The following is a 72,089-nucleotide window of genomic DNA, read 5'->3' on the forward strand; positions in this document are numbered from 1 at the left end:
GCTCATCATTTCTTTTTTTTTCAAACTCCTCGGTTTTTTTTTTGTTTTTAATTTTTTTTCCATATGCTTTTGAGTTGAAAATTTTTTCTCCCTTTTTCTCCCCCCCCAAAAACGGTGCACAATCTGACATAGGCTTTACATTTGCATACCCATTAAACATATTTTCGCATTAGTGAAGTTGTAAGCAAAAATTAAAACCAATAGGAGGAACCATCAGAAAGATGAAACAAAACTCAACTGAAGGTAAAAATAAGTGAGAGCGATTCCACTTCCATAATTCTTTCTTTGGATGTGGACAGCATTTTCCATCCCGAGGCTTCTGGAGATGTCTTAGATCCTCGTTAATGCTGAGAAGGGTTCAGTTTAACAATATTAGTCATTGCATAACGTGGCTGCTATTGTATACGAAGTCCTCTTGGTTCTGCTCACTTCACTCAGCATCAGACTATATAAGTCTTCCCAGGTTTTTCTGAAGTCAGCCTGTTCATCATTTCTTATAGAACAATAGTATTCCATTACATTCGTATACCACAACTTGCTCAGCCATTCCCCAATTGATGGGCATCCTTTCAACTTCCAATTCTTTGCCACCACAAAAAGAGCTGCTGTGAATATTTTTGTAGATGTGGGTCCTTTTCCCATTTGTTTGATCTCTTTCGGATATAGCCCTAGAAGTGCTATCTTGCTCATCATTTCTTACAGCACAATAGTATTCCATCACATTCATATACCATGACTTGTTCATCCATTCTCCAATTGATGGGCATCCCCTCAATTTCCAATTCTCCGCCACCACAGAAAGATTTATCACGTTTTAATCCTGAGTTGTGGGTAATGTTGCCATAAGGACTCAAGTCCTTAGGGAAACAAGTAACTGTTGTTTTCTTGAATTCTGTCAGGGAGCTGAAGCTCAGGGACTCCTCTTTTGGTCCCCTAAGCCTCTGCCATGCTGTCCTAAAAATGTTTTTGCTCCCTGCACTCACCAGGTTTGTGCTCACTCCTCATCTCCCACAGTCATAGCTGGGGATAATGTCTGAGTGACAGTGCTAGGCTGGACTTCCAGAAACAACAGGGGGTCCTTCAATCTTCCCCGCTCAATCTCTGCTATCCTTTAGATAAAAGTTTGGGAGGTGAAAGTTCCTGAGTCTGCGAGGGAAAAAGCTCCTGAGGTGAAATTTCTTGAGGCCTATAGTCTGTGTCCCCCAGGGCCCACAGTTTGTTGATTCAGAGGAATTGGCCTGGAGATATTTACACTTCACTCAAACCAGTCTTTTCTGAGTTCTTCTCATGATGTCCTAGTTGCACAGCTGCTTTATCCCTTTATTCTTGCTGCTCTTCATTCATTCCATGGTGATTTTTCTGTTTCTTTGTGGAGGAAATCTGGAGAGCCTGGAAATTTCTGATCCATTCTGCCATCTTCCCAGAATCCCTTAACTTTCAAATTACTCGAGGCAGATGAATTTGTCTCTACATATAATTGTGACTGAATTTACCTAGAAATAAGGACATCCCTTAGATAACTTGGTGGCAATCCAGAATTCAGGAATAAAAATGAGGGAGGGTCCCTACCCAACTCCCACAGAGAATAGAGCAGGACATCATCTTAAAGTGGCAAGGATTTGATACGATTCCTTCTCCCAATTCAAGGAGCTTCTAGGAAAGGGGAGGTTCTAACTCCTGAACTGAGGAACACTTAGTGAGAGTGAATCCCGACTGAAGCTAATTAAAACAGCAAGAAAATAACTTTAAAGAACAGAAAATACTGGATTAAAGCATTTGTTTTCTTGAAAAGAAAGAGGGGTGAAAAGGGAGAAAGTAGTACTTCGGTTGCCTGAATTCTCAGGCAGGGGAAAATTCACTGAAGATCAGACTACTCCTCTCTCCCCCACCCACCCAGGCTCTAGTCATAGCTATCTTGTCTTCCTCAATGGATAAAGGAGCCAGCCACCCTTGATACAGCCTGGGCTCACTCACAAAGCATTTTCTTCATTCTCGGTGTCTTTGTTTTGCGGCTCTTCTCTCTTCTAACAAAAGTGGGATGGGGCAATTGTTTCTATGGCTTCAGTTCAAAAAACCCATGCCCTGTATTTCTTCCCCCACTGGAGTCCTCCAATTTCTTCCAGTGAGTGAATTAGACAGATTCCTTGAAAGTGATTCATAGAGGCAGCCTCTCCTGGCTTGTAGAGGTCTGTCTCAAAGTCTGCTACACATTGTGGAATTGTAAATCTGTGAAAACCTTTTATCACAAAATTTGGCAATATCAAGTAATATTACAAAATTGAGGATCCTATTTAATCTAGTAATCACATTACTAGGAATTCAATTTAAGGCTGATATTAAAAGGCAAAAAGACACATCCGTACCAAATTTTTTTTGCTGCTTTATTTACACAAGCAAATAATTCAAAGCAAACTACTTGTCCAGCAATTGAGAAATGGCCAATACATTTTAGTAATTTTTTATAATGAAATATTATTGTAAGATTAAAAATGATAAATTTGAAGATTAAAAAATGAATTTATCTATGAAGTGAAGCAGAACACAAAAATCAGGACTAAATTAACATACACTTAACCATAACTGTAAAAAAAATAAGTTATCTCCTCTGATGTTGATAAACAGGCTGGAGACCTCATTAGGAGAGCCTTAAAGTGACTTTTTGCTTTACCAAATGAAGTGTATTAACACATCAAAAAATAAACACAGTAGAATCGTATATTTTCTCCATATTTTATTAATTTCTATCATGGAAGACATGAAGTTTATTGCAGAATATCACTTATGAAAGTCATACTTTTCCTTATACTTTCATTGAACATTCCCACAATGCATGTGTTGTTTTTTCTCACAATCATGTTATTCACATGAAAAAACAGGCACTTAAGTCAATAGTTGATGATATTCTCTAGATCACCTTATTTTGAGGGGGTTGGGGAGGAGTGTATTAATAACGTTTGAGATATTTTCCATACCTTTGGAATCTTCTCATTCAGATACCTTGTGAATTCATCCCTCACTACTCTCATGGATCTATTTCCCCTATCATGGATCTCCTCTGTGTACTCTGAGCTGAATCACCTGCTTTTCCCATCTTTGTTCTGTTTGGTGCCTCTTCAGTAAGTTACACCGGTAACTGTGACGTTATGAACTAAGTTTGCTAGTCCTTCAGTCCTTTATTTGATAAAATAGCTTATTGTAAAATATTTGCAGATCTTTTACATTTTTCTTGTGTTTGTTGTCTTCCTTTAAGTTTTATTCTTCAGTGCTTTTAATATGACTGGTTAATTGTGCATCTTGCCAAGATTTAAGATTTTTTTTTCTTGGATGGGGGGGGTTGTTTTTGTTTTTAGCTTTTATTGTTTCTCTCTGTCTCATGAGGTGAAACTGCTAATAATCTTTCATTATCTTTCTCCATAATAATTTACAAATGAGATTAGATTATAAAAACCAGTGTCGCCTTTGGCTACCATCTTATTTTACTTGGAGTAAGTCAAGTGAATGCTCAATGCAAGAAGCCGTGCCTTGAGGTTGGCATAATAACAATCCTTTGCAGTCACCCTCTGTATGATCTCAGCCGCAACAAAATCTCAGAATTGTTTCATATAGTAATTGTGTTGCTTTAACTAGCACCAGGTGTTCTCGGAGCTGAGACAACCCGCACCTGATAGCCTCGCTATCAATCAAAAGCGTCACATTGTTGCTGTTATCCCTCATTGTCAGGGCTTATACTGTAAGTATTGAAATCTCCCCACACTGCCTTGGGTCCATCCCCTCTGCTCTTCCTCCCCTCCTACCCCGCCACTAGGGGCAGGGCTCTAGCCCATGTGTCTTTGCTTGCAAGCCATTTTCCTCCCTTTAAAAGAAAACTTCTTTTTGATTCTGAACTCTTTTGTTTCTAGTCAGCTCTGTTCCACTGTGGTCAGCCACAGGTTAGAGGCTGGCTCTATCCAGTTGACATCTCTAAGGCACTGTTTTATGTCCTTTGATCACTTTACTGCAGAAATTTATTTATAGTCACTAGATTGTGTGTGTGTGTGTGTGTGTGTGTGTGTGTGTGTGTGTGTGCCTTTTTGGTGGCGCAATTGGGGTTAAGTGACTTGTCCAGGGTCACACAGCTAGTAAGTGTTATGTGTCTGAGGTCACATTTGAACTCAGGTCCTCCTGACTCCAAGGCTGGAGTTCTATCCACTGTGCAACCTAGCTGCCCCTGTCACGAGACTTTTGAATAAAAAATTATGAGTTATCCTTTTCCTGTCCATTACTCATTGCTCTTATTACTAATCTGTTTGAATATATCAGGATCAACTTCTTTCAATTGTATGAAGGATCCTTTTCTCATTTTTATTCCTTATTTTAGTTTTGTGTTTTGATTTTTCCTATTGAGTCAGTTAGGTGACTGTGCCCACAGAGACTTGATTCAGAAATGACTGCCAAGTCAGTAATGAATAATTTTCTATCTGTTAAAGTATAATAAATTTAATCTTTATTATATGTAGTACTTATTGTGTCTAGCATCTACTGATTCTTTTCTGGAAAAGAATCATTCCCATCCCATATTTTCCAATATATTTCTTTCCTCCTCCCACTTATTTCTACTTTTGAATTGAGGTAATTGATGATCAACATGAATGCTGATTTAATTTGGAGGTGTTTCATGGTATTTTTCTATTCCTTTTTCCCCCAAAAGAGATTATTAGTAATTAAGCTGAAATTATTTTCATAGTCATCTCTTTGCAAATATATGTATATACCATGACCACTGCGATATTTAAAGACTAAATGTATCAAAAAATGATATTTCTATTTTGCCTTTAGTGCACAATAAAACCAACTTTGCCAGTTCCCTTTTTTTGTATCTCCAAAGAGGACTTGTGAGCCTGCCTAGCCCTACCTCCCAGCAACATAGATCTTCAATTTCCTCCTTTCTTTTGGTTTCTTTTATGGTGACATAGTCAGATTTGATATGATTTAATTATGCAACTAGTATATATTTTCGTTGGTCACTGGACAAAAAGCTCACATTGGGAATACTAACAACCAAATTAAAGTTTATAGTCAGTCTAAAACCTTTCTGATTCTAAGCACCCTTTGCCTCCTTTTCTACAGCTCTGTTGTCATCATAGAAAAGCAGAGGACACCACATAGTACTAAAGGCCATTTTTTTCTTATTTGTTTTATAGGTTTCAATAGCCAAAGAATTTATCAACAAAATTACCTCTCTGTAATTGGTGAGGCCGATCATTCAAAAACAGACTAAGTTTAGTTCCCAGATCTTACTGGATGGAAACTTTTTCCAGAATGGTGATGCCTTTCCATGCTTATATTCAGCTAGTACTTTTGAGAAACCAAGGTCACGTCAGTGTCATGATGAGCCTTTGAATTAGAACTTCATGGAGGTGAAAACAAATTAAAATATGGAAAAAAGGGAATTTTGAATGTTTTTGTTTTGGTTTTTAGCATTGATTATACATGTAAATATACTAGCAATGAAAGTTGTATATTTTCCATTCCTAGATCCACATGCACAAATACATATGTAAACATATATAAACATATAGTACACATATATGTAAATGCATTACCATTATATTGAACAGCTATTTTATTTACTTGGATTACTTAGCTGTGCCCCTACTTGAAGTCCAAATATAAGACAATCCCTTTAAGTCTTTTTCAGTGCTGTGATTCTAAGTGATTCTAGGATTCTATGATGTCAGAGTATGGTACTGACATTCTGGAGCACTTAGAAGGCTTACTCCTTTTTACCACGACCTGAGCCATGGATCAAGAAGTGCCTTGCCCCTAAGGGGATATTAAGGTAAGCACTTCAGGGAAGAAGATCCTTACTGCCTCTGCTCCAAAGATGAAATGGAGTTCAGAGTTTGAGTATGAAAGTTTTCTAGAATAGTATTTGGAAAAAATAAGAAGAACGCGGGAAGGAGCTGTGATTTCTGTAACAAGGAAACTCTCAGTGTGGGAAACTCCCTCCAGCAAGGATGATCACAGTCTTTTTGTATCTTAAAAATTCTAGTCTTATTAATATATTAGTCTGATGTGGCCAGAGGTAGTGACTTGCTCCATATTAACTGAACTAGTAAGGATTTGAGGTGGAATTTAAGCCAAGGTCCTCTTGATTACAAGTCTAACTATTTATCCACTATTCTATGTTTTCTTTGAAAAGTGATAATAATCTAAAAAGAGCAATATCTCATGCTCATTGTTAGGATAAATAGAAAGTTATGTTTTAGGATGCAGGTACCACCATGGGAGAGGAATAGATGTATTCTTTATGGGAAAAACTGGTCAATCTAAAGGTTGGACTGTAGGATGGAGAACAGGGTTGATCCTGTCAAAAAGAATAAAAATGATGTGTTATATTCAAAATCACTACTTTACTGCTTTCAGTATACAACAAATATTTATTATAGAACTTGTATTGCCTTGGAGGCTCATGCTGGAATTTAGTTGTTACAAAAAACTTGGTACTAATTTTTTTGAATGATATGTTTATAATTCTTAAATGAGTTTATACAACATGGGATAGGTATTTGATGCAAAATATATCATAGGAACTCATTAGCATATTGAAATCTAGAACCATTGCAACTTGGTTATTTGCATTGTTTTCACTTTTATGTCTCCAATCTTACTTCGTAAAAGAAACTGCATTTATCACAAAGGGCCCCCCAAAAGCTTTGGCTGTGTTGTTTTGTTGTTGTTTTTTGTTGTTGTTATTTCCCCAGCCACTATGCAGCCATAGATTATCTGACATAAATATTGGTTCTTTTGACTTAAGTATCATCCATTTTGATAACAAATACCTGGTTATTATTTAAAAGTTAGAATCTAGGTAGCACCAAAGGACTATGAAATGCTGCTGATGGTACATTAAAGAAGGGTAGTTAAAGACAGTGGCTGTTGCCTACAGATTTTAACTTACGTAGTAAACCAATATCATTTCATGACAAGTGTTGTCATTACAAATCAAATGAACCAACTGCCACAATAATATCATGTCTTTTTGACTATATGAGATAATTTTAGCAGAGGGTTATATTTTCTATTTATAGCTTAAAATAGATGATAATGTTATGAACTTTCAAAATAATCCCACCACTCCCGCCAAACAATTACGATCTTTATATTACATTGTAGGCTTCTTAAGCACAAGGGCTTTGTTTTTCCTCTTATTATATACCTAAAGCTTAGTTAACTCAGTGCTTGGAGGCATTTAGATGTTTTTGACTAACTATTGAGAGATCACATGGACTGTAGGAAAGGCTAATGAGTGGGTCTAGAATTCAAAGTGCATCCTCTTCATAAACCCCTCCAGTCCCTCTCATACATGTAAAATGGAACTCTTGTCTGGGTCCCCTGGCTGCAACATCAACTTTCCTAGCTACCCATCTGCATATATGGGAATAAATCATTTCTCATACCCTAGAAAGCAATCTAATTACAAGGAATTTAAAAATCATTTGCAAAGAAAGGATCAGTATAGTTGGAGTTGATGGGAATACAGTTGACAGGGAAAGATGTTTGCAGCAAACTTCCCTGCCAAAGGACTGATATCTAAGATGTAGGAAGATAGAAGATATAGGATACAAATATATCACAAAAAAAGTTATTCACCTATATATAAATGGCCAAGGGATATGTAAAACAGCTAATTTTCAAGAGAGGAGATATAAGCTATCACTAAGCATGTGAAAAATGCTCTAGATAACTGATAAAAAATAAAATACACATTAATGAAAGTTTGGGGTTCCACTTCTCATCCATTAGAAAAAAGAATGATATTTATTTGGGGGGGAGGTTCTAGTAAGATAAGCACTATTGGAGATTTGTAGATTGGTCCAACCATTCTGGAAAGCAGTTTGGAATTATGGTCAAGAAGTCTTTGAGCTATATAGATCCTTAGACAAAGAGATAGCACTAATAATCATGAAATCTAAGGAAGTAAAAGATAGAGGGAAAGGAGCTATATATACGAGGGTATTTATGGTGGAACTTTTTTCTTAGCAAAGAGCAAGAAAGAAAATTGGTGCCCATCAAGTAGTGAATGTCTAAACAAATTGTGTGTGACTATCATGAAATGTTATTGCACTAGCTGTAGAAAATAGACAAATTTAAAGAAATCTCAGAAGAGTTTTGCACTCAGGTACCGAATGAAGTGAGAAACACCAATTAGAAAAATGTATGTAATGACTACAATGTAAAGGAAAACAATTTCAAAAGGAGAGAACTTTGTTCAATGGAATGATGAATTATGACTTTGGAGAACTGATGATGGAAGATGCTTCCCACCTCTTGGTGTAGTTGATGGACATGAGAGGAAGAATGAGAAATATAAATAAACAGCCCATGTGGGAATTTGTTTTATTTGTGTTTATTTGTCACGATGGAGAGGTTTTATTTGTGTGTATTTGTCACAATGTTAGAGGTTCACAGTTTCATGTGCATTTCTGTTTTTCTGTTCTTTATATATTGCAATATTTATATTTGTTGGTATTTGTGATATTTTATGATAGGAAAGAGCATTGTAAATAAAAAGAAAAAAAAGAAAATGAATTAGTCCACATTCTCTGTTATCTCATTTGTTTCAGCATTGGAAATTAGGGGTTGGGGGGGTGGAGAGTAATGAGGTGAATTGGCCAACAGTGTTGATGGGTAGTGAGAGTGATGCAAAGAACTAAAAGGAGGAGAATAAAGAATAAAATGTTATAGGAAGGCAAGGAGGAGAGCAGAGACTGGTTCAAATGGGGATGAGGAAAGGGAAGGCAGTTTGTTTTGAATTTTTTAACATCATGTTAGACTTAATTTTCATTTTCTGAAAAAAATCAGAATATATATGTTAGAGGTTCACAGTTTCATGTGCATTTCTGTTTTTCTCTTCTTTATATATTGTAATGTTTATATTTGTTGGTATTTGTGATATTTTATGATAGGAAAGAGTATTGCAAACCAAAATAAAAAAGAAAATTAGTCCACATTCTCTGTTATCTCATTTGTTTTAGCATTGGAAATGTAAAACCTTTCATAATTTGTTTCTTTCTCCCCCATTTGGTATGGGCCTATAATTTCAACAGTCTAGCTAAGAAGTTTGCTGTTGAAGAAACTTTCATTAATGTATAACTGTTTTGCAACTTACAATTTTAGAAAATTGATTGGAGCACCGAAAGGTTCCATGGTGTTCCTGAGTTAAGCATATGTTGGAGGTATCATTTGAACCCATATTATCCTGATTCCAAGGCCAGCTCCCTACACACTATGCCATTCTGCCTTTCAACTATTTCATGGCTGTATCAAAACAGCTAAGCAACTATACCACCACTATTCTTATCTCCCTCCAAGCACCTAGTGGTTCAAAGAATTGCATGTTTACATTATAGAACAGAATTTTTAAAATGGAATAGGATGGGGAAAAATGAAAGATACAACATCAAAACTTCTAAATTGCTGGCAACCCATTGATTCTAGTGTGCTTCAAAATTTCAATTCCTCAGTAACTGTATCCACTTCTATTAAGATTTGAGTTCTAAGCTTCACTTTCTCCAAATGAACAGACACTCCCAGAGACCATCTGTAGAGAAATGCTACCTGGCATCTCTCCAATGTCAAAGTCACAAAGAGAAAAATGGATCAGACCTACCATGTAGTAAAAGTCAACCCACTACCTCCTTCTATCTTGTGGATATGTCAGCAGCTTCTGGGCTGATCCCCATCCGACAACTAGAGCATTGAGGTCGCTTGAAGGTCTCTCTTAGCTCTGATATGAACCGGTAGTGCATTTAGACTTGGGGCTCCAAAATTAATGACATCATGCTGAAATTTCATGATCCATGCTGATTCTTAGGTGTGCTTACTGTGGACTTCGGGCTTCCTCTGGCTTGTTTCCTTATAAAGCAGGTTGCTACCTTTAGTTTTCAAACTATAACATAATAAACAACTTTTTTGACAACTGGATTTACATTAAGCCACTCAGGCTACACAAATCTAATATACTTACTGTCTTATCATCATGGAAAAACAATTCAAGAGAATCCAAAAGAAAGAAAACTCAGAGCAACCCCAGCTATTAAAAATATGGGTTACACTATAATTTGGGGATAAAGTTACATAAATATTCCAGTTTATTTTTATTATATCTCACTCTACTCGTGTCATCCACTAAACTCGCATTATATAATATCAAATTCATTCATAAAGCAAACATTTTTTAGTTCCTCTCATATAATAAACAAAAGTGAAATAGACCTTGTCCTTAAGGAGCTTACATTCTATTGGGGAGTGGGGTGGAATTCATACATAGAAAATGAAATATAAAATATATACAAATTATTTTCTAAAGTCAAGACATTAGTAACTGGGGTGGTGCTGGATAAGAATAGGCCTCCTCTAGGAAGAAGTGCTTGAGCTAAGTTTCAAAGGAAGCTGTAGTTTCTAACAGACAATGTGAAAAGACAACTCATTCAAAGAGGACTGTGGACCAGCCTCGGCCAAAGCATGGAGACAGGAAATGGAATGTTATGTACTGGGGATAAGAAGCAGGGCAAATTGTCTAGAACACAGAATGTGTGTGGGGCTCTGGCCAAACTGAAGAGACTTAAAATCCAGATAGAGGACTTTAGGTACTTAATCTAGACACAGAAAACCATCAGCCTTTTTTGAGGAAGACAGTGATATGGCTCAACCATTGCTTTAGGAATATTAATTTGGCAGCTGTGTAGAGAATGTATTAGAAGGGAAGGGACTGAAAGCCACAAGATCAATTAGGATGTTACTGCTGGAGTCCAGATGAAAAGAGAAGAAAGCCTGATTATGTAAATGGAGAAAAACGCACAAATGTGCAGTCTGTTGTGGAGGCATGATCAACAAGATTTGTCAAATGATTGCATGTGAAAGGTAAAGGAGAAGGAAAAATTTAAAAGGTTGTAGATGTGGGTAATTGGAACTATACTGGTGTCTTCAACAGAAATAGGGAAAAAGGAAGAAGGGGAAGAATTTGGGGGAAAATAATGAGTTATGTTTTTAAAATGTTGACCTTGGTAGGAAATGATCAGATAAAGATTATAACCATTTTTTTTGATATGGTTGTTGTGGACTAAAAGTTTAGATAATGGAGATTGAGGTATTTTACAGCGTAGGAAGCAAGAGTATTTAAGGGACTCTCAACATGTCAATGGAAGTCTCCAAAGATAATGTAATGGGAAGGACAAGAAAGAACAAAATCATAAACCAAATACTAAACTCTCAGGAGAAAAAAAAAAGGGGGGGAAATGATTTGAGATGTAGTAGAAAACCATCATAAGGATCTTGATAGGATTACATAGGGTAAACAGGGCAAATCTCAAAGTAATAGAGATGCCTAACTAGTCAGGGGAGAATCTGGAAGAGGCAGTGAGAAAAAAGAATCATATTCTTGCTGACGCCGCATCTTTGGGAAGGGGGAGTTGTGTGATGAAGGGTCCATCTACTGTAGTAATGGAGAAGCTATACCCTTGTGCAGTTTCTTCAGGAGATAATCCAGGCTTAAATGATTTCATAGAGATCAGTAGAAACATGAAAGAAAAGGTACAATATGAAGGTCGGTTAATGGGCACTGCCTCAGTCAAAATGAGCTCTATTAAAGAGCTTAGCTTAGAAAGGCCAAGGTCCCCCCACTGCATTCTGGGTCATCACCAGTTGTCCTGATCTGTTATCTGACCACTAGACCCAGATGGCTCCAGAGGAGAAACTGAGTCTTAAGACTTTGCACAGACCTCCCTCACTTAAATCCGATTCACTTGCATGTCATGGCATCACCTCCCTGATATCATGGTCCTCTTTGAGAATGAAGAACAAACAGCAACCTTCCCTTATATTCTTCTTTTCACTGCCCTTAACTCTGTCCATTCTCTTTTTTTTTTTAATTTTTATTTTTTAATTTTTTTTTCCCATATGCTTTTGAGTTGAAAATTGTTTCTCCCTTTTCTCCCCTCCCCAAGATGGCGCACAATCTGACATAGGCTTTACATTTATATACCCATTAAACATACTTTCACATTAGTGAAGTTGTAAGTAAAAATTCAGAAAGATGAAACAAAACTCAACTGAAGGTAAAAATAAGTGAGAGCGATTCAACTTCCATAGTTCTTTCTTTGGATGTGGACAGCATTTTCCATCCAGGCCTCTGGAGATGTCTTAGATCCTTGTAATGCTGAGAAGGGTTCAGTTTAACATTTAGTCATTGCATAATGGCTGTTATTGTGTACAAAGTCCTCTTGGTTCTGCTCACTTCACTCAGCATCAGACCATATAAGTCTTTCCAGGTTTTTCTGAAGTCAGCCTGTTCATCATTTCTTATAGCACAATAGTATTCCATTACATTCATATACCACAACTTGCTCAGCCATTCCCCAATTGATGGGCATCCTCTCAATTTCCAATTCTTTGCCACCACAAAAAGAGCTGCTATGAATATTTTTGTACATGTGGGTCCTTTTCCCATTTGTTTGATCTCTTTGGGATATAGCCCTAGAAGTGCTATTGCTGGATCAAAGGGTATGCACATTTTTGTAGCCCTTTGGGCATAGTTCCAAATTGTTCTCCAAAATGGTTGGATCATTTCACAACTCCACCAACAATGTATTAGCGTTCCAATTTTCCCACATCCTCTCCAACATTTATCATTTTCCTGTTTTGTCATGTTGGCCAATCTGATAGGTGTGATGTGGTACCTCAGAGTTGTTTTGATTTGCATTTCTCTAATCAATAACGATTTAGAGCATTTTTTCATATGACTATAGATGGCTTTAATTTCTTCATCTGAGAACTGTCTGTTCATATCCTTTGACCATTTATCAATTGGGGAATGGCTTGTGTTCTTATAAATTTGTCTTAATTCTCTATATATTTTAGAAATGAGGCCTTTATCAGAGAGACTGGTTGTAAAAATTCTTTCCCAATTTTCTACCTTCCTTCTAATCTTAGTTGCATTGGCTTTGTTTGTGCAAAAACTTTTCAATTTAATGTAATCAAAATTATCCATTTTGCTTTTCATAATGTTCTCTATCTCCTGTTTGGTCATGAATTCTTCTGTTCTCCATAGATCTGATAGGTAAACTATTCCTTGTTCTCCCAGTTTACTTATGGTATCAGCCTTTATATCTAAGTCCTGAACCCATTTTGACTTTATTTTGGTATATGGTGTGAGATTTGGGTCTATGCCTAGTTTCTGCCATACTCTTTTCCAGTTTTCCCAGCAGTTTTTTTCAAAGAGTGGGTTCTTATCCCAGAAGCTGGGGTCTTTGGGTTTATCAAATAATAGATTACTATAGTCATTGACTACTGTGTCTTGCATATTTAACCTATTCCACTGATCCACCTCCCTATTTCTTAGCCAGTACCAAGCAGTTTTGATGATTGCTGCTTTATAATACAATTTAAGATCTGGAATTGCTAGGCCACCTTCCCCTGCATTTCTTTTCATTAGTTCCTTTGATATTCTGGACCTTTTGTTTTTCCAAATGAATCTTGTTATTATTTTTCTAACTCTATAAAATAATTTTTTGGTAGTTTGATTGGTATGGCACTGAATAAGTAAATTAGCTTAGGTAGGATTGTCATTTTTATTATATTAGCTCGGCCTACCCATGAGCAACTGATGTTTTTCCAATTATTTAGATCTGATTTTATTTGTGTGAAAAGTGTTTTGTAATTGTGTTCATAGAGTTCCTGGGTTTGTTTCGGGAGGTAGACTCCTAAATATTTTATAATGTCTACAGTAAGTTTAAATGGGATTTCTCTTTCTATCTCTTGCTGTTGGGCTTTGTTGGTAATATATAGAAATGCTGATGATTTATGTGGGTTTATTTTATAGCCTGCAACTTTGCTAAAGTTGTTTATTATTTCAAGTAGTTTTTTACTTGATTCTCTAGGATTCTCTAAGTATATCATCATGTCATCTGCAAAGAGTGATAGCTTTGTTTCTTCTTTGCCTATTCTAATGCCTTCAATTTCTTTTTCTTCTCTTATTGCTAAAGCTAATTTCCAGTACAATATTGAATAACAGTGGTGATAATGGACATCCTTGTTTCACCCCGATCTTATTGGAAATGCTTCTAGCCTGTCCCCATTACATATAATGCTTGCTGAAGGTTTTAGATAATGCTATTTATTATTTTAAGGAAGACTCCATTTATACCTATGCTTTCTAGTGTTTTTAATAGGAATGGGTGTATTTTATCAAAAAAGCTTTTTCTGCATCTATTGAGATGATCATGTGGTTTCTGTTGGTTTTGTTATTGATATGCTCAATGATGCTGATAGTTTTCCTAATATTGAACCAACCCTGCATTCCTGGTATAAATCCTACCTGGTCATAGTGTATTATTCTTGTGATAAGTTGCTGTAATCTACTTGCTAATATTTTGTTTAAAATTTTTGCATCTATATTCATTAGAGAAATTGGTCTATAATTTTCTTTCTCTATTTTGACTCTTCCTGGTTTAGGTATCAACACCATATTTGTATCATAAAAAGAATTTGGTAAGACTCCTTCTTCACCTATTTTCCCAAATAGTCTATATAGTATTGGAATTAATTGTTCTTTAAATGTTTGATAGAATTCGCATGTAAATCCATCTGGCCCTGGAGATTTTTTCCCTAGGGAGTTCATCAATGGCGTTTCAATTTCTTTTTCTGAGATGGGGTTATTTAAGTATTTTACTTCCTCTTCGGTTAATCTGGGCAATCTATATTTTTGTAGACATGTATCCATTTCACTAAGATTGTCAAATTTGTTGGCATATAGTTGGGCAAAATAATTCCTAATTATTGTTTTAATTTCCTCTTCCTTGGTGGTAGCTTCCCTTTTCATTCTTGATACTAGTAATTTGGTTTTCTTCTTTCTTTTTTTTAATTAAATTAACCAAAGGTTTATCTATTTTATTGTTTTTTCATAAAACCAGCTCTTAGTTTTATTTATTAGTTCAATAGTTTTCTTAATTTCAATTTTATTAATTTTTCCTTTGGTTTTCAATATTTCTAATTTGGTGTTTAGTTGAGGATTTTTAATTTGTTCTTTTTCTAGTTTTTTTAGTTGTATGCCCAATTCATTAATCTCCTCTTTTTCTATTTTATTTATGTAAGCATTTAGAGATATAAAACTTCCCCTAAGAACTGCTTTGCTGCATCCCATAGGTTTTGGTATGTTGTCTCATTATTGTCATTCTCTTGAATGAAATTATTGATTGTTTCTATGATTTGTTGTTTGACCCAATCATTTTTTAGGATTAGATTATTTAGTTTCCAATTATTTTTTAGTCTATCTTTCCATGGCCCTTTATTACATATAATTTTTATTGTCATGATCTGAAAAGGATGCATTTAATATTTCTGCCTTTCTGCATTGGATTGTGATTTTTATGCCCTAGTACATGGTCAATTTTTGTGTATGTGCCATGTACTGATGAGAAAAAAGTATATTCCTTTCTATCCCCATTCAGTTTTCTCCAGAGGTCTATCATACCTAACTTTTCTAATGTTCTATTCACCTCCTTAACTTCTTTCTTGTTTATTTTGTGGTTAGACTTATCTAGTGCCGAGAGGGGGAGGTTCAGGTCCCCCACTAGTATAGTTTTGCTGTCTATTTCTTCCTGTAACTCCCTGAACTTCTCCTGTAAGAATTTGGATGCTATACCATTTGGTGCATATATATTAGTAATGATATTACTTCATTGTCTATGGTGCCTTTTAGCAGGATGTAGTTTCCTTCCTTATCTCTTTTGATTAGATCTATTTTTGCTTTTGCTTTGTCTGAGATCAGGATTGCTACCCCTGCTTTTTTTACTTCAGCTGACGCATAATATATTCTGCTCCAGCCTTTTACCTTTACCCTGTATGTGTCACTCTTTTTCAAATGTGTTTCCTGTAAACAACATATTGTAGGATTATGGTTTTTAATCCATTCTGCAATGTTTCCGTTTTATGGGAGAGTTCATCCCATTCACATTCACAGTTATGATTACTATCTGTGTCTTTTTCTCCATCCTTTTCCCCCATTTATGCTTTTCTTTCTCCTTTTTCCTTTCTCCCCTTCACTAGTGTTTTGCTTTTGACCACCGCCTCCTTCAGTCCCTTCCCCTTTTATTATCCCTTTCCCTTTTCTTCCCCTTTAGTCTTACTGCTGCTTCCCTCCCTTCTTTCCCCCTCCCTTTTTTTCCCCCTCCCTTTTCTTTCCCCTTTTCCCTCCTACTGCCTATAGGGCAAGTTAGATTTCTATACCTAACTGATTATATTATGCCCTTCTTGAGCCTAATCTGATGAGAGTAAGGTTCAAACAATGCTCCCCCCCCTTTCCCTCTGCTGTAATAGGATTTTGTGTCTTTTCCTGTAATGTAATTTACCCTTGTCTGCCTCCTCCTTTCTCAGTACCTTTTCTAAGATTAGATTGATCCACTTATTTGGATCCATTTAACTTGATTAGATTTTTTTTTATCATTACATCAAAGTCAACTAATATCCACCCTCTTTATGTATACTCCTTTAACAAGGTGTAATAACAATACAGTTCTCAAGGGTTGCAAGTCTCATATTCCCTTGTAGGGGTTTAAACAGCCCCCCCCCTTATTAACAGCATATTGTATCCTTCTGTCCCATTTACCTTTTTAAGTCCTTCTTGAGTCCTGTACTTGAAGATCAAATTTTTTGTTGAGCTCTGGTCTTTTTATCAGGAAAGTTTGGAAGTCTCCTATTTCATTGAATATCCACCTCCTCCCTTGAAAAATGATGCTCATTTTTGCTGGGTAATTGATCCTTGGCTGCATTCCAAGCTCCTTTGCCTTTCGGAATATCATGTTCCATGCCCTGTGGTCTTTTAACGTAGAAGCTGCAAGGTCCTGTGTAATCCTGACTGTGGTTCCATGATATTTAAATTCTTTCTTTTTGGCTGCTTGCAGCACCTTCTCTTTCATCTGGTAATTTTGGAATTTTGCTATTATATTTCTTGGCATTGTCAATTTGGGATCTCTTTCAGGTGGTGATCTGTGGATTCTTTCTATGGTTATTTTCCCTTCTGGTTCTAGGACTTCTGGGCAGTTTTTCTTTATGATTTCCTGAAAGATACTGTCCAGGCTCTTTTTTTCATAATGATTTTCAGGTAGTCCAATAATTTTTAAATTGTCTCTCCTTAGTCGATTTTCCAGGTCGATTGTTTTACTGATGAGGTATTTTACATTTTCATTGATTTTTTCATTTTTTTGTTTCTTTTGACTTATTCTTGCTCTCTCATAGAGACATTAGTTTCCATTTGTCCAATTCTAGTTTTAACAGATTGTTTTCTTCTGTTAGTTTTTGTACTTCCTTCTTCAACTGGCCAATTGTGTTTTTTAGGGACTTGTTTCCTTCAGCATACTCTTCTGTTAGATTTTGTCCTTCCTTCTTCAACTGGCTAATTGTATTTTTTAGGGATTTGTTTTCTTCAATGTACTCTTCTGTTAGTTTTTGCCCTTCCTTCTTCAATTGGCCAATTGTGTTTTTTAGAGACTTTTCTTCAGTGTATTTTTTTTCCAACTGGCCAATTGTACTTTTCAAGGACTCTTTTATCTCTCTCATTTGACTATTAAAATCCTTCTTGAGCTCTTCTAAGAAGGCTTTTTGGGCTTCAGACCAGTTCATATTCCCTTTTGTTGTTGTAGATGTGGGTTTGTTCACAATGTTGTCCTTTTCAGAATTTCTGTCTTGATCTTCACTCTTCTCGTAATATGAGTCTATGGTACGTTTCTTTTTACTCATGGTGTTTCCTTATTCCCTGGCCTTTAGAGAGATTGAGCTCTCCTGCTGGGGAACAGGGGGTACTTACCCAGGCTTCTTGTGTTGGGAGCCTAGGTCTTGGTCACTGCCTTTGCGTGCTGGGGCCTCTTACACTGGGATTTGGAAGCTGTAGGTTTCTGGCAGCTTACCTTGTGTTGGGCTAGAATCAGCAAGGCTGGAACTTTGAGGCAATTCTAGGTTGCCTGCTTTTCCTTTCCTTTAGCTTTCTTCTGCTCCTTTTAGATGGCTGCTGCAGGATGTTTATCTGCCTGGGGCCCCCTGCGCTGTTGTCTCCCTCAGTTCTGCTAATGCAGCAGGAGATTCCTTTGTGGTGGAGACTCCTGGTGGTTTTCTGAGCTGGTTTCCACCGGTTCCCTGGCCCTCACTGAGGCACTCGGAGGTCCAGGTGTTGGTGTTTGCCTGCTCTACCACCTGGGCTTCAGGATTTCTTCACAATTAGAGGCTTCCTACTCACCTGGTGTTGGGTTGGAATCAGCAAGACCAGGGCTTTAGGAAGCCTTTAGGTTGTTTTCTTCACCTCCTTTCAGATGAATGCCGCAGGGTACTTATCTGCCTGGGGCCCCTTGTTTTTGCTGAGGCACTGAGAGATCCGTTTGCTGGGCTCCTGAACTGCTGCTCCTTGTCTTTCTTCTAGTTCAGGTGTTCCAGGGTTGGTTTTTTTTTTTCCTGGGCTGATATTTTCTGGGTTTGCAGAGGTTGATAGGGAAGAGTGAGAGCGACTACCTTTTCACTCCGCCATCTTGGCTCCTGGAAGCCAACTCTGTCCCCTCTCTTCTGCCATCTCCTCTTAGTAGTTTTGTGATCATTCTTTTTTCTGTCAGAGTTTCTCTCTCTCTCTCTCTCTCTCTCTCTCTCTCTCTCTCTTTTCAGAACTTTTTAGGACTGAATCAGTTATTTCACTGATATAAGGAGCTCCCAGTAAGAAAATTTTGTCTAACATTGTACGGTGCTCTGCAACATATGCTTTCCTAAGTTCTATGGTATCTCTCTCTCTTTTTCATTCTGAATATAGACAAGCAAAATAAAATACAAAAAGAGGATTCTCTATGAAATTATGAATCTCCTTTTTATACCAACCGCCCTGTATGTCGCATCTCCTTTCTGAACTTATTTCTATTTTTTTTCTTTTGCATTTAAAGAAAATGTTACAATTGCCCTCTTTTTTTGGTGGGGAAGACATATCACTACTGTTTATCCTTTTCTCAGCCCTAATTGGAGAGGGTGGCCTCGATTAAAAAGAGGGAGAAAGAAAGACAAACAAATAAGCATAGTTAAAATGAATCCATGATATAACTATGTCCCAAAATCCCCATTTCTTTCTCAACCTCTCTATCAGGATGTGAGCAACATGCTTCATCACAGGTCCTCTGGAGAGGTGGTTGGTCATCACAACAGAATTCTTAGACTCTTCAAAGTTGTTTGCTTTTCCAGTGTTGTTATCCTTTTTAAATTGCCCCAGTTTCTGCTCACTTCATATTCTGCATCAATTTATGTTGTCCAGGCAGGGGTATGCTGGTAAATGTTTGTCAACCGGTTCTCACTCTGCATTTTTTTCTGATCACTTTCTTATGTTTAGACAATAAAAACCCCGAGAAATCAAGTCTTAATTTTTAGCTTTTGCTAAATTTCCAAGGTATAAATGTTCAAAGTGAAAATTTAACAGTTTGGCTCTGGTACAAGCTGGCTCCAGCACAACTCTGTTAGGATTCTTTGAAATCATTTCTTTCATCATTTCTTGTGGTACAATCATATTTTATTTTTAATATCCATTTCATATCCCACAATATATTCAACTATTCCCCAGTTGTCTAAGAGGTGCAATCTAAGGCATACCCTCAGAATCTACTTCTTTCCTTCCCTTCTGCTTTTTTTAACTCCCTTTTAGGGTTGCTTGTAGATATTCCCCAGTTTATCCCCCTTTTTTCTCAATGTATACACCTCTTTATCACTTCTCTGGCAAAAAGTGAGTAGTGTGCATTATCTTTGGTCCTCTGGCATCATCATTATTGCATTCAGAGATTGAAAATCTTTTAAAGTTTTCTTTTTCCTTTATAATGTCATTGTACATTTTTTTAGTTTTGCTCCCTTCATTCTTCATCAGTTCAGAGAAGTCTTTCAAATTTTCTCTGAAACTGTTTACTTTGTCATTTCCCATGGTACATTATATTCATATACCATAATTTGTTTAGCCATTTCCCAAAAGGTGGTTATTGTCTTAGTTTCCAGAGGGTTTTTGTTGTTGTTGTTGTTGTTGTTACTATGAAAAGAACTTGTATGCATATTTTTGCATACAAGTGTTTCCCCCCACCATTATCTTTTCAAAGCTCTTTGAAGGTATATGCCTAGTAATTATATTATTGAATCAAAGTATGACTATTCTGTCTTGTCTTTCTTTGTCTTCCCTTTCTTCCTTCCCAATAACAACTTGTATCTCGGATGCCTGCTCTATATAAAGTCATTGTTTGCTATTTTGACAAAACTGATGTGCTATTTGTTCCATGTAACTTGTATATGAGTATGAGGCAGAACCTCAGAATTAGAGCATGGAGCCAAAAGTAAAAGGTTTGGGTCCTATATTTATTTCTCATTATCTGTGTGATCTTAGACAAGTCATTGAAACTTTCTGCTCCTCCTTTTCTACATTTATAAAGAGAAAAGGTTAGATTAAGCACTCTCAAAGTTCCATTCCATCTCTAAATCCTGTGCTATATGACCTATGATGGACAGATTCAAGACCTACAGAGCTATCTGGCTGGACCCAAAGTATATGATAATTGTGGTCCTTAGGAATGGCTCTGGACAAATTAAAAGAAGGTTCTAAACACAAGGGGAGGGCAAAAACATGTTGAGAAAGAGCATCCTAAACCAATTGCCAATTTCATTGTACAGCATGGGAAGATGAGGTGAAAGAAAAGATACAAAGATCAAGGCAGGTAGTGCCTGGGGAGGAATTTACTTACTTAAAGGAGGAGACAAGGAAGAAAGCACATAAATTAAGTAGATAGAAGTAGAAGTAATGACACTGCAGGGGCAAACAGAGGAGAGTGAAAACACATTTAGTAGCAAATGGGAATCAGATTATAAAGAAGCAGCATGGGGGTTAGCTAGTACCAGACAAGGCTTTGGTGATCAAAGCAAGGACTAGCCTGAGTCTTCTCAAAATTTTGTTCCTCTCTTCCTTCCCCTCAAACTCTCTGTTCCCTAAACATCAACATATGAGGTAGGTAGTATAACCTTGCTATTTCCTCAATAATGCTATGACTACCACTCACCACAATCCCATGGTCATCATACATACTGCAGAATTCCTAAGACCCTAGTCTGAACAAGTCACTAATCTGTTCAATCCACTCCAGTGGCTTCCTAACAAATTTAGGATCAATGTTAATCCCTCTGGCATTTAAAGTGCTTCACAAATGGAGTCCACATGTACTTTTTGGTCACACAGCTAACAAGTGTCTGTAATCCAATTTGAATTCAAATTTTCCTGAACCCAGGTCCAGTATTCTATCTGCTGCCATATTATACATTCTCCTACTTCATCCACTCTCTGCTCCAGTCATATTGGGCTTCTTCTGGTTTTTTATACACGACACTCCACCTCCCGTCCCATGCCTATGTACAAGCTGCTTTTCATACCTGAAATATGCTCCCACTTCACCTATGGCTCTTAAAATCTTTGGTTTTCTTCAAAGCTCACCACAAGAAACACTTTTTTTTCTTGATTACCCCAGCTACAGGTGGCTTCACCAAAAAATTACTATATGTGTGTTTGTGTGTGTGTGTGTATCACATACATGCACACATACATTGTCCCTCATCATAGTGCAAGCTCCACATAGATGCTACTACGTGGCACCTTAATGCACAAAATGCTGGGCCTGCAGTCAGGAAGACCTGAGTCCAAATCCAACCTCAGATACTTACTGGCTGTGTGACCCTGTGCAAGTTACTTAATCTCTGTTTGCCTCAGTTTCCTCATCTGTAAAATGGGGATAATAAGAGCATCTACCTGGTTGTTGTAAAGCCCAAATGTAATACTTGTAAAATACTTCAAACAGTGCCTGCCACATTATAGGCTCTTAAATTCTTCTTCCCTTTGTTTCATTTCATTGATACCCAGTACATTGATACCTAGTACAATATTGGTACATAATAGATGCTTAATACTGATTCATTGATTGCCTTCCCAAGAAGGCTAATTATCCACATACACCATTTGACCTAGTGACTCACACTTTGTGGAATGCCAGGAGTAATAGTAATGGTGGTATGCACCTGTTACGGTGCCCTCAATGTATTTTGGGATTTCTCTTCAACCTATTTTTGGTGCTTCCATTATTTATTTATGGAAATTCTCTTTGATGTGCTCAGTACCATAATGTCCCTACAAAAATAGGCCTTCCTTCTGCTCAAGAAAAACAGCCTTAGCTTAGTTTTTATACTCATCTCCCTTTGCTTTTACCTATGCCCTCTGAAACCCTTCACTATCATTAAAAAATTCTTCTTCATCCTAGAATTCTTTCCATTACATTCCTTTCATCTTAAGATATTAATTGAAACCTAACTTTGCCTTGCTGACACCTTTATTTCTTTGTTCCCTTGTGAAGCTGCTCCTCTCAAAGCTCCTGATTCAGAGGACCAAGAGGCATTGAAATACTCTGTGCTTCCCATTGTCTTTTCTGAGGGTTCTTTTGCAACCATCACTTAGCAACCACTGTGCAATGCTATCAAAATTGTGTTTCTGGAATCTGTGGAGCTTCATGTTATTCTCTTTTTCTAAGAAAATTGAAACCCAGAACATAGGCTCATTTCTTCTCTACCCTAACCCCTGTTCCTTTTGGACTTGGCAACTTCCTAATTTCTTAGTTTCCTCAACTCCTAAGTTTGAATCCTACCTCAGATACTTAATAACCTCATGACACTGGGTCAGTCACTTAATCTGTCTGGGCCTATTTTCATGTCTAAAATGACTGGGTAGGACTTAATAGCATTTAAGGCTCTTTCTAGTTCTAAATTCCTAACTCTCCTTGCATAGAATTGTATAGATTAGACATTCTTCCGCATTCCTTCTCTCCTCAACAGAATTTGCCCTAGATGCCAAAAATTTTAGTGAATATTGTTGTTGAGAATTAGAAATTGGGTGAGCAGATTTTCCAAAAATTAAAAATCCTAAATAATAACCAAGGTAGAATATTAGGGGTTTTTTAGAACTCTCTTTTCAAGAGTAAATTAAATGCCTATTTTCCAGTGATCCTTCCAAATAATTTAACATGTGTAAATACAAACATCTTTATGTAATAATAATTGAAGTAAATCAATAAATGTATGAAAAATCATTTATTAAGTACTTTAAAAAAAAAAAAGGTGTGCAAAGCACTGGTGATGTGAATGAAAACAAACAAACAAACAAACAAGTACCTACTCTTATAGAAGTCACTTTCTAATATGGAGGTAAAACACGTATAAAATTTTGGGCATATGTCAAATAGAAAGGACTTGTGGTATTTAGGGTATATTTGCAAAGCAAATGGTAATACATCTTCTTTAACACCATCTCCACTAATAAAGCCAAATGCATCATTTAAGTAAAAGAGACAGGATTCCTGAGCCTAACTAGTCTATGTTTGACTGCCAATGCATGATCTCAAAAGATAAACATTTAAAATTACTGAAAAGGCAATTCATAATTAAATGGGGGGGGGGTTGAGCATTTTCTTATATTGTTTAAACACCTCAAAATTCACCAACTAACATTTATTTTATTACTGCCTTCTATTCAGTCTTTAAAAAGGAAGAATTGGTATTTAAACAAAACTTCTTGTTGATGTAAATCCTATTTTTGTGCTGCGTCTAATACTGGATTTATCAGATACAATAAGACTAGTCCTGATGTGAAATGTTAGAAAGAGATTTGTAGATTAGAGCAATAAAATTGAAACCCAGAGAATTATCCATAGAATCAAAGTTCTAACCAGGCTTATTTTATATAGCAGAATAGCTCATTTCTATACTACCTTACCTCCTATCTATGAACTTTAAATACTGTAACACCTATGTCTGACCACACATAATGAAAGTCTTGCATACACAGGTTTTCTAGAATTAGTCAAGTTGGCCAATTTTGTAACAAACTTTTGCTTTCTATATTATATATGTAGTATCTGACAGTTAGCAGCTAATCATTTGAAGATATCTTCAAAGTGAGAGACAGTTAATGGAGTAGTTGAAAGATGATAGAAGAAATAGAAGGAGTAGCTCTTCTTTTCACCAAATCAACAAGAAAAACAGTCACAAAATGAATCATAATTAGTAATGGCAGGAAAAAGAAAATTAAAAGAGTCTATTTCCACATGGTACTTATTTGAAAAAATAACTGAAGATCAACTCACCATCCCACTCTTCTTGACATCACCTTTCCAGTGCCTTACTCCAAAAGACGATAGTGTAATTGATAAAGTAGGTCCCACAGTCAACAGTTTTAGATAATAACATTTTTTTTGTAGTTATATTCTTGTCAGTTTCCCCATAGGGATCTAGGACAGGGTTAGGTGGAAGTTCATCATTGTGAATAGCCCTGAGGCTTTAGAGGATGCAAAGAGGGAAGCTATAAAGGAGTTTGGAGCCTAAGGAATAAGATTGTATAGGAGAATAGGACCAGGAGTATGACACTAGTATATCTGTCTATCAGTACACACAAGAAAAAAAGGTAATTCACAGAATAGACAGAAAAAGGTAGAAAAGACTAAATTATAAAAGCTTCTTGAAGTTACCCGCCACCATTATCAAATGTCCTTAGAGAGCTTCCCATGATCCCTTCATGACCAGTCCCTCCAGGTCATCCTAGGAGCTGAAGAAATTTAGTTTCAGAGAGGTAGGTTAAGGGTAGAGCAATGAGCCTGGGAAAGGTGGAAAATAAACTCAATTATACCTCTAAGAGTAACACTGCAGAAGTGTTCTAAATTGTGATCACTGACCTTAAATACAAATGAAGAGAACAATGGAAGAAGGAATGAGAAAACATTTAAGACAAAATTGCCCATTTTTATTTATGCAAAATTAAAGATTTTACACTGAAATTTTATTCAACAAATGAGAAAAATAGTTGAAAAAGTCATTCCATCAAGCATTACTCATAAATTCTAATATCTGAAGTCTAAAGGAATGGGTGTATTTTTGCATGTGTGTATGTGTATATAGAGGTATCCTTTAATAGATATATAATCAAAAATATGGAAAAAAAGTTTTCAAAAATGAATCACAAATTATAAATTTTCATTTTAAAACATACTCCAAGGAGCTAAAATTAAAATAAATCTACACTGAGATGCAAAAACTGAGAAGAACTGATGCTAAAGGAATTGTAGAAATATAAGAACTCTAAAATCCTGTTGATGAAATTGTAGATTGGTCCAACTAATGTTCTAGATGTCAGATTTTAACTACACTCATAGCTTTTAATCTAGTGATATCACTACTGCATATACACTTCAAGAAAGACAAAGATAGAAGTGGAGCTTCAATAGTGAACAAATGATAAACATTAGCACCCTTTGTGATAGCAATGAGCTAGAAAAAAAGTGGATGTCTATTAGTTGACAAATAGCTACAAAAACTATAACATATGACTGTAATGGAATATTATTGTGGCAGATCTCATCTTGGTAAATGAGATTAAGAGAAACATGAGGTTTTGCATTAATGAATACATGAAAAGTGAAGCAAACAGAAAGAGGGCAACTATATACACGGCAACTATACTAATGTAAATAATTACTTTTTTAAAAAAAAAGCAGCCAAACTGAATAACTGAAATAATACTGATGGTCCTGAAGAGCCATGAAGCATGCATATGTCCACATATCAGAAAGGTGGACAACTATGAGAGCACAATGCTATGAGTTCAGTCTGAAGGAAAGGAGAAAATATTCTTTTTCTTCAAGAAAGGATTAATGCAAAGATAAGTGCTATCAATAAAAGTCAGTCTCAAATATTTATTAACCATGTGACTCTGAACAAATGACTTAAACTCTCTATGCCTCATATCCTTTATCTGTCAATTAAAATAGTAATGTTTAAACTAACTAGGATTTAACAATTACATGATTGTTGTGAGGAAAGAACTTTATATATGTTAAGGGACTGTATAAAAGTGACAATATGTTGACCTTTTTCTAAGCAATCTCTTTTCCATGAAAACCTGACACAAAAGCATAGATTATTAGGTTATAACTTTGAAAGCAGGGACCAGGATTATATATCTTTGTATCTCTCTTGGTGCCTAGCACAATGCATAGGACAAATAAGGACATAATACATGTTTGTTGAAAACTGAGTTTGGGAACAATTTGGCCATTGTAATCAATGCTTCAAGACCTAAATTTATACATCTCTTTAAAGTTTGCCAATAATTTTACAACATTATCTCATTGGCTAATGTAGGTTTACTATGTTTGAATGAGTGTGAACTATAGGGAGTTTAAAGATTTTTATGTCTGGGTAAGAATTGTACAGTTAATTTGAGTTCAGGGGATCATAAGGAAATATAGCAGTTTTCCCCAATATTCCACTCCCTATCCCAATTCATTTGAAATCGTTGGTTCCATATAGGTTAACATCCAATTTCTTCACCTGAGCTAGTTATTTCCAGTACTGACTATAAAGTCAGTCTCTGGAGTCTCAAATTACCTTAAAAGAAAAACTAAAAATTCTGAAAAACAACTAATTTTACTTCATCTTAATATTGAAAAGAATCACATGGTGCAGGTAAGAGTGATGCAAAAAAAATCAGAATTGTAAAAATTAGATAAACTGACAGGAAACTCTAAAAGGCTATGGTAATTTAAAACGTGTACAGAATCACTGCAATAAACTTAATTTCATAGAATAGGTATAAAATGGAATATCCTACTGTGGCACTGAGATAACTCTACCTTCTAAAATTCTATGTCAGTAGACCACAAGCTCCACAATGTTTTAACAAGCAGAAAAGGTTTCAATTCCTTCGAAGTACAGCTCAGGCTCCACCTCCTACATATGGCCTTTGCTTATTAACACTCATGAAATTTCTTCCTACACACATTTTATTCATTGATCTATAAACTGTGTGTCCCAAGTAGAATGTGAATTTCTTGAGGGCAGAAACTGTTTCACTTTGTTCTTTCTGTCTTCAATACTTGGTACAACGTTTCATATATCATATGTGTTTCATAAATATTTGTTGAATTCAATTGAATCAATAGCTATCCTCAGATATTTGAAAGGTTGTCACATGGAAGAAGCATTGGACTTGTTCTACTTGGTCCTAAGAGTCAGACATAGGAGCATTGATTGAAATTTAAGAAGAGAAAATTTTAGACTTGGTTGAATATGGGAAAAATTCTAACAATAAGTTTGATCCAAAGCCAGGATATACTGTACAAACCTTCTTCAATGATAGAAAAAAATCTGGCCCAACCAATCTTACCCTTATTTCATCATCACGTTGGTATGCTCTGCTATGTCAACCACCTAAAAGAGTTTATTAGAGTGAAGAAAAGAAGAAAAGTCAAAGGAAGAATTAATTGTTGGAAAAGAAAGAAGGGAAAAAGAATTAGACTATTGTCTAAAATATGCAGCTATCTATGCATAGAACAAAACATTTTTAATTATTTTTAGTTTTCAACTTCACTTCCATAAGCTTTTGAGTTTTAAATTTTCTTTCCTCCTCCCTAACTCCTCCCTAAGACAGTGTGCAATCTGATATAGGCTCTGCATATACATTCATATTAAACATATTTTCACATTAGTCATGTTGTAATGCATAATTAGAACCGATGGGAGGAACCACGAGAAAGAAGAAATAAAACAATCAAACAAAAATGGTCAGATGGTATGCTTCAATCTGCATTCAGACTCCATAGTTCTTTCTCTGGATGTGGACAGCATTTTCCATTATACATCTTTTGGAGTTGTCTTAGATCCTTGCAATGCTGAAAAGAGCCAAGTCTATGAAAGTTAGTCACCCCACAATGTGGCTATTACAGTGTACAATGTTTTCTTCATTCTGCCAACTTCACTCAGCATCAGTTCCATGTAAGTCTTTTCAGATTTTTCTGAAGTCCACCTGTTCATCATTTCTTATAGCACAATAGTATTCCACTACATTCGTATACCACAATTTGTCCAGCCATTCTCCACTTGATGGGCATCCTCTCAATTTTCAATTCTTGGCCACCACAAAAAGAGTGGCTATAAATACATTTGTATGTGTGGGCCCTTTTTCCCATTTTTCTGATTTCTTTGGGATACAGAACTAGAAGTGGTATTGCTGGATCAAAGAGGTATGCACAGTTTTATAGCCCTTTGCACATAGTTCCAAATTGCTTTCTAGAATGGTTGGATCAGTTCACAACTCCATCAACAATGCATTAGTGTTTCAATAAAATAAAACATTTTTGATAAGATATTTTCATTCTAGGGAAAAGAAATGTTATCTTCAAAGTTACAAATCTTCTAAAAGAAATACCACTGTCATCATTATTTCTATACCAGAAGCACATAATTCCAGGAGAAGATAATCTCCTTGAGAATAAAAACTTTTGTTTCTTTATATTCTCAGCCTCTAACCAATGCCTGATATATAGTAAGTTCTTGATGAATTTTTTAATTGTATTGAAAAGTAATAATAGGTAAATAAGTAATGAAAACCATATGCACTGCTATAATATATCATGTATAGCTACACTGTAATATATTGCTAGGTTGCCCTAATTCAGTTTAGAATTAGATGATTACAATTATATTTTATAGTATACTCCTCACCAATGTAATGTTCAAGGATTCATATACTCTTTCTCAGTGGTAATTCACAAAAGGCAACCAGTCTTTCATGACTGAGAAAATAAATTCATACTTGGGAAATTACTCTAAGTTCCTTCTCTCTCTCTCTCTCTCTCTCTCTCTCTCTCTCTCTCTCTCTCTCTCTCTCTCTATCTCTCTCTCTCTTTTTCTGTTTTCAATCTGAGTAATCACAAGCAATTTTTGCACTATTGTGTTCTATTTTAGATGCTGCTACCCTGAAAGTTAGTGCTCACATCCTGAGCCTCGGAGTTAAACGGAAGAAGTATTTCCTGCTCTAATGAGCATGAGGGGTCCACCTTATAAAACTTTACTTTGCCTATTCTTAGGCTTACTTCTCAACATGCCTGTGTAAGTTCAAATTCAATAGTGTAAGTTTTGCAGAATTTATTCACTGCTTTCTTTTCTATCACTTCCACCTGATGTCATGGAAAAAGTGTCAAACTTGGAATCAGAGTACCTCACAGAACCTTACTATGTGACCATGCAACAAATAATTTTGCCTATTTGAATCTCAGGTTTCTTATCTGCAAAGTGAGGATAATAATACTTGAGCTGTCTACATAATAATCATAGCTAACATTTATAGTGCTTTAAGGTTTGCATAGAGTTTTTCATAAGTTATCTCATTTGCTCCTCACAACCACCCTGAGAGGTAGGTGACATTATATCCCCATTTTATAGATGAGAAAACTGGTACAGACAGGTTAAGTGACTTGCCTAAGGACATATAACTAATATCTATCTGAGATAGTTGCTGAAGTCAGAGCTAAATGTTTTTCTGGAGTGGCCACAGTGAAGGGGGATGCTGTGAAGCTAGTGTAGGTTTTGCAATCAAAACTAACCTAGTCAACAGGTTTATATGCCTACCAAAAGGAATGAATGACAGGCTCATAACAATGTGATTGCCACAATCATCAGTGCCTATACTCCCACCAGGATGAACCCTGATAAGGTCAAAGAAAAATTTATGAAAACCTGGAGACCCTTATCATCAGTGTGCCAAAAGAAGACAAGCTTATAATTCTGGGTGAGTTTAATGCTAGAGTAAGCTCTGATTACCAGACATGGCAGGGTGTCTTTGGGAGAAATGGAGTTGGAAACAGCACTGGTCATTTACTTCTGAAGACTTGTGCATCTCATGACCTTCTCATCACCAACATTGTCTTCCATTTACCTAAATGCAATAAAACTTCAGGATGCATCCTCCCAACAAACACTGGCAATGTGAGAGTGACTAAGGCAATGGGTGGCGCAAAATGCTGGACTGATCATAGATTTATCTTCTCCAAGCTAAATATTTGCATTCAACAAAAGTGGTAGCACCAAGACAAAATGACTACAAGAAGAATTAATGTCAACAGATTAGAGTGCTTCTCTGAAGAAGGAACAGTTTGTTGATAACTTGGAAGGAAAGTTCAGCCAACAAACAGTTGGCAAGGGTGGAGCATAAAAGGAGCCCATCTGGGTCAGAAGATTCACAAACATCAAGACTGATGTGATGAAAATCATGGGGAAATTCAGAAGCTGCTGAATGAACATGAAAACTCCACAGGGTTTAACAGCAGAATAGTTCATCCAGCTCTAAGAAGGGAGCATTTAATTTCATCATAAGTAAAATACAAGTGAAGCTCAGAGAGATGTAGGATTCTTGGCTTGAGAAGAAGGCAGCTGAAATTCAGTTTTATGCTGATAACAACAATCCAAAGCACTTTTATGATGTCCTGAAGGATATTTATGGGCCAAAAACCTATGGTGCGTCTAAATACTCAGTGCTGATGAAGCCACATTGATTAGTGATAAGGAAATGATCCTAGAGGAATGAGCTGAACATTTCCATAGTGTTCTCAATGGACCATTATCAATCAATGCTGATGCCATAGACCATATACCTCAGGTTGAAGTCAATCCCTACCTAGCTGAAGTTCTAGCTGAAGAAGAGATTTTAAATGCCATTAGACTCCTTTTGTGTAGCAAAGCACCTGGTGCTGATTCTATTCTACCTAAGATATATAAAGTGGGGGGTTCATTGCTCATACAAAAACTACTGAAATTTTCTGGGTTGTATGGCAAAAGAAGATTATCCTCCAGGAATTCAAAGTTGCCTCCATCGTCCATCTCTATAAAGACAAAGGAAATAAACTATCTTCTCTCAATCGAGGGGTCTCTCTTTTAGCCATTACTGGCAAGATTCTTGCCAGAGTCCTCCTTAATAGTCTGATCCTTCACTTGAAAGATGGTCATCTACCTGAAAGCCAGTGTGGTTTTGGAAAGGGCTAAAGATCAGTCGATATGGTGTTTGCAGCCCAACGACTCTAAGAGAAAGGCCAGGAGCAGAACAGCGGTCTGTACACAATGTTTGTAGATCTGACAAAGTTCTTTGATACTGTCAATTTTGAGGGATTATGGACAATTATGTCAAAATTTGGTTGCCCAGAAAAATTCATCAGTATTTATGTCACTTTCATGATAGCATGCTTGGCCAGGTTTTGGATAATGGACTATGCTCTCATGTTTTCCCAATCACCAATGGAATGAAATAAGGCTGTGTACTTGCTCCCAAACTTTTTAGCATGATGTTTGCAATGATGTTGTCAAATGCCTTCAGTGAGGATGACCACAACATCAAGGCTAGCTACTGCACTGATGGTAAATTCTTCAACTTGAAAAAGCTACAAGCCATGACTACATAGAGGGAGAGTTGGGGCATGATTTTTGTTTGCAGATGATGGTGCACTCAGTGCAGTCTCCAAATCTGAGATGCAACAAAGTATGGAAAAATTCTCTGTTGCTCATGCTAATTTTGGACTAACAACTAATACCAAGAAAACACAGGTGCTCCATCAGCCAGCACAACAGCATCCATATGTGGAACCATTAGTTACAGCAAATGGAAAAGTTTTGAATACTGTGGACAAGTTAATTTACCTTGACAGTATACTTTTCAGGGATGCACACATTGATAATGAGGTTGACGCATGCATTGCCAGAGCTAGCTCAGTGTTTGGGAGGCTCTGAAGGAAAGTGTGGGAGAGAAAAACAATTAGACTGACTACTAAACTGAAGGCATAGAGAGCCGTTGTGTTGACTTCATTGTTGTATGCCTGTGAAATCTGGACAGTATATCAGTGCCATTCCAGGAAACTGAATTGCTTCCATTTGAAGGGATTTATCTTTTGAATTGTCTCAGGAAGATTCTGAAGATCACTTGGCAGGATATGGTTCCAGACGCTGAGGTTCTTTTTAAAACGAAATTGCCAGGCATTCAAATTCCACTGCAAAGAATGAATTTCCAATGGGCTGGCCACATTGTTTGAATGCCAAACAAATGCTTGCTAAAAAGACTATTTTATGGAGGACTCACACAGGGCTACTGCTCACATGGTGGTAAGAATAAGCAATACAAGGACATGCTCAAGGTCTCTCTTAAGAACTTTCAAATTGATTTTGTGTGACAGGGGGAGAGGCTGGCAGAGGACTTCCTAGCATGGTGTACCCTCATCAAAGAAGGTACTGTGTTCTATGAGCAAAGCAGAATTGAAGTAGCTTGAAAGAAATGTGAAATGCACAAATTTAGAAAATCTGTCCCAAATGTTCACATGGATTATTTGTGCCTGACCTGTGGTAAAGTATTCCAAGTTCACATTAGTCTGATCAGCCACAGTTGGACACACTCCAACTTGACTCTAACATAGTGATGTCATTTTGGTCCTCTTTGAGAATGAAGGACAACAATCAAATTCTGAGGCAGGATTAGAACTCATCTCTTTCTGACTCCAAGTAAAACCCTCCATCACCTACAGCACATAGATACCCCTATACACAAGGTAGTTCTGAGGAAAGTGCTTTGAAAGATTTAAAGTACTATAAAAAGGGAAATTTTGCATAGAGGAATGAGATAGTATGGACTGAGCTTAAAGAAAATCACTTTATCAGCTAGGTGAAGGATGGATTGGAATGAGGAAAGACTTGAGAGGAAGGAGGAAAGAATGAGAAAGAGAGTCCAATTAGCAAAAATTGAAATAATCCAGGTGGCCAGTGATGAGGGTCCTGGATTAAGGTAGTGGCTATGTGAGTAGAGAGAAAGGCCTGAATTCTAGAGATATGATGGAAGTAGAAGTGACAATATTTGTCAATAGAATGAATCAGCAATAAAGCATCAGAAAATTCAGTCAATATTCTTCCACCTCTATCATTTGTGATTACTGAATTTTGTATTGGCATAGGGACTATTTAACTAATTGATTTGATTTTCTTAAGAGTCAATTATCCCACAAGGTAACTCTATCTTGATTTTAAATTCCATTACTGAATGACACATTCATAGATCATAAGACTTTGAGCTCCAAGATTCTTATAGTTGTTCTTAGAGTTCAGAGAAGAATGATATCTCAACACAATTCATCACTCCATTACAAAAATTCTAAGTATGCTAATCAGTAGTTACTTAATATAATATACACAGTACTTCCATGTTTTTGAAATTCTGCTCACTAAAGAACAAAATCCTTAAATATATAATTTATAGAAAGCAGCATCGTAGTGTAGGGAAAAAAATGTTGGGTCTGGAGCCAGGGAACTTCAGTTTCAATACAGACTCTGTCCTTTACTACTTGTGGAACTCTGTACTTTCTTTCATTTTTTTTTTTTGGTTTTTTGTTTTGGTTTTGGTATTTTTAACTTTATTAATTTATTTTGACTTATCAATAATCACTTCCATATGCTTTTGAATTTAAAATTTTTCTCCCCCTTCCTCCCCATCACCCTCCCCGAGACAGTGTACAATCTGATATTGGGTTTTTATTTACATTCCTATTAAACGTATTTTCACATTAGTGGTGTTGTAAGTAAAAATTAAAAGCAATGTTAACTTCTAGGGAGCTAAAACAATGGCTTCTGAATCAGAAGAGCTGGAGTTCACATCTCAGGCCAGGAAATTCCTAGCCATGTGGCCTAGGACAAAGTCATTTTACTTTTCCAATCCTCAGTTTCTTCATATGTAAAACAGTGGTGAGGAACTGTTAAAGAAGCAGCCATAGAATACAGAGAATTTGGGTTCAGTCATTCCTCTGGCATATACTAGCTCTGTGGTCCTAGGCAAGTCACAATGTCTCAGGGCATTAGGCCACTCAGTAAGACTATAAATTATAGATGAGTTGTAAATCTATAATTTGCATCAGTAGGAGTTCCCATATTAGAAATTTCTACACAAACATGAGGGCAATCATAGCTATGTCTTCTACCTCACAAAATTGTTGTGGGAATCAAATGGAGCAATACATGTAAATTGCTTTGTAAACCTCAAAGCATTATACACACATATGAATTGTTTTATTTTATATATATATATATATATATATATATATATATATATGGTGTGTGAATATATATATATATAATATATATATATATATAATATATATAATATATATATAATATATATATAATATATATATATATAATATATATATTATATATATAGATAGATAGATATATATGTATATATACACATACATATATATGTTTTTTTTTTTAAAGGCAATTGGGTTTAAGTGACTTGCCCCAGGTCACGCAGCTAGTAAGTGTCAAATGTCTGGTCTGAGGTCAGATTTGAAAGCAGGTCCTCCAGAGTCCAAGACCAGTGCTCTATCCACTGTGCCACCTAGCTGCCCCTAATTTTTTTATTATTGTAGAAAATAATTGCATGCATTTTTATGTCACACATTTCTTAATACGCTCCCAGAAATGTATATTTTTAATTTAGACACTGAATTTTTCTAATTGCATTGTGAGTAGTCAAAATCAATATTAAAAAAAAATTCACCTGTACTATTTTAAGGGCATACTCTAAATTGGTATCAAGATAAAAGCAATATGATCTTTTCTCAAAAACTAAGGAACAATTATGCAAATACTGGCACACAGTGAAGAAATATTCAATCTGTCCTATATCCCCCTAGGACTCAAAAAAAGAGGGGGAAAGTGTTCTCGAAGTTAGTGGGAGTCAGGGGCAGGAACCAGACAGGTTTCTAGAGACTTGTTTTGTGCTTTAAGGATAAGCCAAGAAGGAATTCTCTATTATCAATTCTGAGTCACCCCTCTAGCTAGACAGAGATTGCACAAGATAACATGAGATAAAAGAATGTCGTAAAAGTAAATTTGAGCCTTTGAAGCAGTCTTTGAGACTTTCGTCCTCTTTCCCATCTCCTCGTTGTGAAAAAGGCAGTATAATAAACGCTATGTACATGTTTTCCCATCCCTTTCCCCTCTCTGCTTTATTCTGCAGCAAGCAAATAATGGAAATGAATAGATCTCGTTCTTGCTTTGTCAGAAGCAAATCATCTTGGTTTTTCTCATGCAGTACTCTGAAATCCATCTTGGAATACTATTTACTACCTTATCACCTAGTATCCATAACTGTCCATTAAGTCAAAAGCAGCTGCTGAATTATTATTAAATTACTTCTGCAATTAGTCAGGAGCAATCAGGAACAAATGCCTTTAGTAATGAGATGAGACAAGAATATGTAAGTAGAATGCATTTAGCTCCGTCTTTAAGTACTAGCCTGTGTTCACAAAGGGAATGAAACTGTATGGATACTATCATCAGCATTAAATTGCCTTCACCTTACTGTTACCGAATTCATTTCCCTGGGCCATAGACTATGGCACTATATAGAATTTGACTAGTATAAACAGAATTTTATATTGAGAAAAATATACCTGAGAAGAAAAAAAAAAGAGGACATGGATTATGTAGATCTAACCAAACGAAAGCTTGAAAACCACAACTGTTAAATCAGATATTATCAGATACTTCAAGTGTTTTAAGGAAGAGCATTTGGTAAACATGTTCAGTTGACAGAAGTCACTAAAGAGAATGCCAGTACTACATGCTATCTCTTTGCAAAGTACTTTTTTCAATGTGAACAAGTCCATATAGTATAGGCCTAATGGGCATGGTACTATACCCTCCACTTTTTCCAGAGTCTCTCTTATTATGTTGGACTTGCTTCATACATCCTACCTATACCCAATTTGACAAATCAGATGTTTCCCCAAATGAAAGGTTATTCATCTTCAATTCACTGTCACTGGCCTATAGGAGATTCTGGTGTGGAGTAGCCATATATCTACTACTCAAAACTGTAGTCCCTGAGCCTTCACCAGTGTACATACCACTCAGCCAAGATGAAACAATTTACTATTAAACACAAAACGTTTACTGGCAGAAGACTGATAATAATCATAACCTGTCTGCTGATAAACTTAGATCATACTCTCCCACCAATGCACACACTTGTCCTTCTTGAGAGAGAAACCTAGTAGTGAGGAAAATGAATAGAGAAAACCATATGTTTAAGGCAACTCATAATTCTCAACTAAAGGTATTGATATCCTTAGGCTCTTTAGGGCATAGTCTGTACCACTCTTCTTCTGGACTTCTCTGCCCTTCCGCTGGAAGAAGCAACTTTTCTGCTACTTGTAGGCCACTGAATTAGCGTTAAAGAAATTTTAGCAAACAGCCACCTTAAGCCTGGGGTCTGCAAAGCTGTTTAAGTGTGCTCTCTGGATGGAAGGGCTTTATTCATCTTGATCCATAGATGCCCGTAAAATCACCATGTAGACAAGCCTGAAGTTATAGAGGGCACTAAAGAGCAATGCAGCAATTAGGGTTAGGATTCAGTTGGTTTTTCAAACAATAGAGGATTCCAACTTCTCCAATCAGCTCCCCAAATCAGGATTTTCCTATTTTCAGATCGTTTCCCTACATCCCCTGCAGGATTTTTATTTCTCTAGTCATCTTGTCTTACCTAGATTGTGCTTCTATTGCCTTCTTGATTCTGTCAGCTTCTGTGTTCTTTTCTGATTTCTGATTTATTGGCTTGTGTAAGCAGTTTCTCTCATCAGCCTTTACTTTCTAATTCCCTGGCTTCTCATGTGTTTTCTCAGCAGACTCCCTTGAGTGTAGGGAACCAGTTCTATTTTAGACTAAGTAACTGAACATACACATTTATGTCATATATGATACAAATCATCAATACAAAAATTTCCCACTATATTTCTCCTCAAGTTGCTTTTTCTCTGTGTTCCTCACACAAATTTACCTTTTCTGTCCTTTTCAGTAAATAAAATGTCTTTAAAAAGGGGAATAATAGATACTATTAAATTTTTAGAGTACATTCTGCTGTCTTGAAGGCCTTACAAGCCGTTGGCTCACAGGACATCCGTAAAGATCCATAAGCATTGATTATTTCAGAAACTGCAAAATGGTATATGGCAAATATCATGATTAATTAATGATTTTCTCACAAGGGATAAAATATTCATATTGAAGCAGCCTCAATTCAGTAAACTTTTTAAAAATGTTTTTTACTCATTTTGAACTTAAGTACAAAAAGATTTTAAAATTTCCATTCGTATAGCACAACACAAAGAGAAGATTCAACATGAAACCATGAATCTCCATTTCAAACTGTTTACCACGTTTGAAAAACTATGTACTACATACTATACATTGTTTTCAAAGATGCCCTGCTTTTCTGTGTTTCCTTCTGAGTTTTCTTTTGTTCTCTGCTGTTTTTTTTATTTTTTCTCCCTCCCTCCTCACCCCATAGTAGAGAAGACCACCATTAGAAGCAGATACACACACATATGCACACATACATATATTATATATACACACCTATATATACACATATACATATGCTATGTACATATATATATATATATATTAAACCACATTACACATATTTCTATCTATCAGTTCTTTCTCTGGAGGTAGATAGCATCTTCCTTCATAGGTCCTTTATAGTGGATTTGAGTATTTACAATACTCAAAATAACTTAGTCATTCACAATTATTCTTAGAACAATATTGCTGTTACTGTATATGTCTTTCTCTTGGTGCTGCTCATTTCACTTTTCATTGTTTTCTGTAAGTCTTTGCATGTTTTTTTCTAAAATCAACCAGCTCATTATTTTTTATAGCACAGTAGTATTTCATCAAAATCATGTACCACAATTTGTTTAGCCATTCTCAATTGAAGGGCATCCGCTCAATTTCCAGTTCTTTGCCACCACAAAGAGAGCTGCTATAAATATTTTAGAACCCATACGTTCTTTTCCGCTTTCCAAATAATTTGGGGAAACAGACTAAACGGTGGCATTGCTGGATCAAAGGGCATACACAGTTTTATAACTCTTTGGATATAATTCCAGATTGCTCTCCAAAATGGTTGGACAGTTCATAGTTCCATCAACAGTGTATTAGTCTCTTTCCTCCTCTTCTCCTTCTCACCCTCCTCAGCTCCTCTTAGCTCTTTTCCTTGTCTTTTGCTTTCCCCTTTCCCCCCTTTTCTCTTCTTCATCCTGCCCTTCCCTCTCCATCTTAGTCTTTTCTTTCTTCTCTCTCTTCTTGACCCCACCTTTCCTTTTCTCTCTTCTCTTTCTTTCTCCCCTTTCTTCCTTTCTCTCTTCACCTTGTCCCTTCCCTTCTTCATACTTTTCTCTTTCTCCTTTCTTTCCTCTCATTTCTGTTCGTTGAACCCTCTTTTCTTCTTCCTTTTGTTTCTTCTCCAGAATTCTTTCTTCTTTTCTTCCAGTTGACTCATTCCTCCAAGAATAGGGATCTTGTGTTTTCCTGTCAGTTTGATCCTGGAAAAACTCCTTCCTCTCTCCCTTCTGGCCTCCTACCTTTTCTCCTATCCTCAAAGTGGAAGCTACATATGTGGCAAATTGTGTGCTATATTGTGAGGATCCTGTCTCCCCATCATTATGCCCTTAGGGAAAGGGCTCTGCTGTTCTCCAGCCTATTTTTCCCAAGCTTGAGTATCCTTACAGTCATCCCAACGTGATTTCCCTTGTTCATTATCTACAGTGTTATTGGAGAGCTGGAGTAGAGTTGGTGCATCTCAGAGCATCCTTCAGAACTCACTTAGCACACCATCCCTCTCTTATCCCCCATCCTGGGACAGCCTTCCAGTCACGTAGGTTCCCAGCCTGGGGGTCATCCCCATCTCTTCACTTTCCATCAATCTCCATATCCAATCAATTGCCACAACATTTTGTGCATCCATTCCCTTCTCTCCACTCACATGGTTACCACCTAGTTCTGTCCTTCGTCTGCCCTTTCTTGGACTATTGCTACAACCCAGAGATAGTAAAACTGGCAGCCTGCAAACTCTCTAGTGAGGCCTCAACCTTGAAAAGGAGCTGGGAAATATTTAACAAGATAAATAAGATATATAATAAAACATTTTAAAAAATAGTGTATTAGTGTCCAATTTTTCCAAATCCCCTCCAACATTTGTCATTTTCCCCTTCTATCATTTCAGCCAATCTGATAGGTGTGACATATCGCAAAGTTGTTTTTATTTTCATTTCTCTTATCAATAATGATTTAGAACATTTTTTCATATGACTACATACAGTTTTGATTTCATCATCAAAAAACTGCCTGTTCTTATCCTTTGACCATTTCTCAATTAAGGAATCAGTACCCTTCTTCTGATTTATACATTTAAAAGATGAAAATAATCACCAGCAAAATCAGAGTAGGCTAATGTAAAAGACACCACAAGCCTTACTTGGAATGAGGGCAAAATTAAATCCTCTTCATCACCTGCCTATTTGATCTTGATACAAAAAAGCATATTGGCATTATCCAGGGGTACTGATTTTTTTTTTCACTTCATCCTCTGAAGGGCAATTACTAGAAGCAGGGGAGGAATAGATGGGTGAGGCTATGTAAGTGCTGGACCTGGAAGCAAGAAAACTTAGGTCCAAATGCCATCTCTGATACTTAGCAGCCCATCCATACAACAAAGATAATTATTCTTATAGTACTTAATTCACAGGATTGTGAGACCCAAGTGACATAATGCAGATAAAGTTCTTTGCAAACTGTCTATATAACTGTCAATTATCATTAATGTTCCCCAATGTAGTTCATTAGACCTTTTTCATTGGTTGCCAGTTTCATTACTTTTCCTCTCCTCCTTTCTTCTTAAGACTGCTAGATAAATTGTTCTAAGGAAGGACTCTCTCTTGGTTTTTTCACGTACCCAGTAAAAAATGTCTAGAGTAGTTTTTGATTAAGCTTGGTTTGTACAGAGATGCACTGAAGATAATGGAAGACAGGACAGTATCCTTCCAGACTGTCAAGAGAGAATACAGCCAAGTACAAACCAATATCTTTCTTTCTTTCTTTCTTTCTTTCTTTCTTTCTTTCTCTTTCTTCCTTCCTTCCTTCCTTCCTTCCTTCCTTCCTTGCTTCCTTCCTTCCTTCCTCTTTTTCTTTCTTTCTTTCTTTCTTTCTTTCTTTCTCTCTTTCCTTCTTTCTGTCTCTCTTTCTTTCTTTCTGTCTTTCTTTTCCCTTTTTGTTTTATAATTCTCCAAACACACTTAATCTGTAAACATTTCACCAGCATGTATTTTATCAATGAAAGATACTTGCAAACTGATAGACATCTGAACAACTTCAGTATTTTCTTTTCTTGACAATTTATGTTCTATATCTCTTCATTTTATATTGTTTATTTTGTTTCTCAAAGCAACCATTTAACATGCAGAAATATATGTAGATTTTATCTAGAATCTCACATGTGAATCTTTATTTCACCAGGCACAAATTCAAATGCTTTTAATACTTTTTTACTTATACTTCCTATTTTTGTTGTTGTTCAGTGGTTTCAGTTGCGTCTGATTCTTTGTGACCACATTTGGGGTTTTCTTGACAAAGACATTAGAGTGGTTTGTCATTTCTCTCTCCAGCTCATTTTACAGATGAGGAAACTGAAGCAAACAGGGTTTAAGTGCCCTGGGCTCACACAGCTAGTACATGCCTGAGGTCAGATTTGAACTCATGAAGATGAGTCTTCCTGATTCCAAGTCCAGTGCTCTCTTTGTTGCGCCACTAGTAGCCCCTTATTCTTCCTACAACAACATGATGTGAAAACATACAAGTAGGTGTTTTTACAGTCAATATGGAGGCAAAAATGTTCATGTATTTTAATTGCCATTGAACATCCAAATAGATGCCCCATTCAACATTTAATATGTTGAATGTGTAGTCTCACAAAATATACCTTATTTTATCCACAATGTGGTGTTAAGATCATATTAGTCTCTGATTTTCAGAATTGTTTTACTTTGAGCCACGAAGTGCTCTCATCTTAGTGATGCTAGGCTCAATGGAACAATATTACCTTCCTGCAAAGAGGTATTTGAACTTAAAAAAAAATTTTTTTCGCTGCTCTGAATGTCTTTTACTTTACTTATTTTACCAAGATGGTACAATTGTATGACATTAAAGATGAACTGGAAGTTTGAATATCAAATGATAAACTTCCTAAATGGTGTAGATTGAATGTAATAAATAACTGAAAGATATGAGAGATCTGTATAGAGTGCATAGTTGATTTTACCTTTTTCCTGTTTCTTTATTACAGGAACACAGAAATCAGTTCAGCAACCGAATGTACATATGGATTCTGTCATTCTCTTCCACAGCATATGATGGAATTGAGCTGGTCTTTGAGGGATGTTTTTGATAATATTTTCATCTCAACAGCTTAGCTCAAACTTTCCTTAACAAAGCATTTTGTCATCCACATAGGAATGTTGCTAGCCCAAGCTCTGATTTGTTCCATTTTGAAATAGCTGTCATAGGCATCAGCATTAATAATAATAGAGAATAAACAGAATTTGCATCATCTGACACTGCTTCAGAAGAGATTGTACCTATACAGAAAGAAAAAAAAGTGAAACAAAAGGTAGAAAATGCTTGAGCATGAGAAATGTGGATAGCATTATCTAAAGAACTAGATCCTCTTTCCCTTCATTAAGAAATGTGGTATTTGATCACAAGTCATTTTAAATGGTTCATCTAGCCAACTGCCACTTTTTATCAGTTAATAAACATTAATAAGTGCCAACTATGTACCGGGCACTGTATTAAGTGCTGAGGATAGAAAGAGAGCAAAAGACAATCCCTGCGTCTGAGAACCTTACAGTCTAATGGGGAAGACAACGTATGTGTGTGTGTGTGTGTGTGTGTGTGTGTGTGTGTGTGAGTTTATGTGTGTAGTGATGTTAGGATATCCCAGGGATCACACTGGAAACAGCAATGGCCACTGACTCTTCCCCCCAACATTTGTTCTAGTTCCTCAGGATCTGGTGAATGCTCTTCTTCGAAAGAGCAGAGAAAAAAAGGGAGGAAAAGGGAGTATAGAATGTTTCCAATCACAGAGAGTTCCAAAATAAACAAATCCTGCCTCCAACCAGCCGCAGTCATCCTACCATCTTGTCAGACTCCTATCTAAACTGGGAATCCTACTCCTTGGAGGAGTTCTGCTCTTCTAAGAAGCTTCTTTCTACAGAAAACAGATCCTAGGCATGTGACTGTAGGTTGTTCTCTTCTTGACACAATCCTAAGTGAACTGTAGATTCTAGGGTCTGCATGAGGGAGGGAAGGATATTGTAGATCGTGAGTTAGAGAGAAGGAAGGAATAAAGGGTGATGCCAAGGACCTTAAATACTATCTATCAATTTGTATGTTATATTTTATCTGATGTTATTGCTTTACTTTAGTCATTCAGGATAAATAATAAAAAAGAGGAATTAGTTATTGCTTACCATATAGAAAAATAGTTACCAAATTCATTACTTTGCATTGATGGACATATTAACAAAAATGATTATTTAACTGAGGGTCTCAGCTTTGATTATATTTATCATTCTAGTGCTTCGTAGTACTTCCCACAAACTCATAGCCTGTTTATTAAGGGGCTTTGTTCTGTGAAGTTTGAATTTAATCAAAGGGCCACACTTGAGGATGTAGAGGTCCACATGTGGCCTTGAGGCTACAGGTTCCCCACCCTTGGCCTAGATCTCCTAGAGAACAGGTACCACAGGTTCAAGTTAAGGGTCAGAATCCCCTTAGAAAAAGGTGTAGCGAAAGAAAATAAAAATGAAAAGATGGAGGTGAAGGGAGGAGATTCTAAGCCAATCACTTAACTGAGTGGGGGAAAGAGAAGATAAAATACATAAAAATTAATAATTTAAATAAAATCTGATAATTTAGGAAAAGATAGGCAAGCAGAAGCAGACAAAGGAAGAGAGGTCATGTAAACAGATCAGCATCAAGGCATTTTAAGAGGCAGCTAGGTAGCTCAGTGGATAGAGAACTGGACCTAGAGTCAGGAAGACCTAAGCTCAAATCCAGTTTCAGACACTTACTAGCTGTGTCACAGGTTACTTAACCTTTGTCTGTCTTAGCTCACTAGAGTAGAAAATGTCAAACTACTCCAGTATCTTTGCCAAGAAAACCCCATGGACACATGGTCCACAGGTCATGAAGAATTGGACACTACTGAACAATGGTTTAAATAAACTAATTTCATGATCAAAGTATTGACTTAAAAGAGGAAAAGTTTTCTTATGTTTAAAGAAGTACTAAGAAAATAAATGGAAGGAAACAAAACCTTAAAACTTTAAGTATATATGGATTAAACAATCTAATTAGAATAATGCAGAAAATAATAAGAAAACTAAAACCAAAAGTCAGCTTTCTATAAGAAACACATTCAAAATCTTATAAAAGTGAATGTTGAAAACTATCTTTACAGGTTATTGGGGGAAAATAAAATACTATTAAGTGGGAAAAAAGAAACACATCCAACCAATAAAAGCTAGAATAAATATGGCTATTCATCAGGTAAATATAAGTAAACAGGAATTGTGATAATGCTATCTAAAAAAAATCACGATATCACTATTGAAATCATGTTAATGGAACCTGAAAAATGAGATAGTATCAACACTTAACATAGGCTCCAAAATGATACTATATGTAAATTCATAAAAGAAAAGCCAACTGAATAAAAAATAAGGCAGATAAAAGATTAATTGTATTATGCTTTCAGATTTCTCTCTCAACATTGGATGAATCTCACAAAACTAAACAAAAGGTGAGATAGAACAAAAGAATTTTCTGGAAGTGACAGCTGAAAATTTATGCTATCTTCGAATTGGAACATTAATGAATATACAGATTGCTCTCAACCACATGGTACTTTTATAAAAAATATATATATATATATATATATATATATATGCTAGTGCATAGAGAAATTATAAATAAATGGAAAAGGTAGAACTACTAAAGCTGTTCTTTACAGACCATAACAATAAAAATATTAATAAAGTGAAAACAAGGACACAGATCTAAATGGAGACTTACTACCAAAATATTGAATGAGTGAATCAAAGAACAAATCATAGAAATAACCATGTAAAAGAGAATGATATGGCGACGTACCAAAATTTCTAGGGTACAGCTAAAATAGTCTTCAGAGAAAAAATGTATCTATGAGGATTCACATTAGCAAAACAGAAAAAAAGAATCAATGAGTTTAATATAGAATTTAAAACAAGAAAATTAACAAAAAGACCTTAAAATAAGCACAAAAGGGCACATTTTGAAAAATTGAGAACAAGAAAAAAGAAAATAGAAAACAAAAGACTTAAAACTTAAAAAAACAACTAAAAGCAAGTTATTTGAAAAAGCTAACAAACTCAATAAACCTTTAAGTCATTTGATTTTAAAAAGAGTAAGAAAAATGAAATTGTCAAGTGAAGAAAAAGATGCAATCACAGTAAAGGAGCAATAAAAAGAATGACCAGAACAAATTTTGCATAGCTGTATGCCAACAAAACTGAGAACTTACAAATAGGTTGTCTATAAAAATATAATTTTCAATTAACTTAACATCAAATAAAGTCCCTTAGCAGAAAAGGAAACTGAACTAGAATAAAGGAACTTCCAGAGTTTAGGGGAAGGGAGTGAGAACCCTGGCATTTATTGGAAAAAAATATTATCATTTAAAAATATTGGGGAAACAATGTAAAGACTCTACAAATAACCTTTTATTAGTCCTATGAACTAAACAGGGAAGAATAAAGCAAAGGGAGAAAAGAATAAAGCAAAGAGAGAGGGAGAAGATAAAACAATTTCATTAATGGATGTTGGATTTTGAAATTTAAATAAAATCTTAGCAAAAATGCAATGCCAATTTATCCTTATCATAAAAATCAAGTTAGGTTTAAATGAAGGGATATGAAGGTAATTCAATCAGAAAATCAGCAAATAATCATATTAAGGGGCAGCTAGGTGGCACAGTGGATAGAGCACCGGCCCTGGAGTCAGGAGGACCCGAGTTCAAATCTGACCTCAGACCAAACACTTGACACTAGCTGTGTGACTCTGGGCAAGTCACTTAACCCCGACTGCCTAAAAAACCCCAAAAATCATAAAAAAAATTTTAAAAAATCATATTAAAAACAAAAATAATAAAGAAAATGTTTTGGATTTTCTTTTACTAAATACATATAAATATTAATTTTCTATGTGTATTCTATGGGGCAGCCAGATGGCACAGTGGATAGAGCACCAAGCCTAGAGTCAGGAGGATCTAAGTTCAAATCTGGCTTCGAACACTTAGTAGCTGTGTGACCCTGGGCAAGTCATTTAACCCTATTTGCCTCAGTTTCTTCATCTGTAAAATGAGTTGGAGAAGGAAATGACAGGCCACTCCAGTATCTTTGCCAAGAAAACACCAAATGGGGTCATGAAGAGTCAGAAGTGACTGAACAGCAAATATACATTCTATATATGTTAATGAATATATGTATATTTCATACATATTATATTTTAACACAAAAGTTAACCTTGTATGAATTGGGAAAACAGTAGAAGCTTTGTCATTAAATAAAATGTTAAGCAATAAGGCCCCTTTCTCTGCAATTATTTGACAACTCTAGAATTGCTATCAAACAAAAAGGCAAGAAAAAAAAAATTAAGGCTTAAATACCAAAAAAGAGCAAACAAAATCATGACATTTGATGAGGGCATGATTGTTTAGTTAGAAAACTATGTAAGAAACCAGTTGAGAAAATTAATAGCTTTAGTTAAGATGGAGGACAAAATAGACACATAAAAATGAGCATTTTTTTGCAGAGCAATAATGAAATTCAGGATGAAATAATAACAAGAGATATCTAATTCAAAATGACTACAACATGCCTAAAATATCTGGAAATCAATTAGTAAAATATATTCAAGCTTTGTACAGATACAATTACAAAATACTCCTCAAAGAAATGAAGAATAACTTAGATAACTGGGTATACAATCACTCGTTATAAGACTACACTGACCTAACAAGAATGAAAATGCCACCCAAATCAATTTACATATTTAGTCCTATCCATATCAAGCTGCTAAGAGGAGACTTCACAGATCAAGACAAAATAACAAGCTTCATCTGAATTAACAAAAGTACCAAATTCTCAAGAGAAACAATGAAAAAATGTAGCAATGAAAGAGGGTTATCATTTGCAGACCTCAAATTATATTTAAAGCAGTAATTATGAAAACTATTTGGTGGTGATTAAAAATTAGAAAATTATATCAGTGGGACATACTGGATAAGAAGAATCAGAAACAATTAAGCTCAATAACCCAGGGCTTGATAAACCCAAGGAAAGAAATTACGTGAAGAATGCCCTAATTGATGAGAATTACTGGGTCAATTGAAAAATAGATTGGTAGAAGTTGGGTTTAGATCAACATCTTACATCTTATACTACAAAAAACTTAAAATGGCTATGTCCCTAGCATATTAAAAAAAATAATAATTGAGAAGATTAGATCGGTGACTTTGGGTATAATAAAGACTTTCCTTAAACAAGGAAGTAATGTTTACTAAAGATAGATAATTTTGATCACATGTTGTTAAGAAGATTTTTGCATGAACATATCAATAAAGCTAGGATGAGGGAAATTATTGATCTGGAAAATAATCTTTGTGTGAGGGCTAATACAGAATGCTGAACGAGGGAACAGACTTCGGATCTGTAAGACTGAAGTCCCACCTCAGACACTAACACTGTGACCCAGGTAAGTCACTTAGCCTCTTTTTACCTCAAATTCCTCGAAAGCTCCTGGAAAGAAAGAAATCTGGAAAGTGAGGAGGTGGGAATCTTGGGTCATTGAAGTCTCTTCCAGCTCTAAATACAATACAATGACCTATGATTCAATGATCTATTATGCAATGATTCAAATAACTACATAATGGTCCAATATCCAAAATACAGAAGTAACAAATACAAATATGTAAGAGAAAAATCCACTTTCCACTGTATAGGTGGTCACTAGATAGGAATAATCCTCCAAAGAATGATAAATTATTAACAGCTATATGAAGTATTGTTCAGAATCACAAATAATAAGAGAAATGCAAATGAAGACATACCTGTTTTATACCATATCCAGGAAATTGGGGAAAATGAAAAAAGCTGGGAATGGTTAATGTTGGAGACATTGTGGAATGCCAGGAATACTCATATTCTGATGGTATAGCTATGACTTGATCTAACCATTCTGCAAAGTATTTTGAAATTATGATAAAAAGGTGACTAAATATAAATATTCTTTGACCCAGAGATCCCACTGTTAGGCATATGATAAGAAATAAATATGCCAAGCATAATAAGAAAGTTCTCCTAGATATAGAAATATTTATTCAAAACACTTTTTAGCAACAAAGAATTAGATATAAAGTAGATTCCCGTTGGTTGAGAACAGCTAAACAAATTGTTGTTTCAGTTGCTGTTCAGTTATTTTTGTCAGTGGTATCCAGCTCTTCTTGACTCCACTTGAGGTTTTCTTGGCAAAGATACTGGAGTGGTTTGTCATTTCCTTCTCCAGCTCATTTTACAAATGAAAAAAATGAGGCAAACGGAATTAAGTGACTTGCCTAGGGTCACACAGCTAAGTGTCTGACCTCAGGTTCACCCGACTCCAGTCCCAGCGTTCTATCACCTAAGCCACCTAGTTTCACCAAAACACATTGCTGTACATAAATGTAATAATGACATAATACTGCTTTATAAGAAATAATGAACATGGACACTATGAAGAATCAGGGAAGATTTCTATGATCTGATGCAGAGAGAAGTAAATAGAAGCAAAGAAGTGTATATGTGTAATAATATAAATAATGTATGTAAACCAAAACCAACAAAAATAATTGAAATGTAATGTCAAATTATAATAACCAGTCTTGGTACCAAAAAAAAAAAAAGATGGCTGTATTTCCCTCTTTTTTTTTTAATTGCATGGGACTATGGGTGTAGAACACTGCATATGATAGTAGACGCAACAGGTAATGTAGAAACAAAATGTATCAATATTTTTTTAGATTACAAAAGAGGGAAAATCTAAATTTTGGGGCTAGTATTCCTTCCATGGCCATTAAATTGCAGTTATAGATCTGATTTTGTTGGATGGGGAGAATGCAAGAAAACCATTGAAGACCTTTCCTTGTAAATTCAGTGTGACTCTGGGAAGTCTGATCCTAGAGTGGCTTTCTCTCTGTATGTTTTTCACCTTTGTTATGTGAGCTTCTTGGGAAGTTTTATGCATTGAACTAGGCTATAAATTGCTCAAGATCTTTGGTGTAGAGAATAAAAATGTCACATTAGCAACAACCGTGTCTTTGAAAAGATAGTATTTTCTCAATCAAGAATTTCTTAAAAACCTACTATGTGCCAGTCACTGGGATATGAACTGGGAACACAAAGTAAAAAAGGAAAAGGAGCCTCTGATTTTGAGAATTTTATATTCTTTCAATGGAGACAACCTATATTTAACAAGTTGGTGCCCATGCATACTTGGTAAGTATAGGGGCAGCTACATGGCATAATGGATAGAGAGCTGGGCCTGGAGTTGGAAAGACATGAATTCAAATCTGGCCTCAGACAATTACTACTTATCTGACCCTAGGCAAGTCACTTACCCTCAGTCTGCCTCAGTTTCCTCATCTATAAAATAGGGGTAATAATAGCATCTACCTCAAAAGGTTCCTGAGATATGAAATAACATGTGAGATAATGTAAATGAGATAACATATGTGATGTGCCTTGCAAACTTCAAAGCATTATATAAACACTAGCCATTATTACTTAAAATAGATAAGGTAGACAAGGTACAAGCTTTTGAATTACCCAAGGGAGATCCAACTAGAACTACAGACATGTGAGGAAGCCCCCTGTACCTATGCCCTTTGATATCTGGTGACTGAACCCTCAGAGACTGCTAACAGGGACTCTCTGGAACATTTCTTTCTATGGTTAAGATGAGATTTTAACTCAGAAATGAGTTGAAGAACTCATTTACATACTAATATATGAATGGTAGTGTACTCCCCCAATTCCTGCTTACTTTTTGCTTGGATATGTTCCCTCATCTGAGATTTTTTTTTTAATACCATGTGTTTGGTGGGAGGGAGCTAAAGATAGTGAGAGTAAGAAGTTACTCGCCCCTTTAGAGCAACAGGGAAAGTGGCTTTGATTACGAAGTCCTTAAAGAGAGCTACTACAAATATTTGAGGTGTGGTAGATAAGTATTATTGTAGCCCATTACCCCTCTTGGAGATCAAGATGAGAAGAACAAAGGTCAAACCAGAACCTTTTTCTTGCTCCCCTAAAAGGCAGAATCTGTGGTCTCCTTGAAGACAAGTAGGAGCAACAATGCAGGCAGTTGTTCTATTTTAGAAGCAATGATATGCATTACATATTGGTGTCACTATACATATATACACACACACACATGTATAAATATGTATATACACATATACATATATACATACACATATATACATATATATGTGTGTGTGTGTATATATCTGTTACATATTGGTGTCACAGGTCACAGAAACCTGGCAATAGAACCAATATTACAAACTGTACTCCATAATTCATAGTTATATATTGTACTGTCTTCCATAATCCTAAGAACAGAAGTTCTTATCCTGTGGTTTCCAGGTTCCCAGTGAGGCTTTCTATAGATTTTAGTGGCTCTGTCAATTTATTACATATGTTATATATTTGTTTTTTATACATACATATGTCTATATACATGAATATAATATATAGATACACGTATAGAATACATATATACATATGTTTCAGTATATTTCCTTTGTAATATTATGGTTTTCTTTTTTATTTTATGCATTTAAAAACATTCTGAAATGGAATCCCTGGATTTTACCAGACTGCCAAAGGGTCCAGGGCACAAAAAAGTTTAAGAACTGTTAACTTGGAGGGTTCAAAGAGATCACCCGTGAGTTGGTTAAGCATTTGTATAGGAAGAATGTTTTCTCAACTTGTGATACAGCCTGAATATCTCATTTACAAGTGACCATATCTGTTCCACCAAACCTCGTCTTTCTCCTGCTCCCTGCCCGTTGCTGTGTCCTAGGTTTAATACGTACACACACCAAATCCATGTTCCAAGAGCAGTGGAAAGACACGGACCTTCCTAGACTAATGTAAGGTAGTCTTTAACTTAAAACCAAGAAACTTTTCCACTGATCTTGTGATGATAGTCTGTGATGAACAAATTTGGAAAGGTTGCCTAGAACTGGAAAATTCCTTTATTTGAAAGGAAGAACCTTCCTCAAGGAAAAGAAAATCAGTAGTTCTCAGTCATTCTTTTTACTTCTTTTGGAAGCAAGATGCTGCTACTGCCAGGTTGAGACTCTGACAAAACAGAGCTTTCATAACATATACCTACATTTTATGTATAAATTCTTAAAGGCAATGATCAAGACGGTTACAGAGTTTGCTTCTAAGGCAGAGAGATCTAGGTACAGCTTCTTCCCCTGATGTATCTAGGCTGTGATTAGGCAGACATCCAGGGTTGTGCTGGAGCCAGCTCTAACTGGAGCAAAAGCAGATTATTAAGTCTCCAATGGGAGTATTTAAACTTAAGAAATTGACAAGCATTAGAAATCAGTGCTTGATTTACTGTTTCATTGATTGTCTAGACTTAAGAAAATGATGGAAAAATGTTAACGCAGATTAAACTTTAAAGTGGGTGGGGTTTTTTTTTGTATTTTTTTTCCAGAGACCCAGTTGTTATTTCTCAGCACACTCCTGCAGACAAGTTACTTATCCTTTTAGCTTCCCACGCAGATCTCTAAGACTTTTAATTGCAAATCAGTTGTAATCTACATTGGTAGGGAAAAATTCTTCACAAGTAGTTTATACAAATAAAATCACAGGTCTGAGTCAAGTGATATGAATTCTACCAAGTGAAATCCATTTCACTCAGGAATTCAACAAGTATTCATTAGACACTTATATGGGCAGCTAGATGGCACAGTAGATAGAACGTCCAGCCCTGGACCTGAGTTCAAATCAGCCTGAGACATTTACTTTCTATGGTTCCTCATCTATAAAATGAGCTTGAGAAGAAAATGGCAAAATGCTCCAGTATCTCTGCTAAGAAAACCCCAAATAGGGTCAGGGAGAGTCATGCATGCCTGAAAAGACTCAACAACAAAAACGACATGTACCAGACATTGTACTAAACTCTAACAACATAAATATAAACAGAAAGAAAAATAGTCTCTGCCCTCAAGGAGCTTATTCTAATGGCTGAAGATGACACATAAAAGGGAGCTGTGGTGATGGTCATGGTGGTGGTGGTTAGTGGTAGTGGTGAAGTGTGAAAGTACATAGTATATACAAAGTCCTGTGGAGGTGAATTAGCAGAGCAGCCTGGAGATGAATAAATAAACATGATTGGCCTCAGCTTCCTCCTTAAATTGGAGGTTCTTGGAGAAACTAGCAATCAGAGGGAGAGACTGCCAATGTGAGTAGTCCAGGGATGGGGTGAGCTTCCAGGCTAAAGAGAATTCTATGGCATAGCAGAAAAAGTGCTATGGAGATGAATCAGCAGTATAGCCTAGAGAACAATGAAAACATAGTTGACCTGAGAGGGGGAAACAGTGTAGCTGGGAGATAATGGTTCTAAAGAAATAAGAAATTTGTGGATTGCTAGTAGAGTATCCTTTGCTTCAGAAAATGGCAGATTTGATTTATATAACACTGCTATAGAATTATCACCTAGAATATAGGAAAAGAGAGTGGTCTTGGTATTAGAAAGGCTATATGAAGAGTCAGACTCAAAGTTGAATAGTTATGATTCAGCTAGTGATTATAGTACTGTGGTCTGCATCATGGAGTATGACTCCCATATTCATCTAGTTCAGAAGTAGCATTAGACTCATGATCAGAATTACAAAAAGGAAACTTTAGGAAGATGGGATAGAATTGTGACTAGGTCAGCAGGGGAAAGTTAGAAGCCTCATCCTCCCATGTAGAGTGGCTATACTGTCCAGTCCACATGTTTTCAGTTGGACTTCACTGGTCATTTGGTATAGGCAAAAAACTTCCAACTTGGTGAGACAATCAGATATATGTACTGCTCCCAGAGCAGGCTCAAAGAAATAGATCACAAGAAGTAGTTTATATAAATAAAATCACATATTCCATAGTAACTCCAATTTTATTTGGAAGGAAAGCTTGCAAGATATCTAGAAGGCATCTTGAGGAAGAATAGAACTGGACAGGTTTTTCCTGGATACATATAGTTCACGCCCAAAGGCCTTGCATATCGAGGTAAGAAATCCATTGTCCCAGTAGACAAGACCCTTCAAATTCAAGCCTTGAGGTCTTCTGAAGAAAACTTAGAAAGAAAAAAATATATGTATAGAAGCCAGCATATTAATCTTGGGGAAAAAATTCCAAGGTATAAAGAGGGCAGAGAGAATGACTGGATAGCACAAACTAGCCCTTTAAGGAAGAGGCTAAAAGGAAGATCAACAGTCACAGTTCAGAAAGGATGTGAGCACTTGTCTCTGACACTGAGAAGAGTGACCAAACAGCAGCCTGTTATTAACATTGACAGCTGTGCTCTGCTCCAACAGAGGAAGACTGTCTAGACAGCTCCAGAGAAGCTCTAGTCAGGATACCACCAGTTCATGTGCACTAAGGGTACAATCATGGTTTTTTGTTTGTTTTGAATTCAGTTCTCTTCTTCATGATGCTCAATATTTCATTTAGTTTTGGAATGCAGCAACGCATATTGGCCTATGTCCTTAGGTGACAATGATTCCCAAGTCTTATTTCATAATCATAGTCAGCATCTCAAAGCCTTTCTTTTTTTAATATGTTATTTGGATTCCTAAAAAAATCCATAAATATGCATGTTAATAAAATTTCTCTATTTAAATCCATTGGAACTTTTCTGTTCTCACACAGATTAATTTCATCAACTTTTAGCCTGTTCCTTATATGCTTGATTCCTCTATCAAATGAAAATTCGTTGTCATAAAAAATTGAAAATTTCACTTTATATTCCTTCCAAATTATTTATAACAATGTATTTTTCTATTGTGAAATTAATAGTCATCAAAATATGTATGTATTTATGTATAACATGTATATTAAATGTAACAAATGAGTAACATTATTCTACTTGTATTGTGTCTCCTGTATTATTTTTGTTTTAAAAAAGAATTGATATCCCTTGTTTTCTGGGGCGGGGGAGAGAGTTCTTATCATTTCTCTCTGATGTATCTACCCATTCTATAATCCAAATCACAGCACTCCCTTGTAAAAAATATATTAAATACCTTCTCCAGGGTCAATCTCTCTCTCTTTTTTTTTGGCTAGGCAATGGGGTTGACTTGCCTAGGATCACACAGCTAGTAAGTGTTATGTGTCTGAGGCCGCATTTGAACTCAGGTCCTCCTGAATCCAGGGCCAGTGCTCTATCCACTGCACCACCTAGCTGCCCCCCAGGGTTAATCTCTTAACCTGTACTAGTTACTATATAATCCCTTAGGGTTTTAGGAATAATCCTGAGGGGCTGGGTTTCTAGTAAAGTTGCTTGTGACCCCCCCACTCCCAGTGTACTTCCCATTTATAATTAAGCATACTTAATTAGCTGACCCTGAAAAACTCTTTCCTTTCCCCTCAAGTAATTCATTCTCAAGAACTGGCTACAGTCCCTCTACCACTAGACAGGCCTGACCTTGCACTTCAGGATTCCAAACTGGCTTACTATTTCATAAACATGCTAAGAGGCATGGTGATTCAATCAATCAAAAGAGATTTTGTGTGTGGCATCAACGTCTTTGCTCAATGATCACAGAATTTTGATCATCAAAAAATTAGAAAGACATTCAAATCTAGCTCATACCTTTGATTTATTAGCTGGCTAGTTCACACAAGCTATTTGTACCTTCTGTGATAATCTTAATGGGAGGGTTGTAAAATTCCACCCTTATAAATGTGTAGTCCAGGAAAACATACTAACATATTGCCATACATGAGAATACATAGTCTCAGTCTACATCTCTGGTTCATCAGCTAACTCTCTACCAAATGGTGGGAGATACTTTTCAAGATTAATCTTTTGAAGATAATATTGCTGCTGCAATAGTTCTGTCTTTCAATGTTCCATTTTGAGAAATAATTGTGTATTTCTCTAAGGAAGTTTTATATATATATATGAGACAAAATAGCTTCCCTTCTGCCATCTAATCCTATGGCAACTCAATTCCCTCATTATTCTATCAGAGGCTTTTTGTAAACCTCAGAAAATGACATGCACTTATTTCCCTTTATTGAAACAGCTACTTTTCCTATTCTAAGAACAATATAATTACCCAAGAATCACTTCCCTCTTAGAAACCAGGTTGTCATTCTTCCCATATGATATTTTTTGTTTAAATGGTAATGGTCCTTTCTTTTATTATAGACGAAACTAGTTTACATGGATTTCTCCTGGGAACAAAGCTGCTTTATGATATGTCCTGCAACGAATAGAAATTTGTCTACACTTTTCTATTGCAGAGTGTGATAAGGAGATAGGAATATTAGAATATATGATCCTATTTCTCCTAGATGAGATGGGTATCACCTACAATTTTCTTGCTCTAGATCTAAAAGGACTTGATGTCGTCATAGGAATAGAGAGTTTAGAGTTGGAAGGGACCTTAGAGGTCATAAGTAAATGAAGACTTTGAGAGATTAATTGCCCAAGGTTACATAAATATTAAGTAGAAAAGCTAAGATTTGAGCTCAGATCACCTGTGGACAAATCCCATGTGCTTTCCACTTTTACTACACTCTCTCTAGCTTCATGCTGCACTGCCATTAGTTAGCCATGTGAACTTGGGCTACCTACCCATGACTCAGTTTTCTCACCTACAAAATGAGATAGACCTCTAAACTAAAATAACCTCAAATGTCCCTTCTCTTTCTCAACTCTATGAAACCCTTTAACCCCTTGGCCAAAGGTTCCTAATTTTTTTTTTTTTACAAAAAAGCAGAAGTAATAAATGTATGGATAGGTATGCTGGTGTGGCATAGAGTGTCTTCAGGGAAGACTAGTACCTCTGGTGTGAGAGCTGCCAAGCCCTTTCCAGGGCTGCTTTTCACCTTTTGTATCTACCTGATCCACCCAACTCTCCCCTGTGGCTCCAGGAAGCTGTATCATGCACAGTAGCCACACTACAATAAACCATTTTAGCAAACAAGTTAAACCAGGTTGAGGGTAAGTGAGGGGGTTACAAACCTTTCATTGAGTTAGGGGGGTTTCTACTCCAATCATGTGAAGACTTCCTCCTATGGAATGGACAGATGAGAACAACTTGTTTCAATGTCCATAAAGGCAGCAGAAGCAGGCACTGTGAGTTTCTTAGAGCTTGGTTAGATATCAAAGACACCAAGGTCATCTACGACATCCTGAGTCATCATCAGTCATCTTGACTCCATCCTGCCACTGGACTGTGATGACTCTGGAAGAAAGAGTGAGGCTGACAACTTTTTGCAATTCTACTTCAATTAAATCCAATTTGTGCACAAATTAAAAGATATCACCCATACCATTTTATCATTTTTACCTATCTCAAAGTTCTACGACAATAGGCAAGTGACAAAGCAGCACATATAGATACATTGGAAGCTCCAGTCACAACCCAGGCAGCCCAGGCCATAGGGGCATCTTCTCACTGGAAGTAGCAGTGGGATTTGTCAGTCCCCTGAGTGTCTGACCAGTCTTTCAAGGACAGCACTGCTCACCTCCTGGTATGAGGAAGGGGCTAAAAATGTCTATTTTACCCAAACTTGGCCTGCTTACCATGGCAAATAAGAAACCCACCCTGCAGTTGAAACACAAAAAAATGCGCAAAAACTTCTGCAAAGATGATTCCACAAACCATCACTGCATGAAATATGTACACATTTATGGACAACACAAAATTCAGTGGACATGAAAGACAAGCAGCTCTCAGTTTACCAAAGTCAGAGCTGGGTACATATTTTTCTGGAGTGGCCTCAGTGAAGGAGAGCACCATGAAGCTGGTGTAGGTTTTGCAATCAAAACTAATCTAGTGAACAAGCTCATATGCCTACCAAAAGGAGTGAATGGCAGGTTCATGACAATGTGATTGCCACTTGCAAGGAAGCATACCTATGCTCCCACCATGACAAACCCTGAAACGGGGGACAGGGGTCAAAGAAAAATTTTACAAAGACTTGGAAACTTTCATCATCAAGGTGCCAAAAGATGACAAGTTTATAATGCTGGGTGACTTAAATTCTTGAGTAAATACAGACTACCAGACATGGCAGGGAGTTCTTGGGAGGAATGGAGTTAGAAACAGCAACAGCAATGGTCACTTACTACTGAAAATTTGAGCATCTCATTCCTTCTTATCACCAATACTGTCTTCTGTTTACCTAAATACAATAAAACTTCATGGATGCACCCTTGCAGCAAACATCAGCATTTAATAATCTCTGTCATTGGAAGAAGAAGAGACAAAGGCAATGTATGGAGCAGTGGGCTGGACTGATTATAGACTTATCCGCTCTAAAGCTAAATATTCTTATTCAATAAAAATGGCAGCCCCAAAGCAAGATGACTATCAAAAGACAATGTCAGCAGATTAGAGTGTTTCTCTGAGCGGGAACAATTCATGGCTAACTTGGAGGAAAAGCTGAGCTAACACATGGTTTGCAACAGTGGATCAGAAAAATAGTGGGCAGCTTTTGGAGTTTGCTGTACAATACTGCATTTGTTCATCTGGGTCAGAACATTCCCTAGCATCCAGATTGGTTTGACAAAAATGACATGGAAACTCAGAAGGTGCTAAATGAAAAACAAGAACTCCACAGGGTTTACCAGCAGTATAGTTCATCCATTTCTAAGAAGGTAGCATTTAACTCCATCAAAAGTAAAGTAGAAGTGAAACTTAGAGAGATGAAGGATTCTTTCCTCAATAAGAAGGCAGATGAAATTCTGTTTTATGCTGGTAATAACAGTACAAAATGTTTTTATGATGCCCTGAAGGCATATGGTGACTGTCAATTATTCAGTACAGATGAAGCCACATCGTTTATTGATAAGGACATGATCCCAGAGAGATTGAATAAACACTTCCATAGTGTTCTCAAAAGACCGTTATCAATCAATGCTGAAGCCATGGACCATATACCTGAGATTGAAGTCAATCCATCTTTAGCCAAATTTCCAACTAAAGAAGTTTTAAATGCCATTATGCTCCTCACCTGTGTCAAAGCACCTAATTCTGATTCTATTCCAGCTGATATTTATAAAGCAGGTATCCATCACTCCTACAAAAGCTGACTGAAATTTTCTAGGTTATATAGCAAGAGGAGGCTATCCCCCAGGAATTAAAAGATGTCTCCATTGTCCATCTCTATAAAGATAAAGGAAATAAATTGTCCTCTGAAAATCACGTCCTCTGCCTCAGTCAGTCTTTCCAGAATCCTCTTTAATAGGCTGATATTTCACCTAGAAGATGGTCATCTACTTGAGAACCAGTGTGGCTACAGAAAGGGCTGAGGAAAAGTCGATAAGGTGTTTGCTGCCCGACAACTCTAGGGGAAATGTCAGGAACAAAAGAGAGGTCCATACACAACACTCATCAATCTGACTGAGACTGTCGGTCATAAAAATTTATGGAAAATTATGTCAAAATTGGGTTGCCTGGAGAAGTTCACCAGTATTGTACATCAGTTTAATGACAGCATGCTTTCTCAGGTTCTAGGTAATGGATAATGCTCTCATGCTTTCCCAGTCATCAAGGGAGTGAAGTAAGCCTGTGTGCTTGTTCCCATACTTTTAAGCATGACGTTTTCAGCAATGTTGCCAAATTCCTTCAACGAGGACTAACAAAGCACCAAGGTCAGCTACTGCACTGATGGCAAATTATTTAACTTGAAAAGGCTACAAGCCAAGACAAAAGTGGAATGAGAGCTGAGGTATGATTTTTTTGTTTCCAGATGATTGTGCACTCAGTGCAGTCTCTGAAGCTGAGATGCAACAAAATATGGATTGATTTTCTGCCGCTCGTGCTAATTTTGGCCTAACAATTAACACCAAGAAAACACAGGTGCTCCACCATCTATATTTGGAGCAGTTGGTTACAGAAAATTGAGGAGTTTTGAATACTGTGGATAAGTTCACTTACCTTGGCAGTATACTTTGCAGGGATGTACACATTGTAATGAGATTGGCACATGCATTGCCAGTGCTAGCTCACTGTTTGGAAGACTCTAAAGGAAAATGTGGGAGAGATGAGTAATTAGACTGACTACCAAACTGAAAGTCTGCAGAGCCATCATGCTGACTTCATTGTTGTATGCATGTGAAACCTGGACAGTATATCAGCACCATGCCAGGAAACTGAATCACTTCCATTTGAATTGTCTTAGGAAGATTCTGAAGATCACCTAGCAGGATAAGATACCAGAACTAAACTTCCAAGCATCCAAACTCTACTGCAGAGATCCCACCTCTGATGGGCTACACACGTTATAAGCTTGCCTAAAAGACTATTTTATTGAGAACTCACATAGAGAAAGTGCTCACATGGTAATCAGAAGAAACTATAGAAGGACATTCTCAAGGTCTCTCTGAAGAACTTTGGAATTGATTATGTGACATAGCATAGGCTGGCAAAGGACTTCCCAGCATGGCAAACCCACATTAAAGAAGGCACTGTGTTCTATGAGCCAAGCAGAATTGAAGTAGCTCAAAAGAAATGCAAAATGTGCAAATTTAGAGAATCCACCCTAAATATTCACCTAGACTATTTGTGCCCAAACTGTGGCAGAGCCTTCCAAGCTCATATTGGTCTGATTAGCCACAGTGAGAAACACTGTAGCTTAATTCTAACAGTGATGTCATTTTGGTCCTCTTCAAGAATGAATGGGGCAGCTAGGTGGCACAGTGGATAGAGTATTGGCCCTGGATTCAGGAGGACCTGAGTTCAAATCCAGCCTCAGACACATAACACTTACTAGCTGTGTGACTCTGGGCAAGTCACAAATCCTCAGCACTAGTTGAGGTCTACTTTCAGGGTTATAATGATAGACCCACAGCTGATGAGTAAAGAATAGCAGTTCCTGTTTTCTTTTCAGCTATAGGTTATAAGATTTTAACTCAAAATTATGCCTATCCCTCAAACCCTAGATAATGGATGGGGAGTTGGCGGCCTTGAAGCCACACATCACCCCTTTGGTTCTCACATATAGCCCTTTGACTGAGTTCAAGTTTTATAGAACTAATTTTGTGAAGCTTGGATTCAGTCAGAGAGCCTCACTTGAGGACCTAGAGGGCCACATATGGCCTCAAAGCCATGGGTTCCTCACCCCTGCAGCCTAAAACCACCTGGTCTTGATTGTAGTCATTCTTTTTCTTAAAAGCAGAATTAAAAGCACATTATTTTTTTTAATTCTTAATTTTAGTGATAAGGACATGATCCTAGAGAGATGGGACAAACACTTCCATAGTGTTCTCAAATTAAATAAAATTAAAAAATAAAATTTTGCTTAAGATAATCACTCGAGGGAGTGGCCAACAATAGCCTTCCTGCTATACGAAACAAAAATCTAAGATAATAGTTATCAGTGGTGCTTCCCCCATTTATATAATAATCATTAGAGAGAGAATTTACTTCATTTGAAAAGTCTGAGCTTACTTCTCTTCAGCAAGAACCTGAAAATGGATATTTGTTTTATATATATATGTGTGTGTGTGTGTGTGTGTGTGTGTGTGTGTGTGTGTGTGTGCGTATGTATGCACTTACATATATTATCCTAACTTATAAATAATTATGCTCTATGCTTTAGACAGTTACAGAGATAGAAATATAGTATTAAAGATATGCAGACACACACATATATGCATGTCTGTGGATACCTAGCAGCGTGTTCACATGTTTCCATGTATATTATATTTAAATGCACAAACGTAAACAGCTTGTGTATACACCTATGTATACATGTATAGAGAAGTAACTTCTGAGAAACAGTAAAAAAAATACTTGTTGAAATATAGCTGTGCATTATCATGGATTTTATAAATCAATCACTGACTCATATTAGAGATATATGATATATGCATAAATCTTTACATCCTGTATATATTCTATGTATAAATGTGTAAACATAGATATGAATATGCAGTTATGTATGTAAGCATTTGTTGGTCCTGTTGTTGTTCAGTCATTTTGATTCATGTCTGACTCTTTGTGACCCCATTTGGTGTTTTCTCAGCAAAGATACTGGAATCGTTAAGTGACTTGCCCAGCTAGTATGCTTCATTCTGTATTCAGACCCTGGAAGTCCTTTCTCTGGAGGCAGTGGCATTTATATAATACCTTTAAAAAGCAAAGTGAAGAATGAGATGTGATAAAGAGAGATATCAAGGAAGTCAGTCAATGAGCATTTATTAAACACTTATTATGTACCAGGGATGCATAATATCCCTGCTAAGCACTGGGGATACAAAAAAAGGTTAAAAAAAAAAAGTCCTGCTTTCACAGTGCCCTCAGACTAATGGGAGACACAGCATACACACAACTATACAAACAAGATATATACAGGATAAATTGGAGATGTTCTCAGAGTAAAGATAGCATTAAAGAAGATCAAGAAAATCCTGCTGTAGAAAATGGGATTTTAGCTGGAACTTGAAGGAAGTCAGGGAAGCCGGGAGTCAGAGATACAGGAGAGAATTCCAGTCATGGAGGATAACCAGTGAAAATTCAGTCAGGAAATGGAGCAGCAAAGAGGCCTGTGTCACAGGATCACAGAGTAAATGGTGGTAAGATGTAAGGAGACTGGAAGGTAAGAGGGGGCCAGGTTATAAAAAGCTTTAAAAGCCCTGGTTGAACTCAGAACCTTTCATCTAAAGTAAATTATCTAAAGTCAAAGAGAAAAGAACAAAGTGGACCTCAGGGGCTATTAAATTGCCCCTTAGGCTTAAAATGAGCTCATTATTGTAACAGGGTGTTATACCATAAATGCAATGGAATGTTATTGTACCATAAAAACATAATGAAATTGAGAATTTCAGAGAATCTTGGGTAGTGCAAAGTGATGTATAGTGAAGTGAGTAGAACAAGAAGAATAATAAATATGACATCATCATAAGTAAAAACTACTTTAAAAGACTTAAGAACTCTGAGCTGAGCAAAGACTACCTTGTCAGAGGACATTTTTATATAAAGGATAAGGACTCAAAATACAGAAAGAATCAAACATTTCTGGACATGATCACTGTGTGGATTTGTTTTGTTTGACTGTTTGCTTCCCTTCTATTCTTCAGGCTAGAGAGAGAGTTTGTATCCTCTTCCTTCCAAAAAAAAAAGGACTTTTGAAAAATATATATGTATCTATAGTATGTACATGTATTTGTATGCATCTGTACACATGTGTATGTATAGAAACATGCCTGTATATATTCATCATATGTATACATGCATACATACATACATATGTATGTATGTTTGTGTGTATATATGTACGCAGACATGAATACCACAGAAGAGAACAGAAGAAAATTCAGAAGGAAGTACAGGCAAGCTGGACACTTTTGAAAATAACAAGGAATTTTTATGATATGCTTATTTTTAAAGCAAGTGATTAAAAATGTAGAATCATGATTTCATACACAATTGCTTTGTGTTCTACTAAGCACATGGTAAAGCTCAGTTTTTTTTTAATATATGGAATATTTTTAAACTAATAAATACATGACCATATTTTTGTAACATAAATATTTGTGTATATGTGATAGAGATTAGACTGGTAAATTAAGTCATATAGGGAGCTACCAGATGTGGATCAATAAACTACCTTCACTAAGGCTGAGTGGTGCCTCGTCTGTAAATTATGGTGTTAGAGACAGAACTTGAATGAAACATAACTTTTTTTTTTTACTCTGAGGCAGACTTGATCTACTATGCCATCTATAGGGGTCCACGTATGTGTGTATTCCTATATGTGCATCTATATGTACAAGTCACATATGTGTATGTTTACATGTATGTATGTTTATTAATATATTATTAATATATACGGTACGCCTATGGGTGCCTGTGAACATACTAATGTATTTACATATCATATCTATAAGGACTATATGCACACATTGTTGTATGAATACAAAGTATATTTTATATAATTCTAGAGACAAAACTTAAACTTTATATTAGTAAAGGTAAACACAAGTGGATATATACAAACATATACATACTTGCACACATATATATATATGTTCTTAAAATACCTTTATGTGTGTATAAATGCATTTAAATTTATACATAGACATATGAATTACAAATATTTACACACATACACACATTTTAAGACAAAAACCTTTATAAATGGGGAGGTATAAGCTACTACGAAAAAGTATATATATACACACACACACATAATTACCCTCATATGTGAACATATGCATATATAATGCATAATTACACACACATGTATATATGCATATATGCATATGTGTACCAATGCATATATGTATATATGTATAGGTATAGACATAGCCATATCTATGTCTGTCTGTCTATCTTTTTCTACTATTGCTTTTTTTAATCTGAAAAGATCCTGCTCCATTTTTCTGTTACAGTAGTCTAATCCAAGGGTAGAAGAATACAAAACCAATGATTCCTTTATGTAGAAATGTCTTTTACAAGCAGTTATTAAAAGTAGATATATTCCCTGCTGATTATTATATTTCTTCTATACCAATATATTCTTTCTATACATATGCATTTTATTATTTGTATTATTTTATTAAGCATATCTTGCATAAGAATAGACACTCCTGTGTATACACAAATATGTACATATATCCTTGTTCTATTTTATTTAAAAATGCCTTATTGTGGTTTTTTATTGTTTTGTTTTTAATCATTGATCTTTAATTTCTAAGACTGATTCTGTTTCTACTTGTCTTAGATAAAGTGTCTTTTGATAATTGACCTCCTCCCCATTTTTGCCTTGACAAATAAGAATATCTTTTCACACATAGAGGCAGCTAGGTGGTGCAGTGGAGAGAGCACCAGGCCTGGCATCAGGAAGATCTGAATTAAAATCTTGCCTCAGATACTTATTAGCTCTGTGACCCTGGGAAAGTCACTTAACACCTCTGCCTCAGTTCCTTATCTGTAAAATGGGGACACACTGGAGAGAGAAATGGAAAACCACACCAGTATCTTTGCCAAGAAAACCCCATGAACAAAGTCCATGGGGTAACATAGAATCAAACATAACCGAACAACAACAGAAACAACAATTACTACTACTATAAAGTTACACTTGGTTGTGAACCTTAGGCTCCATGTGGTTATAGAGCAGAGGCATCTGATAGGAGCCATCAAACTTATACAAGGAAGAAAGGCTCCTTTTTGTGCATAAGAAAGAACCAATGAGCTAATAATTTTCTAGTTCCTACAGTTGCCAATTATTACAGTAGTGATTAGCAGTAGACCCAATTCACACCACAGCCCTGGTGGAATGCACCTTAATTGGAAATGTTGTTTTTGTTGAGTCATTTTAGTTGTGTGTGACTTTCCATGATCCCATTTGGGGTTTTCTTGACAAAGATGCTGGAGTAATTTGGCATTTCCTTCTCCAGTTTATTTTACAGATGAGGTAACTGAGGCAAATAGTATTAAATGAGTTGCCCAGGGTCACACAACTATTAAGTGTCTGAGGATGGATTTGGACTCAAATCCTCCTGATTCCAAGGCCTTGCTCTAACCACTACAGTACCTAGCTGCCTGTGCCACCTAGCTGCTCATAACTAGAGATGAGGTGGGTCAAAATTAGTAGTGATGTTCCTTCATCATCTTTCTGTGATACAAAGAGCCATCCAACTATACCCTAAAATTTTATCTAAACAAATTTGGCTTCATATAAATAAGTTTTGTTGCTGAGTTATCTTAGAATAGGACCTATCATGTACAAGCAAAAGAGAAAAAAATATGAGTCATTAAGAAAATTTGCTCATAAATAGTGAATGAAATATACAATAAGTACTCAAACTGAAATTAAGCAGGTAAAGTGAAATGAAGTTATGAAATCTATTATTTGTGGTAAAAAAAAAAACAAGATGGTAAAAGGTTGGCTCTTTATGCAGTTATAGTCACTCAATGATTCCTAAGTATTTCTGTAGCCATGAAGAGAACTATACACAACCAGGAAAAAATAACCAAAAACAACTTTTGTCAAAGCTCTGGTATGAATTGGAATAAGTCATCTTAATACTGAAGCATCAGAAAAATTACAGAGCAGCAGTATTAGGAACCCCCCTCCAACATATCTTCAGTTGTTTCTAAGACAGTAAATGAGCATATCCCACTTATCCAGGGTTGAGAATACCTCTCACATCCACTCCTACTTTTAAGAACTTCCTTATCTTTATTTGCTTCTTTGGCATTTTCTTTAGGGAAGAAGGATCAGAAGTTACCTTTTTCTTTAGCAATACCCAACCATACACAAAACAAATCTATTGTATTCGTTTCAAATGAGAGAGATACAAAACTATTGCTAAATAGTTTTAGGTGGACCTGGGAAGGTTTTGAATTTTATTTGCCTTGTCTAATTTATTGGTAATGATGAGATCTAGAGGTTAGGGGTCCTGGAATCCCAAAATCACTACACATGGGTCCTGCTCAAAAGAATTTGGCCCAAGCTTTCCTTCAGCCAAAAACAAGGTTTATTGAAAATTTGCCATATTAGCCAGACTCTTAAGGAATCTGAGAATCTTTGGGCTATTCGCTAGATTGTGAAAATCTGAGCAGTGGCTAGATTATAAGAATCAGAGCCTCTTAATGGAAACAAGATGGACCTTATGTACAGAAAGCCTGTGGGAGGGATCTAGGAGTGGCCAAGTAGTTTGGGGTAATGGAAGGAGGGGCCTAAGGAGATCTGGATGCCAGTGGCCAGTAAACTGGGGTGAACAGAGCTCCTGGGACCTGGACAATGGAGCCTAGCCAGGATTAAGGGTGGGAAATGGCCAGGGGCCATAGGGAAGTAAGACAATGGATGGGAGATTGGGTGTAGCCACAATAAAAGCTACTCGATGGGATTATAGCCTCAGGCGAGCACCAGAGATTTGGCCATGTGGGAAAGTCCAGGGTTTTTCCTTTCTGAGGTCTAGATCCCATCCTCATCAGTAATAAATAAGTAAAAAATTAATAGTGCCTTTGGGGGATACTCTGGGTTACATGGGCAACAAGATGGAGTGCTAGACATTTTTTCCTAATCTCCACAACCTCCCCAAACTCTTCCATTATGCAACAAAGATAAAGCAACCTCAGCTATCTCCATGATCTAGGACACCCAGAATCCAAGAGAAAGTTTAAAACAAACAAACAAATGGACTGGTGCTCACTGATCCTGAGCTCACTCAGCACCCCTCACTGCTTCCCAAGCTACTGGGAGGGAGAAGCTGCACTGGTAGATGCAAGGACCTGGCACAGGCCTATAATAAAACACATCCTGACATTCCATCCACGCTTCTTCTTTCTAGTGACATGGAGGCCCTTGTCCTAGGCTGCAGAAGTTTGACTGAGCCAAGACAGAGAAGATAGCTGAAGCCATTAGGAACAAAAGCCTGATTTGAGGCTGCAACACTATAATACCAGTGCTGCAAAGCTCTGAACTACTATTGTTAGAGAAGAAAATCTTGTAGCATTGTGCCAGCTTAGGTCAGAGAACTAAGGAAAAGAGGGAGCAGGACATGATACCAGGACAGTGCAGGACACCCTGTGTATGTGTTGTGGGGCAGGTAGGAAGGAGGGTATGGCTATGTAGCACTCCACTAAACTTGAGGGAAAGAGCATAGCATCCAGCTAGGGACAATTCTGACCATCCGAAAGTCAGCTGAAGCAAAGATCTAGGCTGGGGAATTGTGAATTTCCCAGTGTGGGAGGAGGCTAATATACTTTGAGATCCAGCCCTCAAGGAAACTACCTTCAGAGTAGAAAAAGCCAGAAAATCAGGGGGAGGAGGGAAGACTGAAATTGCAAAAAAAATATAGGGAAAAAGAAAACTTATAAAGCTTGAAGATAAATAGATAAAATCAGCAGGGAAAACTAACAAATAGAATGTTTTGGCTTCCATATCTAGTAAATTAGTTCAGAGGTCTATGAATAAATACTGTAAAACAAAGAAAAATGAAGCAACACATGAAGAAACAGAAGACCTTGTAAAATGTGAGGGGAACATGGAACTATAACATGCTATTTCTGAGTGATTCAAAAGAAAAATGAGAATTATGTGAGCAAAATCTGTGGCCTATACAGCAAAAATAATGGGCAGAAGAGAAAGGCTGGAGTTCCCAATGGCAAGATTCACCAAAGAAACAAAAGAGAACCATAGATTGGGAATGCAAATATTCAGAAATAAAAGACAATCTAAAAGAAAAGAAATAAAAATAAAAGAAGAACATTAATACATACTATATATATATATGTATATATGTTCATTGTGCAAACAAAATATATTACTCTCAAAGATAGGATTCATAGAGACAACTTAAAGATCATAGGTTTCTTAGTAGAACATGATAGTGAATGGGATGTCCCAGTGAAGACTTCTCAGTGTAATTAAGGTAATGAGTTCAGAAGGTAGTGTGAGAAATGAACTCTCAGAAGAGTCAAAGGGTCAAATAATTCTTGATTATTACTTTCAAAATCCTCCCCCACTTAGGCCCTGTTTTTATGCACTTAACAGAAAGAATAAGCCCTGCCCCACCCCCAACCTGAGCTTCCAGCCTCTTTCCTTGTCTTTGAATTTCAGGCCTGGAATGTAAGCCTCACCTCCCAGTTAAGAGGATAGGAAGAAACTTTCAAGCTTAGAATGTAAGCCCACCCCCAGTTAAGGGGGTAAGGGGTAGTGGTGGGTGGAAACTTGTTTGTGTGGTGGGTGGAGCCTTGTTTGCGTGGTGGGCAGAGATTTGCTTTCATAAGGTGGCCCCTGTTACTCAGTCTCTTTCTCTCTCCACATGCATGAAGAAGCAGACAGCCATCCAGACAGATTGTAATAAAGGTAACCTTTACTTTCCACCTTGAGAAGTCTCTGAGTATAATTTGGGTTGGGGTCGCTGTCCCACACAATAGGATAAAGCCTTAACACCACAATTAAGGAAAAAATGGAAAGAGCTACCTAGAAATTCTGAATGTAGAGAATGAAATACCAAATGAAAAAATTCACAAATCACTTCCAGAAAAAATAAAATAAAACCAGTCTGCAAACTCCAAGATTCATAGTGGTTAAAAGTAACAACCCAATTCAGAAACAAGTTTTGTAGGTGGTAAAGAGAAAGACCTTCAAATACAAAGGAAAGAAAATCCAAATACCACAGGATTTTTCTGAACCTACCAAAAAACACAGGATGAAATGGAATAATGTGTTCCAAAGGGCAAAGAAGGACAAGATATAGCCCAGGATGACCTACACTGCAAACATAAATTTATTCATACATGAAAAAAGGTTATTATTCAATGATAAAAAGATATTTTAATCTTTTTTTTTTAGAAAGAAAACCAGAACTGAAAAGATTGTTTGTTTCTTGAGTACCACAAGCAACAGAAATACACAGGGAGTGAATAAATGCAGCAAAGACAGCAACAGAGTGACAGCGGAGAGACTAGTAAGAAACTTCTTTATAAATGTATATATAGAGATGGGTGAAGTCAGAAGACTGTTGAAGTAACAGTGAAGAGGCACGCATGGGGCATTATGGACAGAAGTGGGCACTGTCTTGCCTACAGGTAAATCAATATCTTTTGTGGGACTACTTTACAATATGGGAAGGAATATGATGTGAAGAAGGGACCAGGAGGATAGAGGAGAGTGTGTGATGCTCTGAGATCAAAGCAAAAGTTAGCAGTGAGAGGAAGATGTGGCCCCTGTGGTATTAGAAAGAGAAAAGGCTACATGGAGTGAATGAGGAAAATGAGGAAAAGATTGAAAAGAAAAGGAAAGAGACCTTGCTTGAATAGTGGGAGGAAGTTCCATAGATGAATGTTCCTATGGATGAAGAGGGATGGTCTGTGAAGGGAGACAGGGATGTTGAGCTAGATGAGGTATTTCATGCTTGAAAAGTCTATTCATCCTACCCCAGGAGGGAGAAGGAAAGTTAGAATTCCTGGGGGAGTGGAAGAACATTAACCCAGGAAAGAGATTTTGAAGCAAATGGGGTGGAGGATTACTAGGGAGGGTATAGATCAGTGAATGGCTGCATAATTAGGAATGTGGTGGGGGACGGGTCCCACCATGGGATGGTGTGTTCTCTGACATTTGCAGTTATTGGCATTGTTGTGTGATTGAAGCAGAATGGACAATGGGAGGAGTCAGCCTTACAAGTCAATGATAGAAAGAGCCTAGAGGAAGAGCCTAGAATGAATACAAAGAAAATAAAGACACAAGATAATTATAAGGGTCATAAATGAAAAAATAGATGCACAGAGAAGATGGATAACAGAGAGAGTGAGAGAAATCCTTTTTCTTTTTTGAAAGGGATTCAAAACTTAAACTTGAAAAAAGAATAATTAAAAGGACTAGTTGAAAGGGAAGAGGAATTTACTTGAGTAAGAGGGAAACAAGTAAGGGGTGGAATTATATAACCAGATAAAAGCAGGAGAGAAAAAGGAACTAATAAAATCCCCTCCCCCACCAAAAAAAAAAGCATAACAAATGAGAGGAGAGGTGAAGGGAAAAGACAGTAAGAACAGAATTACCTTAACAAAGATTAGGGTAAAGTAACTGAAGAAACATAGTATTGAGTTTATAGCAAAAGTGGGGAAAGCTAATAATTTGAAAAAAAAATTAGAGACAGGTGGAGGAAAATGTAAACCTATCTCTCATTACTTTCAATATGAATGGATTAAATAATCCAATAAAATGAAAAAGTGACAGATTGGATAGGAAAACAAAATCCTACGATCTGGTGCTTATAAGAAACACATTTATAAAACATAGGTATACATATACAAAATAAAATTTAAGAGACATAAAAAATTTACTATGCATCAAGTGACTAAAACCCCCCCCCAGAAATTTCAATCACTCTATGTGACAAAGCAAAAACATTAAAAAAGAAAAAAATAAACACAGAAATGATATACTTAATAGAACCACAGACAATAAACCAATATGTTTAAAAATTTTTATATGCTCCAAGTACCTTAGCATCTAAATTCATAAAGAAAATATTATCTGAGCTACAGGAAAACTGAAGAAACATAGTACTGCGTTTGTAGCAAAAAAGGGGGAAAATCATCACTTGAATAAAGCAATATTAGAGACAGATGGAGAAAAATAGAAGCCTAACTCTCATAACTTTAAATATGAATATATTAAGCAACCCAAAAAAATGGAAAAAGTGACAGATTGGATAAGAAAACAAAACCCTAAAATCTGGTGCTTATAAGAAACACATTCAAAAAAAAAGACATGCACAAAATAAAACTTAGGGGACATAAAATAATTATTATGCATCAAGTGAATTAGAAAAATCAGGAATTACAATCATGCTACGTGACAAACAAAAACATTCAAAAAATTAAAATGAATAAACAAAGAAATTATGTTTTACTTAATGGAAACAAGGACAATAAACCAATATAAGGAAGAAGAAGAAGAAGAAAAACCATATATGATCCAAATGCCTTAGCATCCAAATTCATAAAGGAAACATTGTCTGAACTGAGAGAAAACACAGTAACATAATAGTGAAAGTAAACTTCAATATCTTTCTAACAGTTTTTGAATGAGTATAAAAGATAGATAAATGGAAAATATGAATTCGTATAAATTTCTGGAGAAACTGAGGTTAAAAGATTTATGGGTTCTTTTTCTTTTTTAATAACAATTTGTCTTTTTATTGAGTACCTTAACAAATTATGCCTAAACAGCAAATTTCTGAAGGGGATACAGGCTTTCCTTTCTCTGCGGGTTTTTTTTCATCTTCAGGCTTTCGTCATGCTTATTAAGCCTGCAGCACATGGCACAGATCTTCTTGGGCCGAAGGTCCAGGGGATTGTATTTCTTGCCTTTATAGAATTTCCTGAGGTTCTCTTTCTGTGTCTGGTTGATGACAGTCAGAACTTGAGCGATAGATTTTCGGATGACTTGGATCTTAGAAAGCTTGGATGCAGCTCCTTCAGTGACCTTGGCCACTCTCAATTGGGAAAGATCCACCTTTGAATCATCTGTTTGAGTAGCTCCTCCTTCTTCTTCCCACGAAGATCCCCTGCCTTGATTTTTGCCATGATCATGGAACAGCCACACCGCCATGGGCTCCGAGGGGAAAGAGGAAGATTTATGGATTCTTTTAACTGGGACAGAAAAAGAATATAGATATTTTTCAACATCACATGGTATTTTTACAAAAATTTACCATGTACTACGACACAGAGATATTACTACAAACAAATGTAAAAAGGAGAAATAGTTAATTCATTTTTTTATAGACCACAACACAATAAAAATAGTAATTGGGTCAGGAACCACAAAGAAAAGATACAGACTCAAATGAAGACTAAATAATGATTAGGTAAAATAAAGCATAACAGCTATTAGTAAGTATGTAAAAGTAAACAATAATAATGAAACAACAAATCAAAATTTTTCAGATGCAGTTTAAGCAATCATTGAGGGGAAATCATATCTTTACTAACATATGTTAACAAAACAGAAAAAGAAAAGTTTAATGAACTTAATATACATTTAAACACAATAAAAATTCCACAAATATAGAAACCTAAAGTAAGCACAAAAGAGGAGATATTTCCAAATATAGGAGAAATAGATAAGTCTGAAACAAAAAAAAATTGAAATGATAAAACTAAAAGCTAGTTTTTTGAAATCTGATATAATACTATTGTGCTATAAGAAATAAGTGGGATAGTTTCAGGAAAACCTGAGAAGACTTATCTAAACTGATGCAAAATTAAGTTGCATAGTATGTCATACATTGTAACAGTGATTTTGTAACAATAATCATCAGTGAAAGATTTAAATACTTTGAATAGTGCAGTGGTCCATGACAATTCTAAAGGATAGATGATGAAAAAATGCTATTCACCTTCACAGAGAAAAATTATGAACTGATTATGATTATGAGTGCAGATTGAAGCATATTTTTTTCATTTTCTTTATTTTTTTGCCACATGGCTAATATAAAAAAATATTTTGTGTCACTTACATGTATAATGTGTATTATATTGCTTATCTTATCAATGGGCAGGGAAGGGGCTGGAGGGAGAGAATCTGAAACTCAAAATTTCAAAAATGAATGTTTAAAATGTTGTATAACAAAAACAAAATAAAAATAAGTTCCTTTAAAATAGGAAAGACTAATAAAAACCATTATCTAGTCTAGCTAAAAAGGAAAAAGCAGAAAGTCACAATAACAAACCAGCAAGGTGGAATCATAGCAAAACCAGAAGAAAAAAGTACAATCGGAACACATAATGCAAAGTTATATGCAAACAAAACGGAGAAAAGAAATAGAGAAATACCTTCAAAAATTTAAAATATCTTGGAAAAGCTATCACATTTCCAAAAACTGATTTCTATACAATTCTTTACCCACAATTCCCTGTAGATAGTCATACACATATTGTAGATGTGGGTAAAGAATTATATTTTAGTGCAGGGTTTAGCTCAATTATTTATATAATGCTTGGTAGAAACATTTCAGCTATGGATTAGACTTGTTATGCTTTCCCTTATTCCCTGAGATTTCCACTAGTAAGTGTATTCATTGATTCATTTTCCCAAAGCATATGTTTCAACTCGCTTACAGGTTAGTTATTTTTAAAATATGCATTCATGCTTTGAATCCCAGAAAGTTATATTTAACTCTTTGGGTTTTAAGCAAACTCAATATATAAAAATAAGAATTTATAAATTAATGGATGAATATTCCCTTACAAAAGAATCCTTTTATGAGTAAAATATCCTTTAAATAGCAATCACATTTAGGACATCTAGAATACTCAATTATCATTTTTTTAAAATTTATATACAAATTTGTAGAGCACATCTGTGTTCAATTCAATAAGCAAGGACTAAGATAACAGCTAGAAGTTTTAGAGAGGCTCAATATAAGGGGGAAAAATCCTTACAATTAGAGCTATAGAAAGGATTATCGTGAGAGACAATGGA

The 72,089-nt window shown here is 36.1% G+C and overlaps 1 long non-coding RNA gene and 1 pseudogene across 1 annotated transcript; one reads left to right on the top strand and one right to left on the bottom strand.

The window, feature by feature from the left end:
• Positions 1–5,738: 5,738 nt before the first annotated feature.
• On the top strand, positions 5,739–41,609 carry LOC110222382 (uncharacterized). The gene is made up of 3 exons (XR_002328361.2): positions 5,739–5,818; positions 28,861–29,004; positions 41,105–41,609. It is a non-coding gene; the product is annotated as an uncharacterized LOC110222382 (long non-coding RNA).
• Positions 41,610–69,824: 28,215 nt separating this feature from the next.
• On the bottom strand, positions 69,825–70,189 carry LOC110222373 (large ribosomal subunit protein uL29 pseudogene; annotated as a pseudogene).
• Between the last annotated feature and the right edge of the window lie 1,900 nt (positions 70,190–72,089).

The sequence above is a fragment of the Phascolarctos cinereus genome, unplaced genomic scaffold (assembly GCF_003287225.1).
Source record: "Phascolarctos cinereus isolate Bilbo 61053 unplaced genomic scaffold, phaCin_HiC Scaffold_4;HRSCAF=312, whole genome shotgun sequence".
In the NCBI taxonomy this organism is placed as follows: Eukaryota; Metazoa; Chordata; class Mammalia; order Diprotodontia; family Phascolarctidae; genus Phascolarctos; species Phascolarctos cinereus.